General features: G+C 34.6%; 1 protein-coding gene across 1 annotated transcript; it reads right to left on the reverse strand.

The window, feature by feature from the left end:
• Positions 1-2,522: 2,522 nt before the first annotated feature.
• On the reverse strand, positions 2,523-48,048 carry LOC148951364 (tetraspanin-7-like). The gene is made up of 5 exons (XM_089090264.1): positions 47,917-48,048; positions 27,911-28,099; positions 21,990-22,160; positions 8,882-9,019; positions 2,523-4,523 (listed from the first exon to the last, which is right to left on the reverse strand). Exons 1-5 carry the CDS (start codon positions 48,010-48,012, stop codon positions 4,368-4,370), a joined length of 750 nt encoding a protein of 249 aa, XP_088946390.1. The 5' UTR covers positions 48,013-48,048; the 3' UTR covers positions 2,523-4,367.
• Positions 48,049-72,089: the final 24,041 nt, after the last annotated feature.

The raw sequence follows: 72,089 nt of genomic DNA on the forward strand, positions 1-72,089 counted from the left end.
ACTTTTTTTTTTATCCAAGGGCATGCTATTTTTAAGGCATCATAGGAATTCAGCTTAATCTAGTTTTCGCTCCACAATTGTGAAAACTCAATTGTGATAAAAAACGAACGGACTAGATGTGATTTAAGTTTGAAAAATCACATAATCCATTTAAAGAAACACCATATAAATATTTGTGTTAGCTTTCTGCTATATGAGATTTTTTTCCTTATATAAATCAGTTCTGAAAAAAAAATCGAATTATGAAATATAAGATTATTAAATAATATGTCAGCAGTGTCTATTCCTGAAACTAGTGGCTTGACCACGGTTGACATCAGATGGTTCTATTCAGTCAAACCACCTCTCTTACAGGAAGGCACATTACTTCTCGGATTCAACATTTTATATGATATGATATTTATTAACTTTAAAATCCTTTATGGCACATGGCTAATACAAAAAAAAAAAAAAAAAAAAAAAAAAAAAAAAAAAAAAAAAATTAGCACTATAGAAATCATAAGCGAATTAACACCCTTAAATCCAGATTTGATGGTAATTAGATTACAGGAAATGGTCCCTATGTCTCACACCTGTGCTCACATACTTACCCAGCTTCTTAATCTCCATAAGATTTCTTCCACTTAATATTATACCCATAAAAACAAGTCCTCCTCTGTCGGGGTGGATGGATGTCGTAAGGGAATATTTAAGCGAAATGGGAACTTCTTGAGAGAGTGTAAAGAGGGAGGCTTTAAATATATTGGGATGGAGGAAGAGCGTACGTAGCTGTGTTGGCCTCAGAACTTTGGTGCTGCAGTGAGTTGTTAGTAGTAGTAGTAGATTGGCATGTTTTATAACTAGGGGTAGTTTAGTTAGCTAAAACTGAAATAAAAAAAGAACTTATTTTGATCTTAGGCGGGCCCCCTATCTCTGATTTATCAAAACAGTTTTTCTATGCTTAATATTTCATACGAGAGCAACGCGGTAATTTTTATTCGTTAATCAGGGACATCAGTGTCTCATGATGCGGCAATCAATAAGAGAATAACGAAAAAGAAATAACAAAAATTGAGCTAGAATTTATTTCAATGAGCCAATCTTATGGTAAAAATATTTAATAAGTTTTTATGAGCTTCTAAATTGCTAATTTTTATTTTATGGGTCATTGTTTGCTTATATGTCTGGTCATTAATTTTAGAACAGTTTGCATAGTTCGAATTCGATAAATTTCAAATGTATCATTTTTTTTTTTTATAAAACTTTAAACTTGTAGGGAATCATCTTTCGAAAGAGAAGAAAACTATGTTGAAATCAAATAATATTTCATTTCCGATACAACTCTTACAAGCAAAACTACAGAACTTACGTTCCACGTAAAACAGAAAAAACAAACGAAAATAAGCGACAGACAGACAAATCCACGCGTAAAATCTATTTTTCCAATAATTAATAAAGAAAATGCATCGATAAAGCCAGCTAAAATAATTACAATCACAAAAAGAATAAAATGAAGCCAAAACACAAAAACGAATACAAAATAAAAATTTTTATAAAAAAAAGTGGACATGAGTACCTAGAGTAAAAATAGCAATAAAAAATTAAAAATTAAGAGGAGATGAAAAGAGAAAAGAAAAGAGAAAACATATACACAAAGTCAGAAAAAAATTAAAAATTAATAATAATTCAAACTGTCAAATTAAATAAATAAAAAAAGGATGAAAAACTAAGTAAAATACAAACATGATAAATTTAGATACGTTAAGATAAGATTTAAAAAAGGAGAACAACTAAGTAACACAGGAGGCAATACTTTTTTATATCTCTCTGCATGGCTGTTAATGAGGGAACAAATAGGAACTCTAGAGAAAATAAGAGATATGTGTTTCAAGGCTTCATCAAGTTCAAAGAAAATGCCTGTCGACATCTACTAATTTAAAATTTCAACAGAGAGAAGTCCTTAATTTTTTTGAAGTAATTATAAAATACTTTTACGAGGTAACAGATAACTCTTTAACGTTATTTCGTTTTTAGGAAAAACTTTTTGCCCTTATAGGCAGAGATAGGACTTATCTCTTCCACGTTTTTTAATTTGCTACCATCCAGAAATCTTTAACACTTAATCCTTTATTTACGAAACCAATTCTTTATCTATTATTTTGCTTTTCATAGGAGTACTCAAAGTCTTTGGCTATCCCTTTTTTCGATGCACAATCAATCCACATTAATCAACACCAAATTTATGTTTTTGTGGTTCCTTTGCAACTGAACCACCGTGTAACTGAGCTAGGGAGAACCTCCGGGAGCAGTTGCTTGGGAGCGACTGCACCACTGTAACTAAATCACCGTGCAACTGAACCCCCGTGTAACTGGACCCTCGTACATCAAAACTTTCGTGCAACTTAACCCCTTTAAACTGAGCCGTCGTGCAACTGAACTCCAGTGCAACTGAACCCTCGTGCAACTGAACCACCGTACAACTGAACCCTCGTATAACTGAACTCTCGTGCAACTCAACCACCATACTTACGATTGGCAAAACACACGTTAGAATCTTTACATGTTCAACCTTGTTGGAATTGTTTGCTTTTTAACATAATGATATAAATGACTGTTAAGATGATTAATGAGAAAATGGGACGTCACAAACTCTTAAAGCCAGATTTATTTCTCCTTTTCTATGGCTGTTAATGGGGGCTCCCTTAGCCCTGCCGCTGTCTACGGGTCTAGGGGTTTACCCCCCCCCCTTCCATGGAAAAATCCTCCCCTGGAAAATACCCCCTCGCGGAAGATGTGATTTTCCAAATTTAAATATTTTATTTTGAGTTTTGTTATTTTTTAGTTTAGTTGAGAAGTGCAAAGGAAAGTGGAAAAGAGAAATTTATGTGCAAGTCTTGTCGCCCTCCGCGCAAAAATGTTCTTCTTATGGAAAATCCTCCAGAAACTCCCTCCCTCCTTAAGAAAACTCTCACGCGAAAAATATTTTATGTTTCCCAATAGCAAACACTATCTATAATCAATGGACAAATTACAAAACTTAAAACGGTACTTAAACTTCTGCAATCGGTTTCTCTGGTTGTTCTGTAGCTAATGAGAGAGGGAGATACATCAAAGGATGTATTTTAATGAATCCGTAATGTTTCAAGAACAGCTGAGGGTTTAAAGTTTAATCTTTCAGGGCATGTTGAAGGAATGTTGAAAAAAAGGCTGGAGTGCAACCAGTCACTCCTCCCATATCCTTTTTAGCTGCAATCTCCCCAAAGACATCTGATCAAAATTCGTTATCTAGATTGACAAAGGTCAAATATTTTCATCACATATGTTTATTACTTAACGTCCAGAAAGGTCTGATTCATCAAAAAAAAAGGAGAAATAAATCAGCTTTAATGGTTTATGACATCGAATCTTCTTTCTTTTTGCTAAAATAAAACAAAGCTTTTTTATGAATATTGACAGGCGTTTATATCATAACTCTAAGAAACAAAAATCCCAACAAGGTTGAACAAGTAAAAATTCTAACTTTTGTTTTACCCAATGATATTGCCTGATATTTTTAGAATGCTAAAAATCTGAATTCAGTGGTTCAGTTGCGCGATGGTTCAGTTACACGGTGGTTCAGTTGTACGGTGGTTCAGTTGCACGGGGGTTCAGTTAAATGGGGTTTAGTTGCACGAGGGTTATTTTGCCCGGTGGTTCAGTTGCGCGATGGTACAGTTGCACGGTGGTTCAGTTACACGCGCACCCGTTTTTGTTATAGTAATAATATCAATGAAAAAGAAAAACACACTCAAACACACAAAAAATCAAATCACGTTACTTTTGAGAGACATTTCCTTACCGACAAAACCTAGTCAGCGAACTAGCACTATACAGCAAGTCCTTGTTTCTTCTCAAAAATAAAGAAAATGTCAGCGACAGGTAATATTGTTAATAGGTACGTGCGCAAGGAAGGAGGAGATAACTTCTAGCCTCTACCCTCCCACCCAAACGTTCAGATGCTCTATATTCCCTAATTTCACATAGTCCACATTTTTCTAGAGTTTTGACTAACTTACCACAATCCCCACTCAAAAAGCCAAAAAATAGATTCTGGTCTGCTAGTCTGAATAATAGGAGCATGTGTATACAGCAATAGTCCCTCTGGTGCTACCCAGATTGCTGGTATTGAACGTGTACCCAATATTAAAATAATAAAATATTCAGAGAAAACACAACCTATATAATGAATAAGCACAGTTTTCACCATAGAAGAGGGAAATATCAATGACTCAGATTTAACACAGTTTCCAAATTTCAGCAAAGTGGGGAACTAAGAAAGATGATGGTCATCGCAGCTATGAATAATTGGAAATTCCAGTAAAATATCGGCGAATTAAAAGACATAATAGTTATCGCAGTTGTGAATAATTGGCTCGATGAGTGTTTTTTCCAAGACAGCACATAAGTATAGCACCAATTAGTTGAAAAAACACTGATAAAACAATAGCGCCAACAATCCATCCACTGTTTGAAGCCAATAATACCATGAGGGCTCCATAACAACCCTAAAAATATAGCAATGAATATGACAAACGGGACAATATATAAAGCTTTTAAAGTATCAAGGACATTAAAATGAGCACATTTTTTGGCCCCCTGGCTCCGCCTCCGGTCTATTCATACCTGAAAACAAGGATTTTCTGTGTTTTTTCCTTTGGTTTCTATACAACTGTTAAGATTTTTTCGTTGCCTAAGTTCTCTCCTTTGTTGCCACAGTGAATCGTGAAAAGAAACAAGCTGAGATTTTCATTGTTTATATAGAAGCCCAACTAAACGGTTGTAACACCCAAATTACCTACATCTAATCGTCGAGAAACACAACAATCAATAGGGTGGTACAACCGCTAGGTTCAGTTGGTCTATTGAACAAATATAGGCTAGTAGGAATATGTAAAAATTTAGTAATAAAAGTGATAATCAGAAGAAAATAAGGATTCCATTGATATTTCAACAGTCAATTAAAGGGATAAATATAACAGAAGAGGATAGCCTTGTTTGTTCTCTGAAAAAATGTTTTTATAGGTAAGGGAAATAACTAATAGTTTGAAGCGTTTAATCTTGAATAATTTTAATAATATCCATATTGGTGAATAGTAAGATTTTAGGCAGTGTTTGTCTTTTGCGACAGCACTCAGGATTTACTGCATAGAGCTCTATAATGATATATTTTTCTCGCTCATTTTCTGTTGATTTTTCACACACACTCCTTATTTTCAAGGTTAGCGCCTGCTACGTGTAAAATTATATACTGCAGATGAAGGTCTTTTACATTAAAAATTAAGTCCCCCGATTTTCTTAGTTTTTTTTAAGACGTATATATGATTATGTAGATCTCCACTTAGTCAATTTAAAAATCAGATATCATTTTTAGAGTTCTGGGTACTTTTAAGTTTTTTTTAAGTACTTTTAAGTGCATAGTAGAAAAAAATAACAATTCCTGAAGTTTGTACATTGTTAAATAGGCTCCAGGACACAAAAGCTTGCTATTAGATAGCTATTTCTATTATGACTTGGTATTTTTACTTAATACCACTGTTACGATCTTTTTGTGCCGTATTTATTTCTCTAACCTTTTATTTTCGCGTCAAAGAACTTCATCGTCTCTAATCTCCTTAAGTTTCTAGTTTGAATAACAAAGGCACCGACAATCTATTTACCCTTTGAAGCCAAGAGCCTCACTGGGATTCACTAAAAATATCATGGACCCTGCAAATTTTCAAGTAAGGTTTACACATTGTGTTACGGTTCTTAGGTCTATGCCCATTCATGTCGGAACAATTTTACAGGGCAATGCTATGTTGTTCTTATGTAAGTTTACCATTATCAAAAACAACGGTCATAATTATCATCTGCAGAAACTTTAAAGTCAAATAAATCCAAATACATCTATTTTGACACGTTAGTGTAAGAAAAAACAACAATATTTGTTCAACTTCGCTGGTCAAAGCTCTTGCCTTTTTGTTCCGTCTGAGGATTAGGTAGACATAAGGTCTTACGTAGAGTTATTAAGCGTTGCGGAATTCAATAGTATAGAAAAAGCGTAATCCCAAAATCCAGCGTAGACAACCCTTCAAAATACAATCGTGGATGTTATAATTTTTGTGTACACATATAAAACCAATGAAAGAATACATAAATGTAACTTAGAAGCTTATTTAGCAAGCAAAGTAATATTACAAGTTCAACCCTTATATATCTCTTCTCCACTAAAAATACCCTAAGGCAAAATTTCATTCAATGCTCTCGTCAGAGTAAGACACATTTAAGGCCTCTGTGAGTAAATTAGTGTGAAAATATTATTTCAAGGATAGTTGGATATATATCAAGTCTATTGGTGCATAATGGGACGTAAAAGGAAAAACTCTTGACAAGAAGATACGAGTAGTACATTAGCCAACACATAGGATAGCTCTAACTCAAAACCAGAATTATCAATACTAGTTGCAGACTTTAAGCAAATTCTCAATGTCATAAAAGAAAACGGCAATAAGCTTTAAGTGTTGTCTTCTTCTGAAGAACCACTATTGTAGACCCTTACAAAAAATTAAGTAAAAAAAAACATTTTTTAACTTTAACATTAAACTTAAACATTAACACCAACACTTAAAACATTAAACATTAAGCTTTTAACATTAAAACTTAAAACAAACGGGAATTATTCCGTATATGAAAGGGGCTGTCCCCTCCTCATCCCGTCGCTCTTTATACTAATGTTTTCATTGTTTAAAAAACTAAAATTGTGTAAAAGAGTCAAACTTTAGCGTAAAGAGCGAGGCGTTGATGGGGGGGGGGCAGCCCCTTTCATATACGGAATAATTTCGGTTCGTTTTAAGTTTTAATGTCACTCTTTACTTTCAGGTAAAAAACTTGTTCTTTTATTTAATTTCTGAACGTTTTTGAATTAATAAATCTTTGATTTTGGCTCACCTTACATGAATAATTAAAACGAAATTTGCATATTAATTTTACTTTTTTTGGCTAATTGCCTTTCGCGAAATTTTGTTCTGACGCAACTTGCGAATTAACTTACGTAACGAACTTCTATATTCGTAGGTTTTATTACGTGTATTTAATTAGGGAGTTTGCCCCCTAGTCAATACCTCGCTTTTTACGATGAAGTTAGAGTCACCAACCCCTCACAAAGGCCGGTTAATTAGAATTAATAGCTCTTTTGAAAGTACTAAAAAAACTTTAGCGTAAAGGGCGAGGTATTGACTAGAGCGCGAACCCCTCATTACGTAATGATTTCTGTTCGTTTAAAGTTTTAATGTTGCTCCTTACTTTCAGTTGAAAAAATATTTTTTTTATTTAATTTCTGATCGATTTTTAAATAATACTGGAAAATCCGGCACCCCCTTCATAGAAATGTCCCTTCCCCCAAGAAAACATCTTTCCCAGTAACCCCCTCCTCCTAGCCCCCCCACCACCAGAAAACAATACCTCCTGAAACGGCTGTATACTTCCCATTAACCTATACTATATGTAAACAATGGGCAAAGTTTATAACTTGCAACCTTTCCCCCGGGAACTCTGGGGGATTAAGTCATCCTCAAAGACATATTTATTAGATTTTCGACTATACTGAACAAAATAGCTATCTCAAAATTTTAATTGGGTGATTTCGGGAAAAAAAATAGCATGGGAGGGGGCCCAGTTGCCCTCCAATTTTCTTGGTCACTTAAAAAGGGCACTAGAACTTTTAATTTCCGTTCGAATGAGACCTTTCACGATATTCTAAGACTACTGGATCGAGTAGGGTTCTCTGATACGCTGAATCTGATGGTGTGATTTTAAAGTTCTGTCGTTAAAGTTCTATGACTCTTAGGGGTTTTTTCCCCTTTTTTTGAAAATAAGACAAATTTTCTCAGGCGCGTAACTTTTGAGACTAAACAATGAAACTTATATATTTGAAATCAACATAAAAATATGATTCTATTGCTGTATCTACTGGTACCGAAATTCCAGTTTTTAGAGTTTCGGTTACTATTGAGCCGCGTCGCCTCTTACTTACAGTTCGTTACCACGAACTGTTTGATGAATAAAAACTCCCTGTTTACACACCCGAAATAAAATGTTAATATTCTTCAAAAGAAGAAAAAAAAGACAGAACAATAATCTGATAAGTTTTCTTTCAAGAACTTTTCCATGACAATTTTAGAAAATTTCACATTTTTTCTAGGCTAAAGGTGAAAATTTCACCTTTTTTTCAGCTGGCATAGCAACTTTCAACTGGCAATCACTTGATCGTGATCACTTGACAGAATTTAAAATCTTCCGAAAGAACTGGACTTTAGAGAAACTTAAGCTAGGTTGTAATTAGGTCCGGACTACACATTTGGGTTTAAAATAAATAAAAGGGATACTATCTATGCGCTTCTTAAAACTGTCAAAAAAACGAAAAAGTTATTCCGGAAATTTATTGCAAAAAAGTACTAATTCTTCTAGTTTTCTGTTCCTTGAAAGGTCCATTTCCTAAAAATATTCTTGGAAGACTTCTTAGAATTTTTCTCAGTCAGAAATACCAATCGGAATTTAAAAAGCGACGTCACTTAGTCCTTTCCGCTGTATTTCTTTTTGTTGGTGGCGACAAAACATTTATCGAACAACGATATCCCACTAGAACCTACTGCTAACCTTATAGTATCGATTAATTGCATTCCAAGAAAAGACTAACTAATGAAAATACCTTAAATTATGCAATTCTTCACTAACAGTATACTCATATAGTTCTTATATGTAATTCCGTTAAATAAAAAGCATATTAACAAAAGGATAGATGGCTGACAATATCTCATCTTGATGTAAATCTTTCAAAGTCGGTAATTATTTTAACAATCAAATGGCCTGCGAGCAATGCCATTACCTGCTGAAATATATGATTCATGTTCAATACATCACAGCTTTCAGGGTTTACACAACAGGATTTAGGGACAATCGTCTGGTGATATGAAAATGGAGTTTTATACCAGTCAGCATAGCTATCCCCTCCACAGCAGTGAACCTATCAAACATAAAAAAATATTACTATGTCACATGATAGTAAAGATCAATTCCCATATGTGTGAAAGTAAGAAGGAAAGTTCATTAAGACATCTGTTCCAGGGTATTTTTTTGTAACTAAGAAATGGCACAATATCAAAATACCTGAGAATTTTTATTTTATTAAGCATCAAAGCTCTTGTTCCAACAATAAAGATATAAACTTTTCTTCGTTATCAGCCTGTAAAATATTGTTAATCAATTTTAACTTATTATCACTTTCCTTATGTATTGCTATATAACTTGCTTTGTTCAATAGCTTGCTAATAATAGTAAGTTACTGAATAAAATATAAATTTTTTTCCATTAGTTTTGCTCCTGCATAGTTACAACAAAAATAGAAAATTTTTGCTTGCTTGCTGGACGTCCTTCAATATTTAACACAAATATTAGCTGCAAACAAAAATACTAATATTATCACTACTAGCATACTATCTTTATAGTATGCTAGTTTACTATCTTTATAGCTTTTTTTTAATTGGATCTAAGCTTGATTTTTTTTGTGCTTTTTTTTCAGTTTTATTGGTTGTAGTAAAGCACAAAATCAAAACCTATTTTATTTCCTCAAGTCGAGTCTCAACAAAAGTTTCAAGACTAGCAGAAGTTCAAAGCAAGGCTGACACACTAGAACCATCTTTCTTTCACCCTACTCTGTTCGAGCCTTGTGGCTTGGCCAACTCATAAGAAACCCCAAAAGCTTTGGGTTACTTTTTAAAACTCATCTCACTCAAGTCTGAGGCTACCAGCATTTTCTTGCCACCTGGAGTGCTACTTAGTTGAAATATTGGAGACAGAGATAACCAGTAGTCAAACAGCTAATCACCACTTCAATAGTTAAACCACTGTAAAATCTCTATTATAGATTGACACTGACATTGAGTTGTTTTATCATTGAATTTGTCTAAATTTTCTAAATAAGAATGTGATTAGCTTAAATATTTTAGCCATGAACAATGCTGAATATTTTAAATGGATAATAGTTAGTAGCGGAGTCAAAACTTGGACACACATTTAAAGCTAGAGCATAATCTTGGAAAATACTGTCCGATGTTGGACACAGGATCCACAGTCAGAAAAAGTAGCTAATTCATAGACATGTTAAATCTTGGACCGATTTAATCTCATAGAAGCCTTTTAAAGCAAAATAGTTGAATCAAAATAGGCCAGGCTGAAGGGGTAGCTTTTGTTTAAATTTAAGATTGAAAAACAAAGTTTCCGAAGATTGTAGCAAGCCAATCCCAGCAAGTCTAGTTCTAACTATTAGCCAACCCCAATTATATAAACCCATATACACGATGTCCAAGATTAGGAGCCTGTTACCTATGTTTAGGAAAGATGCATTTTAATCAAGATGTTTGTCCAAGATTAGGCACTGTCTGAGTATTGGGGGTCTTAACCCTAGTTTTTTTTTGTATCTTGAGGACATGGTGAAGCTCCCTAGGTTGGAGTTGGAGACACAAACACACACACACATCAAATCTAAAAAGATGAATACCCAAGCAAATATTATGCTGTCATACTTGAAAAATTTGCGCAATATTTCAAGCAATTACTTAGCCTTTTCTTAAAATAAAAATATAAAAAGGTTCTTAAATCGCAATAAAGAGCGTAAGGAAGATTTAAAACGAAAAGAAATTGTCCTATATATGAGAGGGACTGTAATCCCTCAAACCCCACTCTTTACATTGAAGGTGGACAAGTTCTTTCTTAAAAGTATTTTAGAAGACAACATATACAGCCAGTCGGTATCTGCAGGTGTTTTATTTTCCAAGTGCCTTTTGTAATAATTAAATAAAAAAAATAAGTTTTTTTTAAACTGAAAGTAAGGAACGACGTTAAAACTTAAAACGAACAGAAATTATCCCGTATATGAAAGAGGCTGTCCCCTCCTCAATGCCTCGCTCTTTACGCTAAAGTTTTTTATTGCTTAAAAAAATAGAGTTGTGAGAAAGTCAAACTTTGGCGTAAAGAGCGAGGCGTTACGGAGGGGACAGCCCCTTTCATATACGGGATAATTTCAGTTCGTTTTAACTTTTAACGTCGTTCCTTACTTTCAGTTTAAAAAACTTGTTTTTTATTTAATTTTTGAACGTTTTTGAATTAATGCAGGTTTTAGTTTCGGCTCACCATACACGAATAATTAAAAAAAAATTGAACATTAATTTTACTTTTATTAGGCTAAATGGCTTTCTCGAAACTTGTTTAATTTTATTTACGAACGTTTTTATTCGTAATAAATATACGTAACTTACGAATTAACTTACGTAACGAACTTATATATTCATAGATTTTTAATACGTATATTAAGGGGTTCACCCCTAGTCAATACCTTGCTCTTTAAGCTAAAGTTCGAATTTGTCCCAATTCTTTAAAAATGACCCCTTAATCACAAAGGCCGTTAATTAGAATAAATAGCTCTTATGAAAGTACTAGAAAATCTTTGGCTTAAAGAGCGAGGTATTGACTAGGGGGTGAACCCAATCATATGCGTAACATTTTCTGTTCGTTTTAAGTTTTGATGTTGCTCCTTACTTTCAGTTGAAAAACTTTTTTTTTCATTTTATTTCTGATCTTTTTCTTTAATAATGATGGGAAATCCGGAAACCCCTTCATAGCAATGTCCCTTCCCCCATGAAAATTTCCTTCATGGAAAGATCCTCCCATATACCCCCCGACCCACCCCCCCCCTACCAGAAAAAATCCCCCTTAAAACGTCTGTATACTTCCCAATAACCAATACTATATGTTAACATTGGGTAAAGTTCATAACTTTCAGCCCTCCCCCCCGGGGACTTCGGGGTATAAAGTCATCCTAACAGACATATTTATCATATTTTTGACCATGCTGAACAAAATGGCTATCTCAAAAGTTTGATCTGCTGAGTTTGGGGAAAAAATTAGAGTGGGAGGGGGCCTAGTTGTCCTTCATTTTTTGGTTACTTAAAAAGAGCCCTAAAGCTTTTATTCTAAATTCCAATGAGCCCTGCAATGATATTCGATGACAACTGGGTCGAGACGATCACCTTTGAAAAAAAACAAAAAAAAAAAAAAAAAAAAAAAAAAAAAAAAATAAAAACGCATCCGTGATCTTTCTTCTGGCAAAAGAATGCAAAATTCCACATTTTTGCAGGTAGGTATTTGAAGCCACTAAAATAAGGTCCTATTATACTCTGAATGTAATGGTGTGATTTTCATTGAGGCTCTATAATTTTCAGGGGGTATTTTCCCCTTTTTTCTAAAATGAACCGAATTTTTTCAAGTACGTAACTTTTGATAGGTAAGATTAAAGTTGGTGAAACTTTATATTTGAAATCAACATTAGAATCTGATTCCTTTGATGTATCTACCGGTATCAAAATCCCGTTTTTTTAGAGTTTCGGCTACCATTGAGCCGGGTCGCTCCTTACTTACAGTTCGTTACCACAAACTGTTTGATAGTTGTTTATTTTCCAACTGCCTTTCAACACCTTGGAACTAAAACTAGTTTTGGTTAAAGCAGATGCGAATAAATAAGATCTTTCACTCTCCAAGAATTATGATAAACTTTACAAACTTTATATCATATTACTCTGGCACTAGATCATTCACTCTTGACACACTTGGCTGAAAAAATTCAGCCAAAATTTTTGATTTGCAGTAGCTATGTGCTATTAATTTTAAGAACATTTCTACTATCAATTCTGAGAAGATGAGAATTTTTGTTCTCCAATAGTAAACTCCCTTCTAGCAGAAAACTTATCATTTGAGCCAGACTTCTCTTCACTAGCTAAAAATAAAACCTTTCTCTTCCCAAGCATCATTCCTGGAGCAACAAACCAGAGCCTAGTTCGATTTACTTCATTGGTTAACTAATAAGTAGATTTTGTAGTTTTTGTCTTTTCAATTCTTAGTTAACTTTGAACGTTTTTTTGACGAATGGATTCTTAGTTAACTGAAAAGTTAACTATGAAACTACTATTGAGAATTCTTCTTGGCAAAAATTTCAACTCAACAGCTCATGCTTGCCTCTATAGTAAAAGGCTTGGCTCTTACACAATATGATGATCCATTTATTAATTCCCAGATTGAATGATGCAGGCGTTAATTAAAAACGCTCACTCAGCGTCTATATTTTTAAGGCAAAAGTCGCTAAATTCATTGCAATGTTAATTTTCGTATGCTACGAAAAGAGATGTTGCTCTATGACCCGACATACCAGCACAATGAAATTTTGCACAAGTGATCTTTGAACAAGGATCTAAAATTTGGCCGTTTTTTTTTCTGATTTAATTCTCAGGAAATAGAAAAAAAAATCTAAAGTGAAACCAGGTAGCTTTTTTCTTAAAGGTCTGGAGCCTAAGAAATGGAAAATTTGAAGCAATCGAAAGTACTATAAATTAAAAAAAATTGAAATTAATAGGCCGGATTGAAAATTCTAGATTCTTTTAATTTATTCCTCCACGATTGTTTTTGTGTTTTTATATTTTGGACTCTTGCACAGCATGGATAAAAGCGGAAAAATCGAAAGTAACTTCAAATTGTAGCTCTTTTTTTATTTGGTTTATTCCAAACTTTTCAGGTTTCTAATCCGTTCCATTAATTATGCATATATTTATAAATAAAATTAAATTTTTACTGTTTCTCCTGTCTAATATAACCCCACTTTACCCCCTGAATGGAAACATACCTGAGGCTAGGACGGGTCATACTTGCGTTTAATTGTCAACTTATCTTGAATTGGAGTTTGTCAGCTAAGAGAACTACATAAAAATGACCAGAAGAAAAATGATTAACAAAGGATGACTTAATCTAAAACAAATGCGGTAAGTACATAAATTACAAAACGTATTGCTACAATAAGGGGGTACTGGCCGCTCAAACGTATTACTACAATAACGGGGTACTGTCTTGTTGGAGTGACTACTACAATAGGGGGGACTGTCTTGTCAACCGTATTACTAAAATACTACTACCAGGGATGGTGGGAGAGGAGTAATGGGTCTGGAGAAATTAACTTTCTACCCTGTCCCAACCCAACTAATGGCAAAGTCAAATCTAGAGCATTTTTTCCTTGAGGGGGGGGGGGGGGTCAATTTGACAAAGACGCCACAAATTCACCGAATTAGCACGTTTATTAAAAAAATCCGCAAAAGTGAAATGAGGGCGCCAGAAAAATCTTGAAGGAGGGGGCCCGGGGCTCATGACAGATTTGAAGACCACCTTCAAGACCAATTTGGCAGAAGCAACGATATACATTAAAAATCGAAAAGATTATATCCAAATATCGTATATGGAATAAGAAAGATCGTGTAAAAGCAACAAAGGTATACGCGTCGTAATTTGCTGGACGGGGCTCTAAATCTCTTTGGCTAGTTATCAAACTCTCTCTCTCTCTCTCTCTCTCTTTCCCTCCCTCTTCATTCTTCGGTAACAGTTCGTTATTTCATTTGTAAAAAAAACATTGCCATTTGATCCAGCCTCAGTCGTGTCTATTATTTTGTTTTTAATAATAAATGATTCTGGAATTGATCAACATAGCTTTTTATAAGGTCATTACTGAATTTATTTAGATTATATCTGAATTCTTTAGATATATTATTTAGATTACGTCTAAAAGAGTATATTCCATGTCGTGCATATGGAACAAGAAAAATCGTGTAAAAGCGATAATAGACAAAGGCATACACGTCGTAAGTGGACTGGGGGGGGGGGGGGGGGAGGTCTTTAATCTATTTTGCTGGTTACCAATCTCTGAATTGAATTGCTACCATTACTGAATTAAATTAGAAGGATTATTTAGTCTGAAAAAGTAAGAGCATGGGCAGACTGACACCACGAAGAAGGCGCTAAGTTTGGACTGCAGAGGGTACCAAAAAGAAGGGTGGTCTAAAATTTATAGAATCTGAGAATCAGGGGGCCCTCCTCCCAAGAAATGCAAAATTTATCATCCTATTTTGTAGGGGTGTCTACAATAGCAATGCTTCGTCGAATTTCAGTATTTTTCTATAACAGTTTTAAATGAAATGACCACAAATAAGGCACAATATTATTTCTAAAAAAATCAACATAATCCACAAGGCTATATGGAGAAGCTGGTCGGACTAGAAAGTGCAAATTTATGAAAATGTTAGCAGGATAATGATACGCCAAAAGCAGTCACTGCTGTTGATATATATTTTGATTTTTAGGAGGCAAGGTAATCCAGAAGAATCTATCCCTCTTATTGCCACAGGCAACACTCAGTGGAGAGATGATCCAGAGGCTTCAGGAAGTAGTAGACCTCAGTCATCGTCTCCGCCCTTGACGAATCGACATTTATCTGACAGAATAGACATCTCAATGATTCCTAGCGTAAACTCCATTGTGAACATGGTACCATTTTGTTGACGAGCTTACTGAAGTTATACTTCACAGATTCAAGTGCGGAAACCTACATTCCAAGGTGTTTATAACCAAAATGTCGTCCATTGGACTCAGAACCAACTTAGTCGCAGAATGTGGTGCGTGTAAATGAAAAAAATCGTAAAAAACGAACCTGATTCTCCCACAACAAGTGTAACTATTTGACAACCTTTACAGACAACAAGCCTAAAGGAACAGCAGAGCACTATACCAATGTACGAGGAGATATGAACTTTAAGGCTATGTGGGGTGTTATAGGGACGGGTGGAGTGCTACGCCACACTATCTGAAATACTGGGCGTCTTAGGCATCTGCCCTATGTCAAAAGAGACTTTTATGAAAGCTGAATCGACAATTCGCACGGTATGGATGGAAACGTTGACGGATATCTTACAGCAGAACGGAGAGGAGTCACTGAAAATGGCAATTCACGATGACAAGTTTTTGAATAGTTCCTATTGGACTACAGTAGTGTGTGAAGGGGATGGAACAGACGCAGCAAGGGCCATGACTACACAGCCAAGGGATGTGTATGGGTCATTATTGACGCTTTTACTAAAAAACTATTATATTTAGGGATAAAAAATAAATATTGTTATATTTGCTTCAGAGCTATGAAAAAGGGAGAAAATCCTGTCAGTCATGCATGCTTATTGAACTATAAGGGTCCGTCTAAAAGTATGGAAACAGACATTTTTGTTGAAGGTTCCACATTAGTGAAGAGATGCACGGGTTAAAGCGTTTTTGGTAAACTGGTGACAGAGATTCTAGCGTTTTTTATAGACTAAAGCAAAGCGTCCCGTATGGCTCGTTTATTGAAAAAGAAGAATGTGGGAATCATGTTACAAAAAGCCATACGAAATACCTCCACGGTCTTGTCAAAGCAAAAAAAGAAATATGTGCTGAAGTTTTACCAAATAACACGATCCAAAAGCTTACAAAAAACATTCGGGGAGCAATAAAGAAAAACTCAGAAGACCAAAGTACAGCTGAGAAGCTGAGAGACCTGCTCCGAAGAGGCCCCAAGGATGTTTTCGGGAGTCATTCAAAATGTGATGATGCTTTTCCAAAGAAAGCTGGATTACCCGAAGGGTGCTTAGCAGAGGATTGGCGGAGAAGCGTACCCAAAAAAAATTTTCAAGACATACAAACTGGTATTGAAACCGTCTGCCGGAAAACAGACATGCTCTGCATGAATTCGACAACCAATCTTGTGGAGAACTATAAGTCTGTTGCCGTGAAGTTTTGCGATGGAAAGCAAATTAGCTGCTCAAAACGTTGGGCATACCATGCACGTATAAATGGAGCAAGTCTTCCTTATTCATTGGGTCCTAAATGGCATATCCATACCTGGAAAAAAGCTTTTGGCTCTAGCCCAGCCAAACTTATGAAGCAATACTGCGAGAAGACCAGCAGACTTCAAACACAGTCGAGAAGAAACTTCAAGCAATACTATGTTTCAATGGGTGGTAGGTATCAGGCTAAAAGGAAAAATAATCAAAGCTTTTCTGGTGTTCTTGATTATGAGTCCAAGTGCGACAGACCTGACATGAGACCATAGGAGCTGGAAGGTGCCAAGGCCACATATACGGAAACTTTTCTGAACTACGATCAAGCTACTTTGCGGCAGATCTATGAGACGACAAAAGGGAAATCTCCCAATGAACAATGGATTTATGAAAGAGCAAAAGAATCACAAGTACTTTTTTTCGTCGGATAACTTCTCGGAAAGAAATCACTAAAACAGGCCTCATTGTAAGAGACATCCGGATTGGCGGCAGCAATTATCGCTTGGCTGAAATGATTAAGGGAAGTGAATTAGAAGAAATAGCTCTTAAATTTTACGAAAAAAAAATTGGCCAGTCGATTACTAAAGGTAATAACATTGGACTTTTGTCCACCCAACGTGCCAATATCTCGCTGCGTCTTTGGATAGAATGTTGCCCGATGGAACACCAATTGAAGTAAAGACAGTACATAACATACCAAAAGGTAAAACTATAGAGGACGGAGCTCGTATCAAAGGCCTAATAAAGGGATTCTTCCTTCAGATAACTAGTTCAGGACTCAAGCTAAAAGTAAACCACAAATACTACAGCCAAATTCAGGGCCAGCTAGAGATCACTGATCAAGAGCTATGTCATCTGCTGGTCTACAATAATCAAGAAGACTGGAAAATAATAATAGTTGAACGATCAAGGCAGTACTGGGCAAAAGTATTTCCGAAACTTGAGCGTCTTTGGAAGGATTGCTTGTTGCCTGAAATAGTTGACTCAAGAATGGAAAGGAGCCTAGAACTAAGAGAGCAAGCATATGTCACAATAGCTACATATCAAGAACACGCAGTCATTTCTAGTCATAATGAAAAACGAGCATCAAATTCTGAAGAGGCAAGCAGGAAAAAACGGAAGATTGACAAAGATTTGTCAGAAAACAGAAATTTTTCTTTGATTGATTGGTCGGAATTGGACAATGAGCAATAGTTTTATATTTTAATTTGTTACTGTAAAGGATAGCCAGCAGCTTCTACTTTTATGTTTGTTCTGATTTCGACATCTTGAAGCTTTTTCTTTTGCTTTGCATAGTTTTTGCGAATAACGATCTGCCACGTCCTTACTTGTGTGTAGGGTTGCCGTCCCTTGTGGTTTCTCACTATTTCTAGTAATTTTTCTATTGCTTAATGATTTTTTGGGCTAGTAATTTTTCCTAAAACATAATTTTTTTCCAAAGCTTGTGATTTATGACTTAGCACGTAAATTCTTGCGAATAAATCACCCAGGAAGCGAATTATTGAAAGCTAAAGGGATGCTTTAGTGAAAACTCTTTATAAAAAATCTCTTTTTATGGAACATTTTAATTGAATACTTATTGATTGTTTTTTGTTGCTTTATTTTTATTAGCAGTGTTATTAAGAAAGCCAGGTTACAGCTTTGATATTTAAAAAACCTAACGGTCGTCATTTCAGGACCGAGGTTTGTTTGCTCCAAAGGTGTATATTTATTTAGCAGATAGGCCTACAAGAAGAAAAAATCTGACAATAATGAAAAAATTAAAAAATAAAAGTTAAAAATTTCCTTTCATGGCAAAAATAGCTTGAAGGAACAGCTAAACAGCTAACAAGCTGTTCGAACAGTCAGCGTACACCAAAAATCTATGGAAACAACCCCTCAGCTGAGTACGAATCTCTTTTGTCTCAGAGCAGTTCCTCACCTAACACAAAGCACCGTAAATGCTAATGGTATCCTTCCAAGTTCGCTGGTTGCAAAAGATGTCCTTATTTTTAAACAATAGGATTTATTCTGAACAAGTAATGTGTCTTCTTTTTGGGTGTACTCTATCTTTGTACTCTATCGGCTTTTTGTTGGATTAAAAATATAATTATCATCACTAGTATCATTCTCTTGTAATAGATTCAGTTTCTGATACGCATTGTTTGCTACGATCAAGCGAGTACCCACACCCCTTCATTCAAATCTTCGATCTTAGGACAAAACCGTTATTGATAGATTTTTGATAGAAAATTTATTCATTGAAAATATATCGCTGCTTCATGGCAAAGATGGTTCTAGACGTTTACCCTCCAAGAAAATAACCCCTGGGCCCCTCCCCCATGGAAAATACATCCCCGTAAAAAAATTAGTCCCAACAAATGCCACCCCACCAGACAACCCCCCCCACCGCAGAAAACTCCCCCGTGAATAGTATTCATATTTTTCCCAATAGCAAATACTATCTGTTAGCAATGGACAAATTACAAAACTTAAAAAGGCGCTTGAACTTCTATAGTGGGGTTCAATGATTTTTTGTAGTTAGGGAGGGAGGGAGATACCTCAAAGGGTGCACTTTGATGCCAAAATATCCCCGTTCTCATTGTGCCATCTGATAAATACAGAATTAGTTCTAACAGGAAGACGAAGAGAGTGTGGAGGTAGGAATTGGTGTATAATCCCCAAGGCCATAACCAGGATTTGTTTTGGGGGAGGACGTATTTTTTTAGCGAGAGGGAGTACAAAAGGAACTTTCAAAACGCATCAAAAATGTTAAATTGATATATACTCCCTTTTGATTTCTGGGAATAATTCTGGTCTATGCTTTTATTATGAATATAAAGAGTAAAATTAAACCCCAAAATGAGCATAATTTATTCCGTATAAGAGGAGGAATGCCCCTTCCTCATCCGCAACTCTGCCTCATGATCGTAGAAACTTCAGAGGGTGCTCATTAGATTAGAAATTGAGAGTTCTAATCTTGAGATCATAAGTTTTTGAAACGTATTTACAACATTATTTTATTAGGTGGCCGGCAATTATCCCCCGCTTCAAATACCCCCCCCCCCACATAAAATACCGCCTCGCAAAAATTACCCCCCGGCGTAAAATCCCCTCCCCCGGGAAAATAACCCCCGTGGAAAATAAGGCTTTCCAAATTTGAGAATTTTATTCGAGTTTTAGTGTTTTAATTTCCGTAGGGGAAGAAATTTGGTACTTGTGTATTATGCACCACTCACTGCAGTTTACACTTTTTGTAAAACACGAGAAAAAACCGGTTTCTTCGTTACTTTAGAAACAGATTTCGGCGATAGATTTGCACATAAGGGGGGGGGAGTATAGCGGGGGGGTATCGAAAATATGTTAGAATTATTTTGGATATTACTAAGTAAGAATTTTTTTCTTAATTCAAACAATCCAAATAATTTGCCCCCCCCCCCTTATGTGCAAATATATAGCCCAAATGGTACTTGTGTAGAATCTGGGTACACACGCCAGAAGGGAAGTTTCGTTAATGCTAGTGAAATAAAACAAAATAAGATGAAAATATAATAGTTCAGAAACAAATTTGGGACTTTTCAATTAGCTGGTACCCACGCGATAATGCGAAGATCAGATAGGATAAAAACCTGTTAGTCTGCACCACGTGAGACAGATACCCGGTACTAAAACAGGGGTAATAAAATAAAACAAAATAGGATCAATATATAATGGTTTATAAACAAAATTATAAGATTTACAAATTACAATTATGCACCCAAAACGCTGTAATGTCGTGGGTTCTGTCTTTGGCAGAACCCACTCTTTTTTCTTTATTTGGCAAATCCCAAATTGTAATTTTAACATCCATGTTCATTCAATCACTTATCATTGCAGACAAACAGGTTTTTATCTGAATTTCTCATTATCGCGTGGGTACCAACTAATTGAAAAGTACCAATATTTAACCTAACTTAACCTAGCTACCTTTTAGTCCCCCTAAACCCCAAAATTCTAAAGTTTAAATATTTGTAACGGAGTGAGCAATATCTCACTATGAAGCGGAACATGTTTATCTACAGCGGCTTTGAAATTTTGATGCCGTCTTTCTTTCTTGTGTATCCAGATTCTACACAAGTACCCCCAAATTATATATTTCCCATATAATCTTTCACTTGTCTTTGTCTTGTCTCGCGCTAAGCTGAAAGAAACTAACGAAGAAACCGATTTGTTCTCGAGTTTTACACAGCGTAAACTTGAGTGAGTGGCACATAATACAAAAGTACCAAAATTCCTTCCCCCTATGGAAATAAAAAAAAACAAAACTCAAATAAAATTATCAAATTTGGAAAGCCTTATTTTCCACGGGGGTATTTTCCGGTGGGCATTTTCCCGGGGGGGGGGGGTAGACGCCTAGAACCATTTTATTAGTTATTCTAGTCTCGTGCAAGTCCTTTTCAAATTATCGACAATTTTCGGCCATTTCAAGACAAGATATCTTGTCCAAGACAAGATTTGATATCTCCTCGAAACTTGTCCTTTGCCTGCTGATTTGACAAGTGTCAATCCCCTGTATAATTACCTCTGAAGACGTAGGTTTTTTTATTACGATACCGGGTGTTTACTATTGACGGGTGATACTATTCCAGTTTTTGGGCTGTGACGTCATCTGAAAGGCTGTCCCACTGAAACAGCTACATTGGCCTTAATACTGGAGTTTCCTTTTCTTCTTGTAAAAGGAAACAAGAGGTGTAAAATTTCACAAAAAGGTTAATTTCTTATTGGCCAAAATAAGTCCAGTCTATTTAATTTTTTGACCGTTTCATGCCTCCCCTTCCTAAACCTGATGGTCTGTTCCTAATGTCTTGTACGGCTCACGTTATAGCAACTTCGAATTTTCTACCAAACTTTCCATTCTATATGCAAAAGCCCGGTGAACTTCCTTAGTTCACTTTCTGGCAAATAAAACCCGAAAAGCGAAAAAAGTAGACTTGTTAGTTAACTAAACTCTGTTAAATCGAACGCAACTCAGGTCGTTAAATAATCACGAGCTATTACACACACAAACATTAAGAGTAATAAGTTCGGAAATTATTTGGTAATACATATTAAAAAAAAAAAAAAATCACAATTGCGAAGGAATAAACAATTTACTATTTAAAAACCAGTTCAGAATCGAAAAAAATAGGCTATTAAGCAATGGTTCCTCTCCCTTTACTATCCCTTTTCCATTATAGTACGAATATACGTTTGATCTATATTTTAGATAGGTTATATTACACAAATCAAGAACAAATTACTTACTGTTGATTGAAGGACGTTGACTGCAGCAGCTGTTTCCGCATCCTGAGTATATTCATACAGACTACGATTCAAGCCCTTATAATAATCTTCTTTCAGGCTATTTCTGTGAACATATCCAGATATTCCAGCTGAAAGTTGAATCACAAGAAGAACCATTATAAAAGACCCGTACTAAAACACATAAAGTAAATTAATAGACAAAGATATAATTGAGTAACTTATTTTTGAAAATATACGCTCTCGTGGCAACGAACTGTAAGTAATGAGCAACCCGGCTCAATAGTAGCCAAAACTCTGAAAAAAGGAATTTTGATATCGATAAATGTATCAAAAGAATCGGATTTTTATGCCAATTTCAATATAATTTTCATTAAGTTTAATCTTATCCATCAAAGGTTACGAGCCTGAGAAAATTTGCCTTATTTTCGAAAAGAAGGGGAAAAACCCCTAAAAGTCATAGAATTTTGATGAAAATCACACCATCAGATTCAGCGTATCAGAGAACCCAACTGTAGAGGTTTCAAGCTCCTATCTGCAAAAATGTGGAGTTTTGCATTTTTTGCCAGAAGAAAGATCACAGTTGATCACGGTTGAAGAAAGATTGTTGCGTGTTTTTTTTCCAGGGGTGATCGTATCTGCCCAGTGGTCATAGAATATTAGAAGATAACTCATTCGAACTGAAATTAAAAGTTCTAGTGCCTTTTTTAAGTGACCGAAAAGATTGGAGGGCAACTAGGCCCTCACCCACGCCTCTTTTTTCTCAAAATCGTCCGATCAAAATTTTGAGATAGCCATTTTGTTCAGTACAGTTGAAAGGCTGAATAGCTATGCCTTTGGAAATATCATGAACCCCACAGCTTGTGGGGAAAGGCCTTATAATTACGAAAATTTGCCCATTATATACGTATAGTATTTGTTACTGGGAAGTATGTATACATTCTTCGGGTGTGGGGGGGATTTTCTGGTGGTGGGATTTTCCAAGGGAATAATTCTCCGTGGGAATAAAAGTTTCTAGGGAGCGAATTTATTAGGGAAAATTTTAAGCTGGGGGAATCTGCTGGAATGTCTATATGAAAATCGTCTAATGTATGGCTTTCTCTTTGCCAGCTCAATTTTACGTGTTGAGATGTTAAGGGTAATTGTCCGATGTAAATTTTCACCAGGATTGAATTGTCTGGTGGTGGTTCTCAAACTTATTTAGACTCTATACCCCTTTTTACCCACAAAACATCTTAGGTACCCATTCTCAGTTACCGGTACTAAGCAAACTATAGCTAAAATATTGATCAAATCTTAAAGCCTTAACCCTTTGAACTCAATTAGGCATCGTGTTTAAGTAAAAACAAAGAAATATTTTTTACAAACATTTTCATTTAAAAACAAAAACACACAAAATTTAAAGAACAAAAAGCGCTTACTTTCAAAGAAATTAGTGAGAGGGATGAGCTTGTTTCCCTTTACACAGTTTATCGAAATTGGGTTCTAACTTAGTTAAATAAAATCCTAAATCATCTTCAACATTTATATTGTTTCTAGATTTACTTTTAAGATAGGTTAAACTCGAGAAACCCTTTTCATATAAATAAGTGGTGGGAAACCCTACAAGAAATTTAACAGCAGTGCTTGACAGTTCTTTGTATTCCTTCCCAATGCAGATCCAGAAATCTAACAATATAGTACCAGCAGTCAAATATTTACTTTTCAGCGCGGGATCACATGAGATTTCAATGAGTTGCTCCCTTTTGAAAGGTAGTCAGGTTAGTGTCCATAGTATCAGCATTAAAGGGGTCACGTATACAGGCTAACCATCTCTCCAAAGGTGGAAAGTACGCTCTTATACGGATCTTCAATGCATTCAAATGCTGGCCCATTTGAGTCTTGAGTTCAATAAAATCAGACATGTTTTTCTCATTATCTTGTAAAAATGTATGTAATCTTTCAAACAGGTCACGGTTGTCATTTTTTATTTGTTTTTCCCAGAGAGTGATCTTTTTTTTCCATTGCATCAGTTTTCTTTTCTGCGTAAAAAATATCAGAAATACTGCCCTGCGCGGATGAATACCAGATATTGAGTTTTCAAAAATATCATAGGCAGCGCAATAGCGCTGCCTAGGTAAAGAACGATGTTGGCGCAATGTATTTTTATTTTTTTTTTTTTTTTTTTTTTTTAGATCAGGGCACTTCGTATCGAAGGAGTTGTCGTAGAAACTTCGAAAAAGGCTCATTCAATTGGAAATTTGAAGATCTTGTGCTCTTTTTAATAGTCAAAAGTGATTGGAGGGCAACTAACACCCCTTCCACGCCCACCATTTCCCAAACACATCCAATAAAAATTTTAAGATAGCTATTTTGTTCGACATCATTGAAAGGTCCAGAAATTACGTCTTTGAGGATGACAACCCCCCTACAGCCCTCAGGGCAAAAGCTGTAAGTTATGCCGTAGGGGCATATAGGGATTTTTATAGAAAGCGATTGGAGGGCAAATAACCCCCCTCTCACGCCCACCACTTCCCCAAACACATCCAATAAAAATATTGAGATAACCATTTTGTTCAGCGTAGTTGAAAGTTCTGGAAATTAGGTATTTGAAGATGACAGCCCCCCAGAGCCCTCAGGACAAGGGCTGTAAGTTATGCCCTGGGGGCATATAAGGTTTTTATAGAAGGTGTTATTGTAGAGATTTCAAAAAGGGCTTCTTTGATTGGAAATTGAAAGGGCTAGTGCCCTCTTTAATAGTCGAAAGTGATCGGAGGGCAACTAGACTCCCTCTCACGCCCATCATTTCCCCAAACACTTCCGATCAACATTATGATATAGCCATTTTGTTGAACGTAGTTGAAGGGTCCGGAAATAATGTCTTTGAGTATGACCCCCCCCCACAGCCCTCAGAACTAAGGTTGTAACTTATGCCCTGGGGCATGTAAGGTTTTTATAGAAAGGGTTGTCTTAAAAACTTCAATAAAGGCTCATTAGATTGAAAATTAAGAGGGATATTCCCCTTTTTAATAGTCGAAATTATTCGGAGGGAGGATAAACCCCCACCCCACGCCCATTATTTCCCCAAAGATTTCAATCAACACTTTGATAAGAATGGATCAATCAGTCAAAAGGGATTTTCAAAATTGATCCAGGAAAAGTATGTCTAAGTTTCCTTAAAATACCGAGACTCCTGCATATCTTCATTTTAATAAAATCAATGTGACGTATGAAAGATAGGTTTTCATCAAGAAGAATGCCCCAAAAACGAACATCGATCTTTAGATCTATGAACTATCCCCTTTGGCTGGTGAGTTTCTGATAACTGTGGATAAACCTGAGAAACACGCGAAAAAACATAATAAACGGGACTTAAGACTGGAACCAAGAAAATACACTTCCCCTTATGCCAAAATGAGACATCTTCGATAGAAGAATTTTATGGGTCAAGGAATCGAAAGCCTTACGCATATCCAGGAATATGGCAGCCGAAATCACTCCTGAATCTAACGCAGAATGAATAAAATTCAAAAGGGTTATACAGGCATGTTCAGTGGAGTGCTTCATTCAGAAACAAAATTGAAAGTCATGAAGAAAATTTTTAGATTTTAGGAAAGTAAAAGCTATCTAAGGATTTTTCCTTGTGAAGCTCCAGTATTGATCACTGAAATTGCTTTCATTGTTTTGTGACCAGGTACAGTTGGATGATCAATTTTGGGTAAAAAAACCAAGCGGATGGATTTTCAGAGGCACATGCCATTTGTGAGTCACATCTACCTTCCGCAACGTAAGTGTCTGCCTCGACTTGAATTTTCTAGGAGGGTAATTAGAGCCAAGCAGACATTATTCGGAAATTTTATGCTGTTGAACTTTGCAGTGCAGGCACTAGCAGGCTTCAATATTTCATTATTTAGAGACTTTCCGGTTCTCCTATATCACAAAGAGTAATTTGTAAGCAGAATCACCGGTCTTGTTCATGCTCAAGGTCCCAGTTGATTGTTCAACTAACTGGTCAAATTTGTATTTCTTTCTGACAAATTTAATGGTAGAACAAATTGTAATTGTAGTGAAAACAATTAAAAACAAATAAATCTATAGATACATAGATATTTATTAACTCTAAAAGCCTTTATGGGCCATGGGTAAAACAAAAAATATAACACCAAACAAATAAACACCTTCAAATCCAGATTAAATTAAAAATAAATTACAGGGAATGGTCCCTACGTCTCATACCTGTGACAACAAATTTTCGCAACTTCTTAATTGCCATAAAAATTCCTATCGCTTAATATTCGGCTATATCCACTCGTTCCTCCCTTTTATTCCACCCCTGAAAAATTTCTTCCCTCAGACCATTTAATTCTTCACAAAACCAAAACAAATTAATTAAGTCATCCTCCCAACACCCACACATTGGGCATAAGTAAGAATGCAACTCCAACTTCACCCTTCCCAGATACTTCTTCTATCACAAAACGATAAAAAGTTTCCACTTGCTGATGAAGTACCTCTTCCCATGATTTTTTAATCCTAGCATACAGAGAGAGATGGGCACAATAAGTTATGCTTTTTTTAATGTGCAAAATCTTTTTTTTCGTTTTTTTTTCACTGTCTTATTAATTTTTTTTAACTGTTTTTGAGATACTTTCATTAGAATTGTAAATGGAAAGACAGTGGGATCTATGAAATTACTTAGATCAATTTGTCTTCACCTAAGTGTCAATGCAAGGATGATAAATAACTATGAATGCACACCGATGATGCAATATATCAATTATTGGCAGTGTTTATGGGGCAATCATGTGGCGAGACACACAATCAAATCAATTACATTGAAAATCACTGATAAGAGTTATTTTGAGACAAAATAGCATAACCTTATCTCGTACATAATGTAAATTTTACAATAACAACATAGATTAGGCTAAGTTTTACATTTTGAGGCTATGTAATAAAGCTTTAGATTGTATACATGGTGTATTTAAAAACTACTGACATTAAAAATAGACTACAATAGGGCACAAATATAGGGTGTAAATAAGATATAAGAGAACAGAGAATAAAGTTTGTTTTAAGAACACATATTTTTTTTTTAAATTAGGAGCATATAATCCTTTGTGTTTCGGCTGAAAAAAAAAATCATCTTGAAACGTACCAGGTTTGAATACATGAGGGGTTAACAACTGCATAATTTAATTGTTGGCAGAGCAACAAAATCAAAGTGTTGCAACACTTTTGTCAGAAAAGCCAACCATAAGTTGCTGCAACCAACACTTCACGTTACCATTGTGAAGCAAATCTAGACTAGTTTCATTTGAAACTATTTGACAGTAATATTATTGTATTTCCCTTATTTTATAATTAATTTGGGTTGTTTTCTTTACCCAATGCAAAGTAGGCTATGGAAAATTTCTGAATTTTGTTTTACCTTCAGTAGGTTAAATCTAGACCTTTACCCAAACTTTATAGAAAACACTGATGATGCCATGTGAGCCCCACGTTTCTTATACTCCATCACTTCTACTTGGCAAGTACATTCTCAAAATGATATACTGAAATTAACATATTATAGAATTCCTTTGCAACAGCAGCTTGGTGCAATGGAAGCGCACTGGGCCCATAGCCTTTAGGTTGATGGATTGAAACCACTAGCTGGTTGAATTTTTATTCTAAGAAATTAAAGATGTTTTTTTTTATATGGATAAAGGTCAAGGGTTTCAAATTAAGGAAAATTACAAATTGTATTAATAAAAAAATTACCCCTCCCTTGATTTTGAAAAATACCGTTTTTTATTCTGGATAAAAAAATTGAACAACAGATTCTTGCCCTATCCTACATTTTTGGGTTTAATCTCAGCCAGGTACTACAGGACCCAGAGTCATCATTGCACAATAAAAAAATATTTCTTAATTCTGTCTTATATGTCTGTTAAAATGCTTACCAAATATAGCAATATTGCATTCCCAGAGAAAGCACAGCAACAGGAAAGAAGTCCAATTAATACAATTGCAATTCCAGTTCCAACAAAGACATAGGGCATTGTTTCAGCAAAATCTGAGGAAATGTCCAGGTATTTGTGGAGTTCCACTAGCATCCATATTCCAAGTGTCAAGAGAAGGATGCCAAAAAACTGTTATAAAAAAGGATCCAAAACAATAAATTAAGAATTTAAATGAAACAAATTAAATTAAAAAAATTAACATTTTTGTTTTAGCTGACAAGAACAGAAGCAATAAACCATGAACCATGAAGCAATAAACCAGCTTGGGACGCCACATGTGATTAACTATCATCAATGAAGCTGGCGGACATAGGATTCCTCCTGTCACTACCCAGTACGATTTATGATAATTAAAATGCAGCCTGTTTTGCTCCTTCTTCTTTTGAAAAACACAGCACCTGGAATCCACGACAGACTCCTTTTGGCCTCTCCGAGGTTTCATCTGAATACACAATTAGTAAATCAAAAATCAATACAAACACCAGATAAAGAAAAAATTTCTTTTTTTTACCTTCAGCATCATCACAAACTTTACATAACATTATTTTTTTTTTTATATATATATAGATGTTTGCACTTCACATTTGGCCCCACAATAAGAATGTTTTCTTATTTTTGAGCTGATACAGAACTTGGCTTATTTTTTGCACTGGATGATTTTGAAACTTAGACTTTGCTCCATTTTGCACCAAGTCACCAAAATTGCATAGCTTTGATACAGCTTGTTTTGTCCTGGTATACTAGATCAGTAATTTTTGCAAAATGTTGCATGGGATGCTTCTCCACATTAAGAAAAATGAAAGTAAGGCAATGCGTTCACTAAATTGTATCCTTTAGCTTCAACAAAGAGTTCAGTTTCTTACCCATTAAACTTTTAAAAAACTTAAGCAATTTCAATGTGTAGAGTCAAATAAATACATTCTTTATTACTTTTTCATTTTATTGTTGCTTCATTATTAATATGATTTATTTATTTATTTTTGTACAATTCTTTATAATCTTTGTATTATTTCGCACTGAGTTACAAAACTTTTGCAGTAAATCAGCCTGATAAATTGAATCAGCTCTTTTTTATACTGAGTCATCAAAATTACACAGCTTTGATATAACTTGTTTTGCACTGAGTTACAACTAGGTTTGGTCTTGCAACAAATCAATCCCTAGCTTATTTGTGTATTAATAAAAAAAACTTTCAAGAAAAGAAGCTTTTCCATGAAAAGCAGAGACATATTAAACCGAAGATCACCATACATAGAGACCTGTGGCAATTCCAACTCAAAAAAGCCATTAAATAAAATATATTAACATATCAAACATAAAGATAACAGATACTAACGTTAATGAATAAATAAACCATAAAACAAGTAAAAATCAAAGTCACTTACTTACTTGTACTTGCTACAGGACCAGAAGTGAATGCCTCATTTGGTATCTAAAGGACTCCTTATGGTTGACTCCTATTTGTAACAATCTCGTGCAAACTTTTCAGCAAACCGAAGCTAGCAGCTCTCCCTATTTCTGTCGAACTTCCAAAATCCACCAATTGTATTCAGGTCGTTTTTGACAGTAATGCCCACCAATTTTATAATTGACCACCAGGGTGTCTGCACCAAATTGACAGAGGAGCAGCTAGAGCCACTTGCTTGATGATGCAGTCATTGTGTCTTCTCAGTACATGGCCAAGCAAACGCAGTCTTCTCTGTTTCACGATTGTGGCTGTGGGGTGAATGTTACAGCAGCAGTGACACACTTCAGCGTTTGAGATTCTGACAGAGTATTGAATCCTCAGAATGTTTCGTAAACAGCAGTAGTCAAAGATTTCCAAATCATGGAGATGAAGCACCTTCAGTGGTCAGCCCTCAACTGCATAGAATAGAACAGACCTAACTGCCGCTTTATAGACACATATTTTTGTCTTCAAACTGATTCTCTGTTGGTTCTACAAATAGCAGCAAAGTTGAGAGAATGAGGCTTGGGCTTTGTTGATTCTTTTCTGTACATCAAGGTTACAGCCTCCGCAAGTGTATTAGCAAGCCAAAATAAGTGAAGCTTTCAACTTTTTCCAGTTCCTGCCCATAAAGCAAAAGCCGACAAACAAAAATTGCTATGAACAGGAGTTTAGCTACTGTCCCTTTCACCCTCCCCTAAGTTCTAAAACCTATTGCATCATTTGTGCTTTACTACTACCCAGATAAGTGAGACTATCCACTTGATCTTCATCTAACACACTCACATCATCAGGCAGAATTTTACCTTCCCATTTGATTTACATCCTCTCCCACAGCCGTCGCCGTGTTTATTAGGACACAGTCCACAAAATGATTCATACAAATAGGGATAGAACACAACCCTGCTTAACTCCCAATTCAATACAAAACCAGATGCTAACCTCAATTCTCACCATAACTGCAGCAATGATCTTTTTGTACACATCATTAACCACTATAATAATACTTATCTGGTATACCAAAAAGGACTGGAGCTTTATTAAAGCTCTTCTATTAGCTGAATCAAAAAACGTGTTCATAATCTATAGCACTGAGGACTAAAGGGGTCTGTTAACTCAGGCACTTTTCAATTATTAATCTAAGAGTAAAAAATTGGTCAATACATCCTCTCCCCTTCCTAAAACCAAACTGGTCGTCTCTTAAATTTTTACCTAAGCATCAATAAGTCTAAAAACTATTATCATACTAAGTAGTTTGCTTCCTACAGAAACTAAGCTAGTGCCTTCATAATTACCACACTCACTCCTAATTACCTTTCTCATAAAAGGGTTCAATTAGAGTTGTCCTAAAATTGCTAGGTACTTCCCCCTTTTCAAACACCTCGTTCATAATCTTCAGTAATTTATCTCTTAGCTTCATAACCACCATATTTAAAGAACTCACTTACTGCAATATCAGCACCCGAGGCCTTAATATTCTCTAATGTTTAAGTAATGCTAGGGATTTACTTTATGTATGTATGTTCTTAGAAAAAAACAATACAGGTAATGTTTTTTCATCTTTAGTTTCAGCCAAAAATATGATTGACAGTCAGCTATGATAATTAAAAGAAAAACTTACACCATTTTTGTAACCTTTCGAGAGCCAAAAAACGGAAAAAAGTTGACATATGACATATGTCTCTTTTTGATCTTCGTAGCAATTACACATATATAAATAATTTTTGACCAGAATGGCATACATTGCCCTTTTAATTATCATATTTGTCAGCTGTGGGGTACGTTAAAAGTGGCGTATGCCTCTTTTTTTTTCTTTGTAACAGTATGAGATAGGACAATTCTGACCGCACCATTCAATACCTTGTGCTAACCTTACTTAAAACACTTACTTAGCTAATTATTGCCCAAAATTGCATATATTGCATCTTTAAACGAAGACTGGATACTGAGTGGTCCACCAGGGAGTGTAAACTCAACTGGGAAGCTATGGATCAGTATAATGCACCTGGCCACTGAAGAATTGTGAATACAACTCAAATTTTCAACTCTGGAGCTCTACAAGGAGAAATCCTTAGATTGCTACAAGCTGCAATTTAAGGTAATTGCTCTTGAATTATCACAGCTGATGTCTTGCTAATAGCCTTACATACAAGAAGATTATATGAATAAACCCCTTGATGCTTTTTTATGCTCTTTCTGAATATAATAATCATTTTTGTCACAAATTCAATTTTAACCTAACCTTCCCCACTTAAATAGCCCATATTACATATTTCCCATGCATTTATTGATGTTCACTTTTGTCACTGTCAATTCAATTAATTTAAGAAAAAAACAAAGTTTTTCCAAGGCAAGAAAAGAGCAAAGTTGAAACTTAAAAGAAACAAGAATTATTACCGCATAGCCTATCTAACATATACTAATAAAACTAATGCAAATAAATCAACTGGTGATATTTCCTTATGTTTGTAGGATTACAGAAAACTAGCACTTTACTAATAACACAAAGGCCGGGTATACAAACACTAATATTGATTTAGGACTAAAAAGTAAACACGTAACATCACAGTAAAAAATTAATCCATAACGTTTTTCATAGTTCTACAGGAGCTGTGATGTCAGTAACTTTTATTATACAATTAAAATTATCTTAAAAACTTAGGAATAAAAATAATAAGTTTAAAGTCATTACACAGCATATAAAATAATAGATTAGTTTATCAGATAACATCTTGGTTTCACCTAGTACTACTCGAATTGAAGAACATATCAACCGTAATATAAACGCAGGAAATCCAGTTATTCCTCTCTATAAAACAGAGGATTTTAAGTTGTGATACAAATTCTAAAGCGAGTTTGCGGTCCTAATACTAATGAGACTCCTTCACTTCTAACTTGTCTAAAAAATAATCATGAAATGTCCTTTTCAGATCCAAAACGACAGTCAATCATTAAACTGAGTTTATTGTGCAGAAGTGATGCCAAAATAAACCAAACAAAATAAATAAAACAGCAATCTAAAATGCTTTACTTTTATACTGTTAAAAGTGTCCTTAAATGGTTTAGAGAGTAGTCAATACGGACTTGGTCCAGTCAAAGATAGGAATGGGGCCGCAATTAGCGACAAGGAAAAAACTAAAGAGACGGGCCGAACATTTTGAGAATTTGCTTAACCGAGATAGAGTTGCAGGAAAAGAAATAGAGGAAAATACAAAAAGTTTGTGATACCTTGGACATTGGATGAGAAGGAAGATTTGAATTGTGAGGAGGAATTAGCAACAGTACTAAAAGGATTAAAAAATAATAAGGCTCCAGGTGCTGACAGGGTGGTAAATGAGTTTCTTAAATATGGCGGCTCTGAGGTTAGAAATAAGCTACTGAAGGTTATGAATATGATTTTTGAAAAGGGGGAAGTACCTAATGATTTTAGGAAAACCTTAATTAAGCCACTTTATAAGAAAGGTGATAAAAAGGAGTGAGGTAATTATCGAGGCATTAGTCTGGTCTCCGTAGGCAGTAAATTAGTTAGTAATATGATACTTTTTAGACTGAGAGATACCGTAGACAAAGTTTTAAGAGAAGAACAGTGTGGTTTTAGAAAAGGTAGAGGATGTGTCGACCAAATTTTCACTCTTGTGCTAGTAGTTGAGAAGTGCCTGAGTTTTCAAACACCTTTGGTCCTTAGTTTTATAGATAATGAGCAAGCGTTTGATTCTGTTGATAGAAGAGATTTAGTAAAGGTTTTATCCTTGTATGGTATACCAGACAAATACATTAAAGTTATTAGTGCTATCTACGAGAATAACAATGCTGCGGTTAAGGTAGGAAGTGAGGTTAGCAGCTAGTTTCGTATTAAATCAGGAGTTAAGCACTGTTTTGTTCTATCCCCCTTTATATGGATCATTTTGATGGATTTTGTCTTAAGGAGCACAGGAAAGGCAATGGGAGACCACGAAATCAAATGGGGAGGAAAAAGTCTCCCGGAATTTAGATTGTGCTGATGATTTAAGCATCCTAGATGAAAGTGTGAGCAAAATGAATAAACTTTTAGAGGTTTTGTGAATTCAGGGTGCTCGAGTAGATTTAAGAATTAATGTTAGAAAGATTAACTCACTAAGGCTAGGAATAAGTGAAGATTAAAAGGTTACGTTGGGTAATGAAAAGATTGATCAGAAGGGCAGCTTCACTTATCTTGGAAGTATTATTAGTAAAGATAGTGGGAGCAGTGAAGATGATAAAAGTAGAATAGCCAAGGTTCGGGGTGTTTTTTCACAGTTAAAAAACGTTTGGAATAATAGGAAAATAAGTCTGCAAAGCAAAATTAGAATATTAGAAGCTACAGTGATGATAGTGGTCAAATATGGCTCTGAAGCATGGGTGCTCTGAAAAGTGGATGAAGCTTTGCTAGATGTTTTCCAGAGAAATTGCTTAAAGATGGCTCTGGGTACCCGGCTGACTGACCGTATTTCAAACAATAGGCTATGCGAAAAATGTGGCTCAATACTGCTCTCTAGGGCTATAATGAAAGAAAGGTTGAGGTGGCTAGAGCATGTTGTGCGGATGAACGATGACAGATTGCCGAAGACTGTTCTTTTCGGCCGACCGTCTAGGGCTAAATGGAAAGCAGGTCGTCCTCGTCTGGTGTGGGAGAACGTCATAAAGAAAGATTTAAAGGAAATTGGAACTTCGTGGGCGGGTATAAAAAGAGAGGCTTTAAATAGATTGGGATGGAGGAGGAGCGTGCGTAGCTGTGTTGGCCTCAGGTGGCTTGGTGCTGTGCTGAGTTGTTAGTAGTAGTAGTAGTTTACTGTACCAAAACTCCTATATTGTTTTGTGTTTTTAGTAAAGCACTAGTTTTCTGTAATCCTACAAACATAGGGAAATATCACCACTTGATTGATTTGCATTAGTTTTATTGATATATGTTAGATAGGTTGGGAAGTAATAATTTTTGTTCGTTTTAAGCTTCAACTTAGCTCTTTATTGCCCTTGGAAAAACGTTGTTTTTTTAAATTAATCTTTGCTCGTTTTGATTAAAATTTAATTTAGAAACAACAATGCTATGACCTTTTCTACCTATACGGAATAATTTCTGTTCGTTTTAAGCTTTAATGTTGGTCCTTAGTTTCAGTTGGAAACTTATATTAAGGAGCTGAACTAAGAAGCCGTACAAGAATTGAAGAAAAAAATAAGTCTAGAGTGAAAAAAAACCAAAAAAACATAGTGTTATTTCTTTTTTTGTAAAAAAATAAAAAAGAAGAAACAGAACTTCAATTCTTTGTTTTAAAAAATTTAATTTAGTAAGACTTAAGAAAGTAGCTTCAACACAAAAGGTTAACTGAGCAGACAGGTTGGTATATTGACATGCTTCCAGAAAGTTTTGCTAGCTCAACAGAAATGTACCTTTAGGCTTAGGGATTTATTTGAGCTGTCTCTAAATAAAAAGCCACTCATTACTCAGAAATGAATGGAAATTAAAGAACAATCATTTCTTGTGTAGGTATGATGAATGGTATTATAAACTAAGTTTGTTTTCATTTCAAAAATTTTGGGAAGAATTATTATAATTCTCCTATAGAACTGTTTTCATTTGTCTTTATTCCTCTTTAGATGCGTCCTTCTTTGAATATACAACTTTAAGTAGTTCCAAAAAAACATGCCTACACTTCTCCAACCACTTAGTGGCAAGGGGTTGGCGCCAGGGGAGTAATTTTCTATGGGGCAGAGGAGGAAACTTCCCCTCCCAGACCTCAGTTTGCTTCCAAATCCCAGTTCGCCCTCCCTCCCCTTCCAGCTGAAATTTCGTTTCTCCAAAAATGTTGTCAAAACCAAGATAAGCCTGCATAATTCAAGCATCCACTGAAACAGGTCAGTTTTCTTTAGTAGGCCTACATCTCTACCTTTTTTATTACTATATGGCTATTCTTTCAGTTTCCTCTGTCAGTTTCACTTGATTTGGAAAATTGGCTACAAATTTGACCCCCCCCCCTCCCCCCACACAGGATTTTAACAAAATTAGGTCATTCGTTTGGGTATGGATTTCGAGATCTACTCAGAATGTCATTAAAAACCATGAACTGAATGACCTCTATTCCCTTTTGAATCAAAATACTTGACCAAATACCTTCCTGGGACATGCTTTAAAAAATGAGTGCATCACATTTACAAGAACTGTGAAATAATCTGAGAATTATGCCTCCTCCAGAACCAAGTCCCCCCCCCGACCTCCTTTTCCCCCAGCAGAAATTTAGTTTTTGCAAAATATCTTGTCAAAAATAAGATAAGCCAGCATATTCAAGTATCGAGAGGAGCAGGTCAGTTTTCTTTAATATATCTTTGCCTCTATTGTAATATGTGGCACATTTTTCAGTTTTCACTATCATTTTCAATTGATCTAGAGAAATCAGCTCCAGCTTTACCCCCCCCCTGGGCTGTGAATAAAAGTGCCCAGTCTGCAAAGGTAGCACCAGATGTGGTAGTAGTGAAGCCCAAATTCAGAACATTATCAGTAAGACACTAGAATCACTTCAGCCCACTATTGCTTTTGTGCAGAACTTAGACACTAAGATCAAGAAGGCTGTGAAATAATCTTTTTGTGAATTTAAAGCTGAGTTAAAGACAGACATTGACAATAAATTCATAGATAATGAAGCACATGTAGCATCCTTAGAACAAGCCTCTGGTGACCAATCTGATCCTAATGTGCTTTCTAAATTAGTTGAATCTAAAGTAGATGCTTAAAAAAACAGTCTCAATGGTCAATTAGAAAGCCAAGTAAAGAGGCTTATCATTGAAGACAGGGATCGTCAACGGAGAAAGTTTAATGTCGTAGTGTTGCTCCAAAGCCCAATGGTAAACAGTTTATATGTGAGTTCCTGAAGCATGAATACAGTCCCCCAAATATTAGCATTTCTTACGTGCGCTGATTGATTGGCTCTAACAAACTCCCTGGGATTGGCACAAATACCCAGAACCACTCTCCTATTATGTTCTCTTTTACTGAGTTCAGAACCAAAAAGTAATTTTGCGGAAATCTTATGAAAAAAGGGAGCTGGACCAATACAGTTCTATAATGATGTTTCCAAGGCAGACAGTATCAGAAGAGCAAAGCTGTATGCAACTTTGTTCTAGGCAAGCAAATAGTGAAGGTGATCTAGTGATTCAGGGAAACAGGATTGTTTCAAAACACTGCCTGCAGCCTGCAGAATCAGCTGCAATGCAAATAAACTAGCTGCTTCCCAGTTGCCTGTATATAGCCCTTGTTCTAGTGTAACTTTTATAGATGTCAGTACCAGTGTTCATAATGGACAGTCCAAAGAAACTTATTATGGTGCTAGACCACGCACTTCTCATTTGGATGACCCTGTGAGTTTTCCACTCAATGCTGTAAATAACAGTGATGGATTGTTTAGCACTATTACTCATAGCACATATAGAAAAAATAGTGCATTGAAAATTGATTTTAGTAATGTTGACATTTTACCCTCAAAATTGCAGGAAACTGAATGTGCAGCATCAACCAGCAGGGTTACCAGGATATAAATTTTACTCCAACCTAAGCAAACAGGACAGAAGAGGAATATCCTTTTATGCAAGGAACTCAATTAAGGTAGGAAACATTGACATTAATTCTGATTATGAACCATATTTAGAACAAGTGTGGATAACTGTTGACCTGCCTTGTGAGCCTTTAAGAATTAGTTGCATATGTATAAAAGCCTTAGTTCCTCTATCCTTGAAGATTTCCTCCTTGCTTTAACTAATTCTATAGCAGTGAATATCAAGATGTACTGGAGTGTGACATTGATTGGTGATTATAACCTCCTGTTAGTACAATGAATAAATGGTTGTGGTCACTCCACAAGTGATTCTATCATGCCTTTCCTTGAATATCTAAAACCACATTCTTTCTACCAGACAGAATTAGTTGTATATATATATATATATATATATATATATATATATATATATATATATATATATATATATATATATATATATATATATATATATATATATATATATATATATATATATATATATATATATAGAAGCCTTAGTTCCTCTATCCTTGAAGATTTCCTTCTTGCTTTAACTAATTCAATAGCAGTAAATACCAAGATGTACTGGAGTGTGACATTGATTGGTGATTATAACCTCCTGTTAGTACAATGAATAAATGGTTGTGGTCACTCCACAAGTGATTCTATCATGCCTTTCCTTGAATATCTAAAACCACATTCTTTCTACCAGACTGTAAATTTCCCAACTAGATACAGGGATAGCCGAATGCCTTCGTTGCTTGATCTTGTTCTAGTTAGTGACCATGAGTCAGTTCTGAGTGTAGCACCTTTACCACCACTTGGAGCAAGTGGTGGTAATATAGAGTTGCCTTCATTGATGCAATAAGTGTAGATGATTCATGGCATGCCAATAAGAGTTTATTGCTTAAAGTTGTCAATATACATTCATCTACAAAATGGATACAAAAACCCAAAACCCTCCCATTTATGTCAAAGGAATTAAAAATGGACAGACTTCATTAATGTAAACTTTGACCTGCTAACAAGCAGAAGATCATCCGCATATGCAATATAGGAGACGTTTGACAACCCTGAAGAGTAAGAAAGCGGTATCATATTAAGAACATTCAATAAACAAGCTTTAAAAATATGAGGTGAAAGCACACCACCCTGACGGACCCCAGATCTAACTGGGATTTTGCCAAAGGTCCGGGAACCCTGCCTCAACTGAATAAATGAATTCTGGTACCAAAACCGAAGTACACAAATAATTGAACTATTTATACCCAAACGTGCCAGAGAAAACCATGCCTGAGTGTGACAAACAGTATTGAAAGCTTTAGATAGGTCTAATGCACAAAAGTGAACTTCCGTTTTAAACGATGTGCTTCTTGTAACACCTTTGCAAGTATACGGTGGGCATGCTGGCATCCTATACGCGACTTAAAACCGAACTGATTTGCGTCATAATCCACCTTATCTTGAATAAATGGGAGCAATACATATTCAAATAGTTTGCTTAAATTACACGCTACAGTGATAGGGCGGTAGAATCCACAATTAAGCAGATCCTTCCCTTGCTTCAGAACAGAGGTAACAGTACCACACAGGAAAGAATCAGGCACTAGTGAGCTGCTAACACACATCTGAAAAATTAGTTGCAGATGGCTAATCAACTCAGGAGAATCAATTCTTAAATGTTCAACACAAATTCCATCCAAATCAACAGACTTAGATTTTAGTTTTTTAATGCTTTTCACAACAGACTCAGCACTAATAGGGATAATATCTTTCTGGCGTAGTCTACGCGGAATAACTGAATCAAGCAATCTACAAAACCTGGAATGGACTGCATAATTTACTGTACTGAAAATTGTCGAGTAATGACTAACCCATGAATCACCAGGAATTAAACTGAACGAAACAGTCGGGTTTAGCTTACTAGAATTCACCACTTCACTCCATTGCCAAGGATTTTTCGGAAATTCCTTACCCTTATATCGGACGCTTCGCAAATAAGATTCGAATTCAGATTTAGTTTTTCTTTTAATATTAAAATTCTTTTAATATTTCAAATTTCTCTGAGAAGCTAGATCACCCTGCCGCTCTGGAACAGATTTATTCGGATCTGCTATTCCCCAAAACTCTGCTTTGGCGTCTTTAATGACTTTATCATCAAAAAATTCCAGTGCATGATTAATTATCGTCACGTCATCGATTCCTTCACGAAAATTTGATTGGAGAAAATTTAGAACAGGCGAATATGCATACTCCACTAACATCTTGCTCACGTTACAGCAATAATAACTGCAATGCCAATTCAAGGTCAAAAAGAGTCCATAGATATAGTTAGGTCAATATCCAAACAATTAATCCTTATGCGCAATGCAAAAGTATAATCTTTCCTGGAAAACAACTTCACTGCCCGAGTGCTGAATGATATTTTTCTGGTGGTTTCAATGCAAGAGAAGTAAGTGAAGTGTTGGAGGCTGTCTACCTTGTCCCCGCAATTTAAGGGGCAAGCCCAGCGGGTACCACGGCTCTTGCTAACAACTCTCCACCCCTCTTCTGCTTACTTTTCTTTCCCCACCTCAATCTCAGCATAATTGCCTACGAATATCATGTGTCCAGTTTGTTCCAGTTTGATCTTAAATGTGAACTTTTATAATTTTGAAGGTCACTGAATTAATTAAATTCTTGTTAGTGAAGTAATAAGTCTAAAAACAGGTGCTTACACTCTGAAGACTGACAAAGACAATGTACTGTCCCAAGGGAATTTGATATAGCCAACAAAATGATAATCTGATTATGTAAATAAATCCAAACTGAAAGTCCACAGGGGAAAATCACAGCTTTAGCAGGGTTATATCCGAAAAAAATTTGGTGTTAACACAACAAAGTCTGAATCAATACTGAAAAGGGGCGGACATTTGGGGAAAAGGGGCGTGGGGAGGGGGAGGGGGGCTAGTTAACCTCTAATCTCTTTTGACTCGAAAAAACTGAACTAGAACTTTCAATTTCAAACAAAATGAGCCATCTCTGAAGTTTTTACAAGCATCCTTTCAATGAGAACCATATATTCCCCCAGGGCATAACTTACAAAACCTGCCCTTGGGCCCTGGGGAGGGGGGCTGTGTTGACCCTGGAGTTTTCGTTATATGGTCTTTGAACTATTTAAAAAAAATGGCTATCTCAAAGTTCTTATCAGATGGGTTTGAGAAAAAAAAAAGGAAATTTTGACTCTTAAAAATGAATTTTAAACTTTCAATTTTGAATCAAATGAGTCCTCTTTAAAGTTAATACAAGCATCCCTTCCATAAGACCCATAAAACTTTCCATTTCCAATCAAATGAGCCCTCTTTGAAGTTAATACGAGCTTCCCTTCCATAAGACCCATATATGCCACCAGGGCATAACTTACAACGTCTGCCCCCGGGCCCTGGGGGGTTGTGTTGACACCAAGATTTTGTCACATGTTTTTGAATTATTTTTAGCAAAATAGCTATCTTAAAATTTTTATTGGATGCATTTGGAAAAAAAGGTTTGGGGGAAGGGGAAGAAGCTGGTTACCCTCAAGTATCTTTTGATGCTTAAAAAGTGAACTAGAACTTTCAATTTCCAATCAAATGAGCCCTCTCTGAAGTTTATACAAACATTCCTTTCATAAGAACCATATATGCCCCCAGGGCATAACTTATAACCCTTGCCCCTGAAGACTGTGGGTGGAGTGTCCTGCTCAAAAACATAATTTTCAGAACTTTCACCTATGTTGAACAAAATGGCTATATCAAAATTTTGATTGGATGTGCTTGGGGAAATGGTGGGCGTGGCAGGGGTGTCAGTTGCCTTAGAATCACTTTTGACTATTAAACAGGGAACTGGCCATTTAAATTTCCAATCAAACAAGCCCTTTTTGAAGTTTCTATGACAATGTTGTCTAAACAAAACGTTATTTGCCCCCAGGGCATATCTTACAACCCTTGCCCTGAGGGCTATGCGGGAGGTGTCATCCTCAAAGACCTAATTTCCAGACCTTAAAACTAAGTTTAATAAAATGGCTATCTCAAAATTTTGAATGGATGTGTTTGGGGAAAAGGTGGGCGTGAGAGGGCGGTTAATTGCCCTCCAATCACTTTTGACTATTAAAAAGGCACTAGCTCTTTAAATTTTTAATCAAATGAGCCTTTTTTGAAGTTTCTAAGACAATGCCTTCTATAAAAACCTTATATGCCCCCAAGGAATAACTTAAAACCATTGCCCTGAGGGTTGTGGGGGAGTGTCCTCCTCAAAAACATATTTTCTATCTGGAAATCAACTATGCTGAACAAAATGGCTATCTCAAAATTTTGATTGGACATGATTGAGGGAATGATGGGCAGGGGGGCCTAATTGCCCTCCTATCACTTTTGACAATTAAAAAGGGCACTAGCCCTTTGAATTTCCAATCAAATGAGCCTTTTTTAAAGTTTCTATGACAATGCCTTCTTAAAACCTTATATGCCCCCAGCACATAACTTAAAACCCTTGCCCTGAGGGTTGTGGGGGAGTGTCCTCCTCAAAAACATATTTTCTATCTGGAAATCAACTATGCTGAAATAAATGGTTACATCAAAATTTTGATTGGATGTGTTTGGGGGAATGATGGGCAGGGTAGAGGGGGGGCCAATTGCCCTCCAATCACTTTCAACTGTTAAAAAGGGCACTATCCCTTTGAATTTCTATCAAATGACCCTTTTTTGAAGTATCTAAAACAATGCCTTCTATAAAAGCCTTATATTCCCCAAGGGCATAACTTAAAATCCTTGCCCTGAGGGTTGTGGGGGAGTGTACTCCTCAAAAACATATTTGCTATCTGGACATCAACTATGCTGAACAAAATTGTTTTCTCAAAATTTTGATTGGATGTGTTTGGGGGAATGATGGGCCTGGGGGGGGGGGCTAGTTGCCTCCAATCATTTTTGACCATTAAAAAGGGCACTAGAACTTTCAATTTCCAATCAAATGAGCCCCCTTTGAAGTTTCTATGACGACCCCTTCCATATGATGTGCCTCTAGAAAAAAAAACAATAATAATAAAATATTGGAGCCATATGGCCTTTATGACACCTGAGTTTTTGTTATGTGACTTTTGAGCAATTTTTAACTTAATGGATATCTCAAAATTTTTAATGGATGCATCTGGCGAAAAAGGGGCGCGGGGGGGGGCTAGTTAACCTCCAATCTCTTTTGACTAAAAAAACTGAACTAGAACTTTCAATTTTCCAATCAAATGAGCCATCTCTGAAGTTTTTACAAGCATCTCTTCAATAAGAACCATATATTCCCCAGGGCATAACTTACAACACCTGCCCTCAGGCCCTGGGAGGCTGTGTTGACCCCAGAGTTTTTGTTATATGGTCTTTGAACTATTTTAAAAAAAGCTATCTCAAAGTTCTTATCGGATGGGTTTGAGGAAGAAAGGGCATGGAGGGGGGGGGCTAGGTGCCCTCCAATCTCTTTTGACTCTTAAAAAGTGAACTAGAACTTTAAATTTTCAATCAAATGAGCTCTCTTTGAGGTTACTACGAGCATCCCTTCCATAAGACCCATATATGCCCCCAGGGCATAACTTACAACACCTGTTGGGAAAAAAGGGTTTGGGGGGGGGGGCTGGTTATCCTCCAATATCTTTGACACTTAAAAGTGAACTAGAACTTTCAATTTAAATCAAATGAGCCCTCTCAGAAGTTATCTGAAGTTACATTCCTTTCATAAGAACCATATACGCCCCCAGGGCATAACTTATAACCCTTGCCCAATAAACCAATCATCAATCAATAAACCAATCATCAAAATCAATTTCCAATAAACCCCTTATATGCCCCCAGGGCATAACTTAAAACCCTTGCCCTGAGGGTTGTGGGGGAATGTCCTCCTCAAAAACATATTTTCTATCTGGAAATTAACTACACTGAACAAAATGACCATTTCAAAATTTTGGTTGGATGTTTTTGGGGGAATGTGGGGCATGGGGGGGGGCTAGTTACCCTCCAATCACTTTCAACTATTTAAAAGGGCACTAGCCCTTTTAGTTTCCAATCAAATGACCGTTTTTTGAAGTTTCTACAACAAACCCTTCTATAAAAACTTGATATGCCCCCAGGGCATAACTTAAAACCCTTGCCCTGAGGGCTATGGGGGAGTGCCCTCCTCAAAACATAATTTCTATCTGGAAATCAGCTACGCTGAACAAAATGGCTATTTCAAAATGTTGATTCAATATGTTTGGGGGAAGGAGGGGCATGGGGGGGGGCTAGTTGCCCTCCAATCACTTTCAACTATTAAAAAGGGCACTTGCACCTAGAATTTCCAATCAAATGAGCCTTTTCTGAAGTTTCTATGACAATGCTTTCTATAAAAATGCTTTCTTTAAAGGCTCAAGATTGTAACAAAATGGTTACATCAAAATTTTGATGGGATGGGTTTGGGGGAATGATGGGCAGGGGCGCGGGGGGGCCAATTGCCCTCCAATCACTTTCAACTGTTAAAAAGGGCACTATCCCTTTGAATTTCAATCAAATGACCCTTTTTTGAAGTTTCTAAAACAATGCCTTCTATAAAAGCCTTATATGCCCCAAGGGCATAACTTAAAATCCTTGCCCTGAGGGTTGTGGGGGAGTGTACTCCTCAAAAACATATTTGCTATCTGGACATCAACTATGCTGAACAAAATGGTTTTCTCAAAATTTTGATTGGATGTGTTTGGGGGAATGATGGGCATGGGGAGGGGGGCTAGTTGCCTCCAATCATTTTTGACCATTAAAAAGGGCACTAGAACTTTCAATTTCCAATCAAATGAGCCCCCTTTGAAGTTTCTATGACGACCCCTTCCATATGAAGTGCCTCTAGAAAAAAAAAACAATAATAATAAAATATTGGAGCCATATGGCCTTTATGACACCTGAGTTTTTGTTATCTGACTTTTGAGCAATTTTTAACTTAATGGCTATCTCATAATTTTTAATGGATGCATCTGGGGAAAAAGGGGCGGGGGGGGGGGCTAGTTAACCACCAATCTCTTTTGACTAAAAAAACTGAACTAGAACTTTCAATTTTCCAATCAAATGAGCCATCTCTGAAGTTTTTACAATCATTCCTTCAATAATAACCATATATTCCCCCAGGGCATAACTTACAACACCTGCCCTCAGGCCCTGGGAGGCTGTGTTGACCCCAGAGTTTTTGTTATATGGTCTTTGAACTATTTTAAAAAAAAGCTATCTCAAAGTTCTTATTGGATGGGTTTGAGGAAAAAAGGGCATGGAGGGGGGGGGGGGCTAGGTGCCCTCCAATCTCTTTTGACTCTTAAAAATTGAACTAGAACTATCAATTTTCAATCAAATTATCCCTCTTTGAAGTTTATACGAGTATCCCTTCCATAAGACCCATATATGCCCCCAGGGCATAACTTACAACGCCTGCCCCCAGGCCCTGGGAGGTTGTGTTGACACCGGAATTTTTGTTATATGAACTTTGAACTGTTTTTAACAAAATAGCTTAAAATTTTTATTAGATACATTTGGGAAAAAAGGGTTTGGGGGGGGACTGGTTACCCTCGAATATCGTTGACACTTAAAAAGTGAACTAGAACTTTCAATTTAAATCAAATGAGCTCTCTCTGAAGTTATCTGAAGTTACATTCCTTTCATAAGAACCATATACGCCCCCAGGGCATAACTTATAACCCTTGCCCCTGAAGACTGTGGGGGGAGTGTCCTGCTCAAACATGTTATTTCCAGAACTTTCAACTATGTTGAAATATTTTCAAAGCCATTTGAAAAATAATTCAAAGATCATATTTTCTATCTGGAAATCAACTATGCTGAACAAAATGACTAGATCAAAATTTTGATTGGATGTGTTTGGGGAAATGGCGGGCATGGAAGGGGTGTCAGTTGCCTTAGAATCACTTTTGACTATTAAAAAGGGAACTAGTCATTTAAATTTTGAATCAAATGAGCCCTTTCTGAAGTTTCTACTGCAACATTGTCTACACTAAACCTTATATGCCCCTAGGGCATAACTTACAACCCTTGCCCTGAGGGCTGTGGGGGAGTTGTCATCCTCAAAGACATTATTTCCAGAACTTAAAACTACGTTTAATAAAATAGCTATCTCAAAATTTTGATTGGATGTGTTGGGGGAAAAGGTGGGCATGAGAGGGCAGGTTAGTTGCCCTCTAATCACTTTTGACTATTAAAAAGGGCACTAGCCCTTTGAATTTCCAATCAAATGAGCCTTTTCTGAAGTTTCTACAACAACAGCTTCTATAAACCCCTTATATGCCCCCAGGGCATAACTTAAAACCCTTGCCCTGAGGGTTGTGGGGGAATGTCTTCCTCAAAAACATATTTTCTATCTAGAAATTAACTACACTGAACAAAATGACCATGTCAAAATTTTGGTTGGATGTTTTTGGGGGAATGATGGGCATGGGGGGGGGGTAGTTACCCTCCAATCACTTTCAACTATTTAAAACGGCACTAGCCCTTTTAGTTTCCAATCAAATGACCGTTTTTTGAAGTTTCTACAACAAACCCTTCTATAAAATCTTGATATGCCCCCAGGGCATAACTTAAACCCCTTGCCCTGAGGGTTATGAGGGAGTGCCCTCCTCAAAAACATATTTTCTATCTGGAAATCAACTACACTGAACAAAATGGCTATTTCAAAATGTTGATTCAAGATGTGTGGGGGAAGGAGGGGCATGGGGGGGCTAGTTGCCCTCCAATCACTTTCAACTATTAAAAAGGGCACGTGCACCTATAATTTCCAATCAAATGAGCCTTTTCTGAAGTTTCTATGACAATACTTTCTATAAAAATCTTATATGCTCCCAGAGCATAATTTATAACCCTTGCCCTTAGGGTTGTGGGGGAGTATCCTCCTCAAAAAAAATTTTCTATCTGGAAATCAACTATGCTGAACAAAGTTGCTATCTCAGAATTTTGACTGGATGTGTTTGCGGGAATGATGGGCATGGGGGGGCTAGTTGCCCTCCAATCACTTTTGACTATTAAAAAGGGCACTAGAACTCTTGATTTCCAATTGAATGAACTCTCTTTGAAGTTTCTACAATGATACATTCCATATGAAGTGCCTCTGGGGAAAAATCAGCCAGAAATCAGAAATGCTATTGATTGATTATGCCTCTGATTATGAAAGTGAATAAAAAAACATCAAATGATGTTTTCACTTTCATCCTAGCTAAATTATAATGCCCACTGCAAAGTTACCATGAAATCTACCTACCCCCACCTCCCTAATGTGCAAATATATACCCTGAATTCTTGATGGTAAAGTTTTGAGTTGCAAAATTTGGTGCTATGCTACTTTTGCTAACAGCATTTGGAAAACTTGAAACATTAGAAAAACAGTTTACATTTGAGTTGCCCAATAAATGAGGTTTGAGTTGTTATAAATAACTATTTTTGGAATATATTACTCTTGAACAACTTATTTATAAGTTGTTTATTTATAAGTAATATACTTATTTATAATATTACTTATTTATAAGTAATATTTTTTTTTAACAATTTTTGAATAACTGAACTAGTGTTGTTAACTTCTTTCTGTGGTTACAAAAATGAAATACCCTTGGGGTCCCTTTAAAGGCTCAAGATGCAATTTGCAGTAAATGTTTCATTATTCATATTATTGACTTACAAATAAAGTAAACATACCACTCAACACATTTTTTTATGCTCTTTCCAAGTATAATAATCCTTTTTGTCAGAAATGAATTTTACCTCCTTTTCTATATATACTAATTCAGGGTAAATATTTGAACATTAGGGGTGTTGGGGAAATTTTAACCTTACCCTTCATTTACATAAGAAATAAAATTTACCCCCACTCCCCCTAATGTCCAAATATATACCCTGAATTGCTATATATATAGGGATTGGGGTGAAATTCATTTCCAACAAAAATGATTATTATATTTGGAAAGAGCATAAAAAAAGGCATTGAGTAGTATATTTACTTTATTCATAAGTCAATAATATGAATAATGAAAAATTTACCCAATTTGCAACTGAAGCAATTATTGAATTATGAAAGAGCATAAAAAGGTAAATTTTTACCAAATCATTTTATTGTATTACATATAAAGTGAATATACCACTTGATGTCTTTTTATGCTCTTTACAAATATAATAATCATTTCTATTGGAGATTCAAATTTAAGCCCTTTTTGAGCTCTTGAAAATGACAAAAATATATAGGGTTTAAAAATGCTTAAAACATCTGTTTTAAACTTACTGTTTCATAATAAATTCTTTTTTTAATCCACAAGCACTGACTTTCCACAATTAAGATAAAAGAAAATTACAAAATAAGTTTTGCAATATTAGCTATACCATTTTCTTCTTCCTTAATGCCAAATCTTCAATAATGCAGCTTAATTGTGGAAAGTCAGTGCTTCTGGACTGAAAAAAGGATTTATTATGGAACAGTAAAATTAAAACAGATGTTTTAAGCCTTTTTACACCCTATAGCCTATATTTTTTTACTTTTGTCATTTTCATGAGCTCAAAAAGGGCTTAAATTTGAATTTCCAATAGAAGTGATTATTATATTTGTAAAGTGCATAACAAAGGCATCAAGTGGTATATTAACTTTATTGGTAAGTCAATAATATGATCGGGTAAAAATTTACCCATAAAAAATACATCAAATGATGTTTTCACTTTCACCCTATACTTAAATTAGTGCCACATGCAAATTTACCATAAAAGGCATCAAAAGGTATGTTCACTTCATTTGTAAGTAAATAATATGAAAAACATAAAATTTACCAAATTTAATTGTAGGCTAGGCCAATATTCCCTCAGATTATAAAAGAAAACTACAGATAGCCCATAGTCCTAGCATTGCTCAATTATGTAACCTAGCCCAGTTTAAGGATGCCTCTATTTTCTAAAATTATTACTAACCCAGTAGACTAGATCAAATATTATCGCAAAAGACTTGGCTACAGTCAAGGATGGCAGGCAGTCTTGAGTTTTTATAATTGGATTTTGACTAGCCATTATTTCTTCTCATCTAAGGTCTCGGCCAGTGTTTTCCACTTATATTTTCAAAAAATCTGTAAAATCTTGACAATTTTCGAGAGAAAATCGGGAGATGGCTCTCAGGATTTGGGAGAAAACCAGGAGATGGGCCTCAGGATTCGGTATAATTTTCAGTAAGATTTTTTTATTTTGTATTTAGTTTTTGGAGGTGTTGAAGCGATTTGCGAATAAGGTACCACATTCTAGAAGTTCAGAGTGCAGATTTACTGCGGCCAGCTGCAATTCCGGGAAGAAAATTCGTGGATTAACTATGTCAAACATGACAAAAGCAAGCAGCTAGAAGCTTCAAATGTATTTAATTTTGAAACTAAGTGCACTCATATTTCATTCTGACTTTAAAGCTGTTTAATTAAGACATTTTTCTTCATTCACCCCTACTTTTTCTCGCCCTTTCAGGCTCCACACGACAGCCCGCTAAGTTCAGGCCGGGTACAGAAAATTTAGGCAAATTACAAACACCAGGCCTTTAACCATTGAGTCTGAGTTAAGCGAATAATTTTTTTTTACCACCATATCCAGAGTTATTCACAAATGATAAAGAGAAAACGCAAAGTCACAGCTCATCAGTATTCATATAACTGAAAATCAAATATAAAAAATTGCAAAACTCTCACACACATATACCGCATTACACTCATAATCTATGTCTATCACATAACTTTTTTGTGGGCAGCTCACTCTGATCACGTAGTAACTCAGCTGTGCTGGCAGACGCTACTACTCTTTTCAATCTCTTTCTCAAAGAATGGTCAACTATCAATGTGTCTACTGTAACTCCAGTTTGCTTTATTCCAAGTTTCGTTTGAATTGTGGAAGTCAAATTTGCTGTTACCAAACGATTCCTTCTGTCTGTCTTTACATCCATGAGTAAGCTGAACAGTATCTCTGAAGCTACGTTCGAAAATGGCAAAGAAAACAAGTATTGTAGAAACTTTGCTAAGTTTGGTTCTACGGTGGTTTCAACGGTGGTCCTTCGCACTCAAAGTCGATTTCCAGTAATCCACAGCTGTCAGACTTACTGCTTCATCATCATTGGCACTATCAGAATGTTCCCGTCACTTTTTCTCAATGGCACATCTTGACCACTCTGACAACGAGTAGGGTCTTTTATATAGGCCATGGGGTTTGACAAAACTAATTTTAATATTTTCACTGGCTTTTAGTTGTCCACGTTTTTATCCATTCTTCGCGATTCGAATGTCAGCCGAACCATTCAGCAAAGATTGCGCGTGTAATGCGCCGATGGCGTTGTGACACTTCCAGCCAGGCCTTTCATTAGCGACGTTCGGTCAATGCGCCATCGTGGAACCAGGGTCTAAGTGCAACTATAGCTGTGCCAACATAATCTGCCCCACCCAATGTCTCAACTAAATCCACCAATTGGATGGTATTACTAGAGTCTCTTCGTGCATGGGCAAAAGATATTGCACTGGCTTCATGTATTTTAACACGATTCAAATTTGACGAATCATACACATCCGTAAGTGCAGCTTTAATGTCTAATGACACCTTGTTGCTCTGTAAGAGCGTGTTCTGAAAGCTTTTGAATTGCAACATGGCATTTTCTCCTGAAACCATTTCCACAGACTGGTAGCCGTGACGCTTGCAATGTTTCAAGTGATTGTTCAATTTTAATTTGCTACAGAATCTAGACAAACACATTGGACAGTAATAGCAGTCCCATTACGACCCTTTTACCCTCACTTAAAGCCCTGCTAATATTTGGAACAGGAAAGAAATGTCCAATTGACTCAAGATCTTTGGCAGGCTCGTAAAGAAGTCATACCCACTGTTTTACTTATTCAATAAACGGTGTCCTTACGGAATATATTGTCGATTTTAAATATGTTATTTTTCCTTCTTCATATTCTTCATCACATTGCAAAACTGTAACCCCAATTTTCAAATGTTCATTGGCAATTTCAAAAATGTCATTCCTCTTTAGTGTAACAGGATATTGCCCCTTTAAACAATTAGAATATGCTTCAAGAAATTCAGCTCACTCCCCACCCCCATTAACTGCCCAATCTTCAAACATTGTCTTACTAATACCATTCATCTTCATATGTTTATGCCCGGCAACAAGGATAGAATGTTTGAAACACTCTAAGTCCGTATCGATAGAAAAATGTTGTACACCCTTAGCACCCATCAAATTTGCATTATATTTTTAATAGTTTTCTTCTCCCTCTTAAAACAAATTCTTTTTTCAATTTTTTTATATTTAATTCTAATTTTTCAACAAATAAACTACTAGCCCACTCTCATTCTCATTGTAACCCTCCAACCTATTAAAAATTTCACCCACCCAAACCAAAAACACACCCTCAAATTTATGCAATTCTAGATGAAGCGTCTGCATCTTTCTTTGTATATTACACGGATGAGTCGTAGAAGGGTATCCTCGGCACTGTAGCCCCTCCTTACTAGTGACCATGGCAACACTACTGGTATAAATGAAACCCTTTTGAATGTGTAATGTTTTTAAAAATAATCGTGGAAAACCTACCGAAGGGGGCATTGCATCATGCACATTCTCGTCCTATGCAGGTATTTCATGTGCTGTGTCCTCTGTTGGTGCAGCTTCTAGGAGCTCACTCAATAGATTTCAATAGAAATCAGCCAGAAAAAAAAATCCTTTTGGGTATGAAAATAATCTAAGGCATCGCAGAGTCTTCCGAACTAACAGACAAGCGGGGTATTATTAACCAAATCTCTCGAAACTTTTCGAGTCATGTTCTTAGTCATTTCCTGAAAATGAATTTTCCCATTCCCCCAGATGGATCCTCAGATATCCCCCTCCACCCCCTTATTAGGAACCATGAAATAACCTTCTTTACGACAACATTAGTTTTAGCTACATTTAGCTATTTCTTATATGTTCAAACTAAGGACTGATGGGAAATAACCTAGACCTTCACTATTTCGACCACATAAAAATAGTGAAAAGGCAAAACTAAAGATTAAGCACTTAAAAGAATAAAAGAATTTATAAAACAATGAAAAGCTGGCAAGGGTTGACATGGGGAAATTAAGTTGAAAAAGAACTCCATTTTTAGATGTCTCTCGGGGGTTGGTATTTAAAACTAAGGGGGAGGGGCATATAACCTGAAAAGGTGAAAGTAGACTAGAAATAGCAAAAGACATCATTATCAGTTTGAAAAAAAAAATTATGAAAAGATGACTTTATTAGGTTGAAAAAATAAATTTACTCACATCATCAAATTGTGCTGAAGTGGCACCACTACGGTCTTGCGTAGGATGAACAGTTCTCGCAGGCCCCGGCATCACAGTTTGCCTGCAGATGACTGTATCATTTTCTTGAGCTGAAGGAACTTGGGCGTCTGATGGGGCTGCAGCTAGATGGATGGAGCTTGCAATGGTTTCACGAAAGCTCGATGGGCTGGAACCTACGAAGAGGGTGTGGTTTGTTTTGGCAACGCCGGTCTGAAAGTGGCCTTGGATGTCCTAGCTATCTCCAACCGTTGTATAGGTGCGGCATCGTTCCCTCTTGCACTCTTGATTGGAGGGGGGAGGGCTGGAATATTCTAGAAGAGAAAATTTAGGATAAATAATATGAAATAGCACTCGCTTCTACAGAAGAAAACAAAATTTAGTGTAAATTAGTGCTCCTTTTTAGGATCCATATTTTTTCGTTATAAGACCCCTCCACCTTTTTAAAATATGGTTCTTATCGTCTAAGGGTCGGGTAGAACTCCATCGCCCAGGTCCGATTTTTACCCATCGCTTAAATAATTTATTATTCGTCTAAAAGGCAATAAAATTCAATAATTAAAAATTCAAATCACCATTGAAAATACAGGGCTTATCTAAATGACTCTAAAATTCCACCCTCAAAATAATAACCCAGGGCCGGCATTTTCTCATTGCCAGAAGCCCTGTTCAGTGTCGTGTCATTACATCATATATAAAAGCTAAACGGAATAGAATTCAACTTATCAAATAATAGTCAATAGCGGTCGAGTTAAAGACCTGCTCGCCATTGCCTGCTTTATACACAGGTATCTCAAACTAAAAAAAATAATTTATTCGTCTAAGGGGCGATAAAATCCTAGAAATTGAAATTAAGATAATTTAGTTGAATATAAAATCCTTACCTCAAAATATCTTTCTCTGGGCAAGTATGTTGAGTCCCTTTTCAAGATAGCTAAACTAGAATTTTAATACGAAACTTATTATAATTAAAAGCTAACCAATGACTATACTTTACAGTTGTATGAAGGAAAAGGTACGCTATTTTTCTTGTCAAAAGAGGCAAATGTTTGCATAATGAATCCATCCCCTTACATATCACAGAAATAAATAGTTTGTTTCACCTTATATAGCAGCTGTTAGAAGCACCCTTTTACTTACGCACAGTCCCCGCCCTCCTTCCTCGAATAGGTATTGACCACTGAAAAGGGTAGTAGTCACATTTTCTATATGGAAATATTATTCATAACTAACACCACCCCCAATTGAAAATCAAAAAATCTACTGTAGAAAAAATAACTTGTTAACTTGACTAGAAAGAAGTATCGTTTGTGGAACAATTTACTAGGCTTAGGTGCTAATTTAGAGGATTTACCATACAAAAGCGGGATCTGTCTATGAAATTGAGTGACACAGGATGAGCATTTGACAAGACGCGGTAATTAAGGTTTTAACCCCATATACCTGCATATGGATATGTTTAAGCCAGGTTGAATCGAGCTATTCACGGTTATTGAGAGTTAACGTAAAAAGGGAAGCCAAATGGTGTTTATTGCCTAAGCCAAATATTTGACAGGTGTTAATTCTGTAGCAAGCTGTTAGAATTCGGAAAGGTACATTGAAAAAGCAAACGAAAAAATCATATATTTGACGGATATATTTCACGTCTTGTCATGTTTGATAGTCCAGGTGTTGGTTCCAACGAATCCCCATTTATAGTAACAGCAACTTCGAATTTTCATTGTCTGAGCCTCCAAATGGACATTATCAAAGATATGGTAGGTATTGATAGTAGTAATACATCAATGTTTACAACTGGAACACAATATATGGAAGACAATTGGACTCTGGCCAGAGCATCTAGAAAAGGAATTTGACCTACTTTAGAGAGAGAGAGGCGTTAGATTTCAATTGACATATAAAAGATTATTTATAGATTGAGTCAGTGTCACGATTCTTAACCCTTTCATGTATGAAGTTTTATCTGTTATCATTTTCAAATATCTGTATGAGTATGAATGTCAAGAAGAATCTATTAAGAGTTAAATGAATAAAGTTTTGATTCGAATTGGATGAAATCGATTTTACATTTTTATAGAAAATTTACATTAAGCGAATTTAACGCGGGAATTTTAAATGTATAAGTGTGATCGCTATAATGCACACGTAACAAGTGAGGAGTGCAGTTAATATAAAATATTGTGTAGTATTGGGAATATATACATAAAGTCGAAATTAATTAACCCGTATACATTTTAGGCAATGATACGACAACCCTTCAATATCCATTTCTCAACCACCGATAACCTCAACCTCCAAGGACCTCCCTCCCAACTTTTTGTCCCTATCCCCCATTTTCTTAGATTTTCTTTTGAAATTTAATTTTTTTTTACCTTTTTGAACTTTTATTTTTATTTTTTATATTTTTTTAAACAGAAAATTTTTTCAACTTCCTTTTACATGTCTTAAAATAACAAGAAATATACTTAAAACAAAAAATCACATTTAGTATTTTCGAAATATAAAATAAGAATGATAAAGTTATGTTTGTCATGACTTTTATTATTACAAAAATTGTGGTTGTAGTAGCACTTTTTTTTTACTGGGAATTTTTTGGATGGGGAAAATTATTCAACTTTTATTATTATTATTATTCTTATTTATGTGGCTATATCAATGGTACTCCATGGTTGCTCATAGACACTGCGCGGCTGTCCCAGTGGTACTCTATGGTAGATTATTGACACTTGCTAGCTTGTATTATGGATTAAATCAGTAATTTTGACACATTGGAAGGATAAACACCAGTAGTAGTACTTCCAATCGGCTTTCAAAGATACCCATAGGGAAATTAACACAGGGATATTAACAAAGGTTTATTGGTAATGTTTGATATTTGTTATCTTTGATGGTTATGTTTAATGGTTATGTTGGTTATGTTTGATGGTTAAGTGATTTGATGGTTATGTTTATTGGAGGTTTGTTCATGGTTACGCGGTTATGAGTGTTCGTTATGGATATAGTTATGTTGTTTGATGTTTGATGGTTGTTGGTTATGAGTGTAGGTTATGTTTGTTATTGCCTCTGTTTGATGGTTATGTTGGTTATGTTTGATGGTTATGTGATTAGATGGTTATGTTTGTTGGATGTTTGTTGATGGTTATGTGGTTATGAGCGTAAGTTATGAATATTGTTATGAGTAGAGGAGGGATAATATCTCCAACTGGGAGTGCAATGACTTTAAACGACCGGGAGTGACATCGCTTGATTTCTGGAACTATTAGCTTGAATTTTACGTAACTGCACTGACACAATTTCACCTCGTGAACACTTCTTGATAACATATAATCATTAATTTCCAGGCAGGATGATGTCTAATTGATACAGACATGAATTACGTTGAACTTATAGAGCTTCAATTGTGTAAGAATTCATGACAGAAAAATCAATAGGGCTCATGGGAATTTAAAATATGTCTGAGCACAGTTGCCAGAACAAAGGAAACGTCAGAGATTAATTGACATTTGAGGGGATTATTTGGGGTGAAAAAGTTTGAGACATGTGACTTGACATAGCTTTGCTTCCTGGCTGTGGTCGCTATAATAGACAAATACACAATATGCGACTAGTGAGATGGTTATGGATTTGAAACATCAAGGACCGCAACCACCAAGGACCTCAACCTCCAAGGTCCCTCTCCCCAACCTCCAGGGAGCCCCCTCCCTCCAACTTTTTGGGTCCATCCACCCATTTTCTTATGTTTTTTATAAGTTTATTGTTTTAACATGATACTTTTATTTAAACATTTTTTACGTGTCTTAGAATGATATAAAAAATACTTAAAACATATAAAATTCACATTTAAGCAAGATATTTTTTTAGTATGATAATTTTATTTCAACTTTTTTACATGTCTTAGAATGACATAAAACATACTTAAACCATAAAAAATTCACATTTATGTTAAATTTCGTAACATATGTAGATGTGTGTTGTCTGAAACCTATGATTTGGGGTGCTTGGTTTACTATTTCGTACTTTTCTGACCTATTTTTCTTAGCCTGTTGTAGGTGTGTGTTGTCTGAAATCTATGATTTGGAAATGTTTGGTTTACTATTTTAGACTTTTCTTAGCTAGGTTTCTTAACCTCTCGTAGGTGTGTGTTGCATGGAACTTACGATTTGGGGTGTCTAGTTTACTATTTTGGACTTTTCTGAGCTAGATTTCCTAATGTTTCGTAGGTGTATATTGTCTGAAACCTATGATTTGAGATGCTTGGTTTACTATTTCGCACTTTTCTGAGCTATGTTTCATAGCCTTTCATAAGTGTATGTTGTATGAAACCCATGATTAGCTTTAATAATTTTTGGGGGGTGGGGGATGACCAAAGACCTCATTAGGTACATTTTTGCATATTACTTAAGACACATATATTAAATTACAGGTGAATCTACAGAGTTGAAACTTCGTTCATTTTAAGCCTTTTTTTCATGTTTTTTCTTATTTTTGTGGGTCGAGTTTAGAAGGACATTTCAGGTGGTTTGACTTTTAAGATGAGTTTGAAAAAAAATATAGTTATTAATTGAAATGAAGGCAGATAGTTTGTCACTGTGCCAAATAAGAAAGTTTATTGGAAGAAGAAGTCAGCGAGGGGATATTAAAAAATGGGGTGTCACCTACAGATTCAATATACGTTTGATCTTTTGAATGAGTTTCATAAATAATTTATCTTGTTCTTTCTCTCGATACGAATAATTGTTGAAGCGTAAATTTTCTGTAAACATACTTTGATTTTTGTCATGTTTTTTTTTCACTTTGTCGATGATTTCAGTTAAATATAAACTTTCTAGTACCACTTCATAGTTAGATTCGGGGGTTGAGTTGGAGTAAGATCCCCCCACAGCGACTTATTGTTCACTGTTAAACCATCGAGGACAGTGAAAATAAAATCTGTTGTTCGAATGGGTTAATGTAATGTTTGAATTGAGTATACTAATGGATTATTGAATTGTCTTTTAGATATCCTGGGAAAAGTAACATTGCCTTTTAGGCTACCCCCTCCCTCCAATTATTTCTCAAAATGACATGAATTATGTTTGTGGCTGTACCAATCATAAGCTATGCTTCCTGATAGAAACGACTCAGTTTTCCATGTGGTACTCTATGGCCGATTATCGACACCACACGGCTGTACCAATTGAGAACTTAAGTTACATCAAACAACAACATAGCAGATTATAACAGTGATCAAAGTGTAGAGTTAGAAATATCTTTTTATTGTGAGTTTGCTATTTGCAGTGGCCACTATCATTACTTCAGTAATTTGCTTGAGAGAAATGCAGCAAATTTAGAAATCATGGGAAATGAAATAGAAGAGGACAATCAGCGGGAAATGAGAAGAAGAATCTTTGATAAAATTGTGAGAAAAAGGATAAGCTCATCAGTTTCTGCCGCAGAAGAGAGTGACCAGTATCACAAGAAACAATACAAACAATGGACATCCTCTCCATTACAAGTAAGATTAGGAGCACAAGGAATCTCTCACAAAAGGAGGTTCGACGTAGCAGAAAAGAATGATATAAAGAAGAGACAAAGACAAGATGGATATCTCTACAGAGGGCACTATCAAGAGAGAACACGATTAATTATTTTATGATGCAGATTCAGAATGTCTAAAGTTGTTCAACAATGTTAATAATGTGTAATAATGTATAAATAATATTTTTATATTAATATTCTACATGTCATTACTTCATTAAAAATATACTATGCATTACTTTGTTATATTTGCATTATTTTTAGAGTACGCTAACACCTCAAACGCTTAGAATATCTATTAAAATGTTGGAGATGTATGATATTATCAAACATTTATTATTTTAAAAACTAAATTACGTAACAATTTCCATGTCTCATTTGCATGCAATAGATCCTCGCATGGGATTCTCGTTTGTGGATGTTCAAAAGTGATCTTTAAGTATTATTTTCATGTAAATATGTGTTCTTTTAAAAAAATATTTTGTAATATGTCTATACAATAAATATCTTTAAGCTTAACCCGTCTTTATTCTTTAGAATAGTTCTATTCATTCAAGAAATTATGAAAAAATTGTAAGTAAGTAGTAAACTCCTCCTTGAATTCACCTCTTGGATGCAAAATACATAAATTTCATTCAAGAACTTATGAAAAAATTGTAAGTAAGTAACAAACTCTTTCTTGAATTCACCTCTTGAATACACAATGCAGAAATTTTATTCAAGAAATAACGAAAAAATTGTTAGTAAGTAACCAAGTGTATCTTGAATTCCCCTCTTGGATACACAATTCAGGAATTTCAAACAAAAAACTATGAAAAAATTGTAAGTAAGTAACAAACTCATTGCTGAATTCAGCTTTTGGATTTCAGAAATTTCATTCAAGATATCATGACAAAAAAATTGTGAGTAAGCAGAAAACTCCTTCTTGAATTCACCTCTTGGATATACAATGCAGAAATTTTATTCAAGAAATAATGAGAAAATTGTAAGTAAGTAACCAAGTGTTTCTTGAGTTCAAATCTTAGATACACAATACAAAAATTAAAATAAAGAAACTATGCGAAAATTGTATGTAAGTAACAAACCCTTTCCTGAATTCACCTCTTGGATGCACAATACAGAAATTTCATTCGAGAAATTATGAAATAATTATAAGTAAGTAACAAACTCGTTCTCGAATTCGTCTCTTTGATACACAATACAGACATTTCATTCGAGAAATTATGAAAAATAGTAAGTAAGTCAGTAAAATACTCTTTCTTGATTAAACCTCTTGAATACACAATATAAATATTTATTCAAGAAACTACGAAAAAATTGTAAGTAAGTAACAAACACCTTCTTGAATTTGCCTCTTGGACACACGACACGGAAATTTCATCCAGGAAACTATGGGAAAATTGTAAGTAAGTAACAAACTCTTTCTTGAATTCACTACTTGAATACACAATACCAAAATTTCATTCAAGAAATTATGGAATACAATACAGAAATTTCAATAAAAAACAATGAAAAATTGTAAGTGGGCAACAAAATCTTTCTTGAATTCACCTCTTGGATACACAATACAGAAATTTTATTCAAGAAGTACCGATTAAATTGTAAGTAAGTAACTAAGTGTTTCTTGAATTCTCCTCTTGGATACAACATACAGAAATTTCAATCAAGAAACTATGAGAAAATTGTAAGTAAGTAAGAAACTATTTCCTGAATTCACCTCTTGGATGCACAATACAGAAATTTCATTCAAGAATACACAATAGAGAAATTTCATATAAGAAATTATGAACAAATTTTAAGTAGATACTAAACTCCTTCTTGAATTCATTTCTTGGATACACAATACAGAACTTTCATTCAAGAAATAACGAAAAAATTGTAAGTAAGTAACTAAGTGTTTCTTGAATTCACCTCTTGAATACAAAATACAGAAATTTCAATCAAGAAACTATGAGAAAATTGTAAGTAAGTAACAAACTCATTTCTGAATGCACCTCTTGGATGCACAATACAGATATTTTATTCGAGAAATCATGCAAAAATTGTAAGTATGTAAGTAACAAACTCGTTCTTGAATTAACCTTTTGAATACACAATATAGAAATTTTATTCAACGAATTACGAAAATATTCTAAGTAAGTAACAAACTACTTCTTGAAATCACCTCTTGGAATTTCATTCGAGAAATTATGAAAAAATTATAAGTAAGTAACCAACTGTTTCTTGAGTTCACCTCTTGGTTACACAATTCAGAAATTTCAAACAAGAAACTATGAAAAAATTGTAAGTAAGTAACAAACTCTTTCCTGAATTCAGCTTTTGGATTACAGATATTTCATTCAAGAAATCATGACATAAAAATTGTGAGTAAGTTGCAAACTCCTTCTTGAATTCACCTCTTGGATATACAATGCAGAAATTTTATTCAAGAAATAATGAAAAAATTGTAAGTAAGTAACCAAGTGTTTCTTGACTTCAAATCTTGGATACACAATACAGAAATTAAAATAAAGAAACTATGCGAAAATTGTATGTAAGTAACAAACCCTTTCCTGAATTCACCTCTTGGATATACAATACAGAAATTTCATTCGAGAAATTATGATCAATTTGTAAGAAAGTAACAAACTCGTTCTCGAATTCGTCTCTTTGATACACAATACAGACATTTCATTCGAGAAATTATGAAAAATTGTAAGTAAGTAAGTAAAAAACTCTTTCTTGATTTCACCTCTTGAATACACAATATAAAAATTTATTCAAGGAATTACGAAAAAATTGTAAGTAAGTAACAAACTCCTTCTTGAATTCACCTCTTGGAATTTCATTCGAGAAATTATGAAAAAATTGTAAGTAAGTAAAAAACTGTTTGTTGAAGTTACTTCTTGGATACACAATACAGAAATTTCATTCAATAAATTGTGAAAAAAATGTAAGTAAGTAGCAAACTCTTTCTTTAATTCACTTCTTGGATATACAATACAGAAATTTTATTTAAGAATTAACGAAAAAAATGTAAGTAAGTAACTAAGTGTTTCTTGAATTTGCTTCTTGGATACACAATGCAGAAAATTTCAAACAAGAAACTATAAAAAGATTTTAAGTAAGTAACAAACTCTTTCCTGAATTCACCTCTTGGATGCACAACATAGAAATTTCATTCGTGAAATTACAAAAAATTGTAAGTAAGTAAGTAGCAAACTCGTTCTTGAATTCGCCTCTTGGATACACAATACAAAAATCTCACCGAGAAGCTATGAAAAATTGTAAGTAAGTAAGAAAATCTTTCTTGAATTCACCTCATGAATACACAATATAGAAATTTTATTCAAGGAACTATGAAAAATCTGCATGTAAGTAACAAACTCTTTCTTGAATTCACCTCTTGTATGCACAATAAACACATTTAATTCGAGAAATTATGAAAAAGTGCAAGTAACTAACCAACTGTTTCTTGAATTCACCTCTTGGATACACAATACAGAAATTTCAATCAAGAAACTATGAAAAATTGAAAGTAAGCACCATACTCTTTCTGAAATTCATCTCTTGTATTGATAATACAGAAATTTCATTCGAGAGACTATGAAAAATTGTAAGTAAGTAACAACCTCTTTCTTGGATTTACCTCTTCGATATACAATGCAGAAATTTCATTAGAGAAATTATGAAAAATTGTAAGTAAGTAACAAACTCTGTTTTGAATTTACCTCTTGGATACACAATACAGAAATTTCATTCAAGAAATTATGAAAAAATTTAAGTAAGCAACAAACTCTTTCTTGAATTCACCTCTTGAATACACACTATAGAAATTTTATTCAAGGAATTATGACAAACTGTAAGTAAGTAACAAACCCTTTCTTGAATTTACCTCATGCATGCTCAATAAGACATTTCATTCAAGAAATTATGAAAAATTGTAAGTAAGTAGCAAACTCCTTCTTGAATTTACCTCTTGGATACACAATACAGAAATTTCAATCAAAAGACTATGAAAAATTGTAAGTAAGCATCAAACTCTTTCTTGAATTCACCTCTTGTATGCACAATACAGAAATTTCATTTGAGAAATCATGAAAAATTGTAAGTATGTAACAAACTCTTTCTTGAATTTAACTCTTGGATACACAATGTAGAAATTTTATTCAAAAATTATATAAAGTTGTAAGTAAGTAACAGACTCTTTTTGAACTCACCTCTTGAGGATACCATACAGAAATTTTCTTTAAAGAAACTAGGAAAAAATTATAAGTAAGTAAAAAACTCTCCAAAAAATAGGTTAGACTGGTTATAGAGGGCAGCACACCCGCTCAGACACACAGTCATAGTGAGAGGAACTTGCAAAGTTGACATAGCTTTTCTTCATTTTTAAATTTAATTTACATTAGGCTACTTGCGCGCACATAATCTAGTCTAACCTAGTCTATCCTAGTATAACCTATTTTTTTCGAGAATTTGTTACTTACTTAAAATTTTTTATAACTGCTTGAATGAAATTTCTGTATTGTGTATTCAACAGGTGAGTTCAAAAAGAGTTTGTTACGTACTTGAATTTGTTTCATAATATTTGAATGAAATTTCTGCATTGTGTATGCAAGAGGTGAATTGAAGAAAGAGTTTGTAACTTACTTACTATTTTTTATGACTTCTCGAATGAAATTTCTGTACTGTACATACAAGAGGTGAATTCAAGAAAGTGTTTGTTGCTTACTTACAATTTTTCATTACAATTTTTCATTGAAATTTCTGTATGGTGTATCCAAGAGGTGAATTCAAGAAGAAGTTTGCTACTTACTTAATATTTTTCATAATTTCTCGAATGAAATGTTTTTATTGTGAAAACTTGAGATGAATTCGAGAAAGAGTTTATTACTTACTTACAGTTTTTCATAATTCCTTGAATAAAATTTCTATATTGTGTATTCAAGAGGTGAACACAAGAAAGAGTTTATTACTTACTTACAATTTTTTCATAATTTCTTGAATGAAATTTCATTATTGTGTATCCAAGAAGTCAATTCAAGAACGAGTTTGTTACTTATTTACTTCCAATTTTTTTTCATATTTTCTTGAATGAAATTTCTGTAATCCAAGAGGTGAATTCAGGAAAGAGTTTGTTACTTACTTACAATTTTTTCATAATTTTTTGAATGAAATTTCTGTATTTTGTATCCAAGAGGTGAATTTAAGAAATAGATGGTTACTTCCTTACAATTTTTCATAATTTCTCGAATGAAAGTCCAAGAGTTGAATTTAAGACAGAGTTTGTTACTTAATTACAATTTTTTCGTAATTCCTTGAATAAAATTTCTATATTGTGTATTCAAGAGGTGAATTAAAGAAAGAGTTTGTTAATTGCTTCCTTACAATTTTTCATATTTTCTCGAATTAAATTTCTGTATTGTGCATCCAAGACGTGAATTCAGAAAAGAGTTTGTTACTTACTTACAATTTTCTCATTGTTTCTTTATTGAAATTTCTGTATTGTGTATTCAAGAGGGGAATTCAAGAAACACTTGGTTACTAACTTACAAATTTTTGGTTATTTCTTGAATAAAATTTCTATAGTGTGTATCCAAGAGGTTGATTCTACAAAGAAGTTTGCTACTTACTTACAATTTTGTTTCATAATTTCTTGAATGAAATTTCTGTAATCCAAGAAGTGAATTCAGGAAAGAGTTTGTTACTTATTTACAATTTTTTCATAGTTTAGTTATTGAAATTTATGCATTGTGTATCAAAGAGGTGAATTCAAGAAACACTTGGTTACTTACTTATAATTTTTTCGTTATTTCTTGAATAAAATTTCTGTATTGTGTATCCAAGAGGTGGATTCAAGAAAGAGTTTGCTAGTTACTTACAATTTTTTTTCATAAGTTCTTGAATGAATATTCTCTATTGTGTATCCAGAAGGGAATTAAAGAAACAGTTGGTCACTTACTTGCAATTTTTTCATAATATCTCGAATGAAATTCCAAGAGGTGAATTCAAGAAGGAGTTTGTTACTTACTTACAATTATTTCGTAATTCCTTGAATAATATTTCTATATTTTGTATTCAAGAAGTGAATTCAAGAAAGAGTTTTTTACTTACTCAGTTACAATTTTTCATAATTTCTCGAATGGAATGTCTGTATTCTGTATCCATGAGACAAATTTAAGAACGAGTTTGTTACTTATTTACTTACAATTTTTTAATAATTTCTCGAATGAAATTTCCATACTGTGCATCCAAGAAGTGAATTCAGGAAAGAGTTTGTTACTTACTTACAATTTTCCCATAATTTCTTGATTGAAATTTATGTATTGTGTATCCAAGAGGGGAATTCAAGAAACACTCGGTTACTAACTTACGATTTTTTCGTTATTTCTTGAATAAACTTTCTGTATTTTGTATCCAAGAGGTTAATTCAAGAAGGAGTTTGCCACTTACTTACAATTTTTCATAATTTCGCGAATGAAATTTCTGCATTGTGCATACAAGAGGTGAATTCAAGAAAGATTTTGTTGCTTACTTACAATTTTTCATAGTTTTTTATATTGAAATTTCTGTATTGTGTATGTAAGAGATGAATTCCAGAAACAGTTGGTTACTTACTTACATTTTTTCATAATTTTTCGAATGAAATGTCTTTATTGGGCATACAAGAGGTGATTTCAAGAGAGGTTGATACTTACTTACAATTTTTTATAATCTCTTGAATGAAATTCCAAGAGGAGAATTCAAGAAACACTTGGTTAATAACTTACAATTTTTTTCATAGTTTCTTGAATGAAATTTCTGTATAATGTATCCCAGAGGCAAATTCAAGAAAGAGTTTGATACTTACTTAAAATTTTTCATAATTTCTTGAATGAAATTCCAAGAGGTGAATTCAAGAAGGAGTTCGCTACTTACTTACAATGTTTTCATAATTTCTTATACGAAATTTCTTTATTGTGTATCCTTGAATGAAATTTCTGTATTTTGTATCCATGAGGTTAATTCAAGAACGAGTTCGCTACTTAATTACTATTTTTCATAATTTCTTGAATGAAATATCTGTATTTTGTATCCATGAGACGAATTCAAGAAAGAGATTGATACTTACTTACAATGTTTCATAATTTCTTGAATGAAATTTCTGTATTGTGTATCCAAGAGACGAATTCAAGAAGAGTTTGTTACTTACTTACTAACAATTTTTCATAATTTCTCGAATGAAATATCTGTATTGTGTATCCAAGAGGTGAATTCAGGAAGAAGTTTGTTACGTACTTACAATTTTCTCATAATTTCTTGATTGAAAATTCTGTATCGTGTATCAAAGAGGGGAATCAAAGAAACAATTGGTTACTTACTTACAATTTTTTCGTTATTTCTTGAATAAAATTTCTTTATTGTGTATCCAAGAGGTGAATTCAAGAAGGAGTTTGCTACTTACTTACAATTTTTCATAATTTCTCGAATGAAATGTCTGCATTGTGCTAACAAGTGGTGAATTCAAGAAAGATTTTGTTGCTTACTCACAATTTTTCATTGTTTTTTATTGAAATTTCTGTATTGTGTATCCAAGAGGTGAATTCCAGAAACAGTTGGTTACTTACTTAAAAATTTTTCATAATTTATCGAATGAAATGTCTTTATTTTAATAGTAATAGTAATAGTAATTTATTAACACACACAAGGACAATACATTTTACTCACTACCGACCCAATTGGGTCGGTAGTGTATTGGGCATACAAGAGTTGAATTCAAGAGAGTTTGATACTCATTTACAATTTTGTATACCTTCTTGAATGAAATTCCATGAGGTGAATTCAAGAAACACTTCGTTACTTACTTACAATTTTTTTCACAGTTTCTTGAATGAAATTTCTGTATTGTGCATCCAAGAGGCGAATTCAAGAAAGAATTTGATGCTTACTTACAATTTTTCATAGTATCTTGAATGAAATTCCAAGAGGTGAATTCGAGAAGGAGTTTGCTACTTACTAATAATTTTTTCATAATTTCCTATACGAAATTTCTTTATTGTGTATCCTTGATTGAAATTTCTGTATTGTGTATCCAAGAGGTGAATTCAAGAAGGAGTTTCCTACTTGCTTGAAATTTTTTCATAATTTTTTGAATAAAATTTCTGTATTGTGTATCCATGAGGCGAATTCAAGAAAGAATTTGATACTTGCTTACAATTTTTATAATTTCTTGAATGAAATTTCTTTATTGTATATCCAAAAGACGAATTCAAGAACGAGTTTGTTACTTACTTACTTACAATTTTTCAAAATTTCTCGAATGGAATTTCTGTATTGTGTATCCAAGAGAGGAATTCGAGAACGAGTTTGTTACTTACTTACTTACAATGTTTTCATAATTTCTCGAAAGAAATTTCTGTATTGTGCATCCAAGAGGTGAATTCAGGAAAGAGTTTGTTACTTACTTAAAATTTTCTCATAGTTTCTTGATTGAAATTTCTGTATTGTGTATTCAAGAGGGGAATTAAAGAAACACTTGGTTACTTACTTACAATTTTTTCGTTATTTCTTGAATGAAATTTCTGTATTTTGCATCCAAGGGGTGAATTCAAGAAGGAATTTGCTACGTACTTACAATTTTTCTTAATTTCTCGAATGAAATATCTCTATTGTACATACAAGAGGTGAATTCAAGAAGGATTTTGTTGCTTACTTACAATTTTTCATAGTTTCTTGATTGAAATTTCCGTATTGTGTATCCAAGAGGTGAATTCCAAAACCAGTTGGTTACTTACTTACAGTTTTTTCATAATTTCTCGAATGAAATGTCTTTATTGGGCATAGAAGAGGCAAATTCAAGAGAGTTTAATACTTACTTACAATTTTTCATAATTTCTTGAATGATATTCCAAGAGGTGAATTCAAGAAACACTTGGTTATTTACTTACAATTTTTTCATAGTTTCTGGAATGAAAATTCTATATTGTGTATCCAAGAGGCAAATTCAAGAAAGAGTTTGATACTTAATTATAATTTTTATAATTTCTTGAATGAAATTCCAAGAGGTGAATTCTAGAAGGAGTTTGCTACTTACTTACAATTTTTTAATAGTTTCTTGAATAAAATTTCTGTATTGTGTATCCAAGAGGCGAATTCAGGAAAGAGTTTGTTAGTTACTTACAATTTTCCCATAATTTCTTGAATGAAATTTCAGTATTGTGTATCCAAGTGATGAATACAAGAAAGAGCTTGTTACTTACTTACAATTTTTTTTATAATTTCCTGGATAAAATTTCCATTTTGTGTATCCAAGAGGCGAATTCAACAAGGTGTTTGTTACTTACTTACAATTTTTCATAATTTCTTGAATGAAATTTCTGTATTGTGCATCCAAAAGGTGAATTCAGGAAAGAGTTTGTTACTTACTTACAATCTTTCCATAGTTTCTTGAATGAAATTTCTGTGTTGTGTATCCAAGAGATGAATTCAAGAAGGAGTTTGCTACTTACTTTCAATTTTTTCACAATTTCTTGAATGAAATTTCTGTTTTGTGTATCCAAGAGGTGAAGCCAAGAAAGAATTTGATACTTACTTACAATTTTTCATAATTTATTGAATGAAATTTCTGTATTGTGTATCCAAGCGGCGAATTCAGGAAAGAGTTTGTTAGTTACTTACAACTTTTCCCTAATTTCTTGTATGAAATTTCGGTATTGTGTATCCACTTGGTGAATACATGAAAGATTTTGTTACTTACTTACAATTTTCTCATAATTTTCTGGATAAAATTTCTGTCTTGTGTGTCCAAGAGGCAAATTCAAGAATGAGTTTGTTACTTTCTTAAATTTTTTCATAATTTTTTGAATGAACAGAGCTATTCTAAAGAATAAAGATGAGTTAAGCTTAAAGATATTTATTGCATAGACATATGAAAAAAGATTTTTTTATACTTAAAGAATAATACTTAAAGTTCACTTTAAACATCCACAAACAAGGATTTCATGATATAGAATACTTTTTACCGTGTTTTATGCCCTTATCACGATCAGGTATGTCCCTAGGTCACCACTGCGCGAAGGACCTAGCCTCCTCCTCAGGACGGGGATAAGTCCCTTCAAATTAAAGATACTTAAATTCTTCTAAATTGAAAAGTGGAATCCTAGGGTCACAGTTTCAAATTAAAACTTTATCTGTAGGTACTTTACCCTTTACGTATAGTGCATCAATCCCAAAAAATCTGCAAATTTTACTGACTTCTTCCTGAACATTTCTCAGTTCTTTACAACTTTTATTATGTGGTCTAATCACTCTATAGTATAATCCCAGTCTGTTTATACGGCGTAATGTAGTACTCTATAAGCTTTTATCATGCTCAAACATATTATAGTTAACTATCCAATGATAACAGTAAATTTATTCGGGTTCCATAGACAATAATGAAAATGCACATTCAAATATTACACCACAAGATGATTTTTTCAAACCAATAAATTCTGTGTCATATAGTCCTATCATTCTGGAAGCTATTAATGTAATATTTGAGCAGAGAAGTACTTCATCAAACTTTTTTATCTTTGCTCGAGGTTAGAAAGACTTATGACTAGGGGGGAAGAGTCCTAAATTCATCTGAATTCATTGTATGGAGGAGTCATAAAACCCCTTATAATTCATTGTGAAGAGGAGTCCTAAAACTCTCGGTGTCTATTGCAGGCAAATGAAACAAGGAAAGTGTTACGTAATTTAGCTTTTAAAGTATTACATGTTTTTTTAATATCATACATCTCCTACTTTTTAATAGATATTCTAAGCGTTTGAGGTGTTAGTGTACTCTAAAAATAATTGAAATATAACAACGTAATGTATAGCATATATTTAATGAAGTAATGACATGTAGAATATTAATATAAAAATATGTTTCATACATTATTACACATTATTAACATTGTTGAACAACTTTGGACATTCTGAATCTTCATCATAAAATAATTCATCATGTTCTCTCTTGATAGTGCCCTCTGTAAAGATATCCATCTTGTCTTTGTCTCTTCTTTATATCTTTCTTTTCTGTTATATCGAATCTCCTTTTGTGAGAGCTTCCTTGTGCTCCTGATCTTACTTGTAATTAATTAAAAAAAAATTTCCACAAAATAAGTTTTTCAAAGAAAAGTAAAGAACTCCATTAAAAAAAATGAGCAAAAATAAAATCAAATAATCTACCATACGTGAAACTACCACAAGTCGTCATCTATAAATAAATGAAACCCAAAACGAACAGAAATTACAATAAATAACCGAGTCAAACTCAAAACGAGCAGAAATAAAATAAGTTGGGCACAAAACCCCTATGCCTTCCCAAGGCCAGAATATAATTTGCACTTTACTGAAAAAATTTAAATGTTTTTATTTTTATAACTTTAACAAATCAAATAATATTAAAATTTTGATTACTAAATATCAGTATATGTATATTAAACCGACAATGCAGATTCATTTCTATTTTTTTCAGTAAAGTGCAAATTATGTTCTGGCCTTGGGAAGGCATAGGGGTTTTGAGCCATACTTATGTTATTTCTGCTCGTTTGAGTTTGACTCGGTTATTTATTGTAATTTATGTTCGTTTTGGGTTTCATTTATTTATCGATGATGATTTGTGGTAGTTTCAGGAAAGGGCGGATCCAGGATTTGTTTTCGGGGGGGGGGTCATTAATTTTTGAATTTTTCGGGGGGGGGGTTACTAATTTTTGACTCAGTTTTCGTCTAATTTTGCTGGTTTTGACCTAGGTTTTACTAATTTTTGATTTATTTTTGACTCGGTCAAAAATTTTTTTTTGGGGGGGAAGGTCCAACCGGGTAACCCCCCCCTGGATAAGGCCCTGAAACTTTCAGGCTTGGTAGATTATTTGATTTTATTTTTTGCTCATTTTTTGTTTAATGAGTTCTTTACTTTTCTTTGAAAAACTTATTTTTTGGAAAAAGTTTTTTTAACTAATTTCTTTTTGTTTTATATTGACATAGCCTTTTTAGGGGAACTCTAAACTAAAACTTATCACTAAGACTCTAAACTAAAACTAAACTAAACCAAAACTCTTAACTAAAACTAAACTGAAAATCTAAATTAAGAGAACTATAGAAGAAGCTAAGACTCTAAACTTAAGCTCTAAACTCTAACTAAAACTCTAAACTCTAAACTAAAACTGTTAACTGAAACTAAACTATAACTCTAACTAAAACTCAAAGTTAAGACTCTAAACTAAAATTTAAACTCTAAACTAAAACTCTTAATCAAAGCTAAACTACAACTCTAAACTAAAACTAAACTGAATTATAACTCTGACTAAAAACTCTAAGCTAAGACTCCAGACTTAAACTGTGAAACTAAAACTATAAATTTAACTAAAACTGTAAACTAAAACTCTAAACTAAACTATAAATCTAACTAAAACTCTATAGTCTTAACTATAACTCTTAACTAAAACTAAACTAAACTATAACTCTAACTAAAACTCCAAGCTAAGACTCTAAACTAAAACCACTCAAAATCTTAAGTAAAACTAAACTACAACTGTAAACTAGTAAAATAACACTTTAAATCTTTTTGTTTTTTAAGACTTTATAGTTTGGCCTGCTATTTGTAGGCTGGAGAAATATTTTTTAGAAATTTTTAACAACATACATCCTTTTAAAAATCTGACACAAATAGTAGTGTTTAATTTAGTTTCATACCTCCTCTAGCTGACCTGAAATGAAAAACTTGATGCAATTTGCAAAATAATCAAAGTACTTTCTTTGATAGCTTAGATACACTTACGGTATTTTGATTTGGTTAAATTTTAAGAGCAGAAGTAGCCCCGAAAGTTTGAACATAATACCCTCAATCATTCTTGGGATACCCCTGAGATGCCTTATTGGGAATTAGCATTACCACCGTGCATTTTGATTTAATCTTATGGCAACATTTAGTTTTTAAACATAAAGGCAAGTGGGAGGATGGGCGTGGGAGGGGGATTAGTTTCCCTCCAATCACTTTCAACTATTAAAAAGGGCATCAGCCCTTTCTATTTTCAATCGAATGAGCCCATTTCGAAGTTCCTACGACAACTCCTTCGATGCAAAGTGTCCTGGACTAAACAAAAATACCAACAACAAAAATAATACATTATACCCACATCGATCTTTACTATATAAAATTGTCAAGTCTTCCAATCACTTTCGACTATTAAAAAGTGCACTAGGCCTCTCTATTTCGAACCTTATTCGAAACCTTATATGCCCCCAGGGCATAACTTACAACCCTTGCACTGAGGGCTCTGAGGGGGTTATTATCCTAAAAGGCCTAATTTCCAGATCTTTCAACTACGTTGAACAAAATGGATATCTCAAAATTTTGATTGGATGTGTCTGCGAAAATGGTAGGCGTTAGCGAGACTTTAGTCGCTATCCAATCACTTTCAACTATTAAAAAAGGCACTAGCCCTTTCAATTTCCAATTGAATAAGCCCTTCTGAAGTTTTTACGACAACGCTTTCAATAAAAAACTTTATATACCCCCAGGGCATAACTTACAACCCTTGCACTGAGAGCTCTGAGGGGATTATCTTCCTAAAAGACAAAATTTCCAGAACTTTCAACTACGTTGAACAAAATGGATATCTCAAAATTTTGATTCGATGTGTTTGGGAAAATGGTGGGCGTCAGAGGGGCGTTAATCGCTATCCAATCACTTTCAACTATTAAAAAAGTCACTAGCCCTTTCAATTTCCAATTGAATGAGTCCTTTTGAAGTTTCTATGACAACGCTTTCAATAAAAACTTTATATGCCCCCAGGGCATAACTTACAACCCCTGCCCTGAGGGCTGTGGGGGGAGGGGTTGCCATCCTTAAAGACCTAATTTCCAAAGCTTTCAACTGCGTTGAATGAAATGGCTATCTAAAAATTTTGATTGGATTTTTTTGGGGAAAAGGTGGGCGTGAGAGGAGGGTTAGTTGCCCTTCAATCACATTTGACTATTAGAAAGGGTACTAGTCCTTTGAATTTAAAATCAAATGAGACCTTTTTCAAGTTTCTACGACAAAGATTTCAATAAAAATCTTATATGCCCCCAGGGTATAACTTATAATCCTTGCCCTGAGGGTTGTGGGGGAATGTCCTCCTCAAAAATATGTTTTCTATCTGGACATCAACTAACCTGGAACAAAATGGCTATTTAATAAATTTTTATTGAATGTGTTTGTGGGAATCATGGAGGTAGGGGGGGGGGCTAGTCTCCCTCCAATCACTTTCGACTATTAAAAATGGCACTAGCTCTTTGAATTTCCAGTCGAATGAGCTTTTATTGAAGTTTCTACGACAACTCCTTATTTAAAAACATTATATACCCCCAGGGCATAACTTAAAACCCTTGCCCTGAGGGATGTGGGGGAGTGTCCTCCTCAAAAACATATTTTCTATGTGAAAATCAGCTACACTGAAAAAAATGGTTATCTCAAAATTTTGATTGGATGTGTTTGGGGGAATGAAAGGCGTGGGCTAGTTGCCCTCCAATCACTTTGGACTATTAAAAGGGCACTAGCCACTGCAAATTCCAGTCAACTGAGCCTTTTTTGAAGTCTCTACGACGACTACTTCGATACGAAGTGCGCGGGTATGGAGAAAAATTCAAAAAAAAAAAACAACACATTGTGACCACATCATTCTTTACTTAGGCAGCGCTAGCGCGCTGCCTATGATGGAGAGGATGTCCATTGTTTTTATTTTTTCTTATGATACTTGTCACTCTCTTCTACTGAAGAAACTGATGAGCTTATCCTTTTTCTCACAATTTCATCAAAGATTCTTCACCTCATTTCACGCAGATTGTCCTCTTCTATTTCATTTCCCATTATTTCTAAATTTGCTGCATTACTCTCATATGAATTACTGAAGTGATGATAGTGGCGATTACAAATAGCAAACTCACAATAAAAATTAATTTCTAACTCTACACTTTGATCCATGTTATAATCTGCTATGTTGTTGTTTGATGTAACTTTAGTTCTCAAATAGTACAGCTGTGTGGTGTCGATAATCGGCCATAAAGTACCACAGGGAAAACCACGTCGTGTCTATGAGGAAGCAAACCGTATGGTTGGTGCAGCCGCAAGCATATCGAATGTCATTTTGAGAAAAAGTTGGAGGGAGGGGTGTAGCCTAAATGGCAATATTACTTTTCCCAGGATATCTAAAAGCCAATTCAATAATACATTAGCATACTCAATTCGAACATTACATTAACCCATTAGAACAACAAATTTTATTTTCACTGTCCTCGATACTTTAACACTA

This window comes from Artemia sp. Qi Xiang Cuo, chromosome 6 (genome assembly GCF_049724085.1).
Source record: "Artemia sp. Qi Xiang Cuo chromosome 6, ASM4972408v1, whole genome shotgun sequence".
NCBI classification, from domain to species: Eukaryota; Metazoa; Arthropoda; class Branchiopoda; order Anostraca; family Artemiidae; genus Artemia; species Artemia sp. Qi Xiang Cuo.

What these genes read in the sequence shown, in the direction of transcription:
- LOC148951364 (XM_089090264.1), bottom strand. Translation starts at nt 48,012, where the DNA reads ATGGCTAGTCAAAATCCAATTATAAAAACTCAAGACTGCCTGCCATCC. An exon ending in TCAACGTCCTTCAATCAACA is followed by an intron (nt 9,020 to 21,989) that starts GTAAGTAATTTG and finishes TATGTTTGATAG; the next exon opens with GTTCACTGCTGTGGAGGGGA. An exon ending in TGAATCATATATTTCAGCAG is followed by an intron (nt 4,524 to 8,881) that starts GTAATGGCATTG and finishes CTATATTTTTAG; the next exon opens with GGTTGTTATGGAGCCCTCAT.